General features: G+C 42.2%; 2 protein-coding genes, 1 long non-coding RNA gene and 1 other non-coding gene across 5 annotated transcripts; 3 read left to right on the forward strand and 1 right to left on the reverse strand.

Moving 5' to 3' along the window:
• Positions 1 to 4,764: 4,764 nt before the first annotated feature.
• LOC104094202 (protein LAZ1-like) lies at positions 4,765 to 26,571 on the forward strand. Of its 2 annotated transcripts, XM_009600083.4 has the most exons (8): positions 4,765 to 5,186; positions 5,277 to 5,333; positions 5,650 to 5,758; positions 22,475 to 22,659; positions 22,754 to 22,842; positions 23,464 to 23,725; positions 24,385 to 24,636; positions 25,956 to 26,571. In XM_009600083.4, exons 1-8 carry the CDS (start codon positions 5,010 to 5,012, stop codon positions 26,295 to 26,297), a joined length of 1,473 nt encoding a protein of 490 aa, XP_009598378.1. In that variant the 5' UTR covers positions 4,765 to 5,009; the 3' UTR covers positions 26,298 to 26,571. The 2 variants fall into 2 exon arrangements, with proteins under 2 accessions (XP_009598378.1, XP_033511520.1); XM_033655629.2 differs by lacking the exon at positions 25,956 to 26,571 and having other exon boundaries at positions 4,875 to 5,186; positions 24,380 to 24,564.
• Positions 26,572 to 42,541: 15,970 nt separating this feature from the next.
• Positions 42,542 to 42,630, reverse strand: TRNAY-GUA (transfer RNA tyrosine (anticodon GUA)). Its single transcript is given in 2 exon segments — positions 42,542 to 42,577; positions 42,594 to 42,630. It is a non-coding gene; the product is annotated as a tRNA-Tyr (tRNA).
• A 1,773-nt stretch (positions 42,631 to 44,403) lies between these two features.
• Positions 44,404 to 46,279, forward strand: LOC104094201 (syntaxin-124-like). The gene is made up of 2 exons (XM_009600082.3): positions 44,404 to 45,423; positions 45,739 to 46,279. The coding sequence occupies exons 1-2, from the start codon at positions 44,823 to 44,825 to the stop codon at positions 46,071 to 46,073; spliced, it is 936 nt and encodes a 311-aa protein (XP_009598377.1). The 5' UTR covers positions 44,404 to 44,822; the 3' UTR covers positions 46,074 to 46,279.
• A 3,002-nt stretch (positions 46,280 to 49,281) lies between these two features.
• On the forward strand, positions 49,282 to 53,257 carry LOC117276269 (uncharacterized). Its single transcript, XR_004506507.2, has 3 exons — positions 49,282 to 49,693; positions 51,881 to 52,038; positions 52,151 to 53,257. It is a non-coding gene; the product is annotated as an uncharacterized lncRNA (long non-coding RNA).
• Positions 53,258 to 57,455: the final 4,198 nt, after the last annotated feature.

The raw sequence follows: 57,455 nt of genomic DNA on the forward strand, positions 1-57,455 counted from the left end.
GTTTGAATCGGGTGAGGCTAGGCTATTGGGTACTGACTTAGTTCAGGATGCTTTGGAGAAGGTTAAATTAATTCAGGAGCGGCTTCGCACGGCGTAGTCTAGACAGAAGAGTTATGCTGACAGGAAGGTCCGTGATGTTGCTTACATGGTTGGGGAAAAGGTTCTGTTCAAGATTTCACCCACGGAGGGTGTGTTTCGTAAAGAAGGGCAAGTTGATCCCTCGGTATATTGGGCCTTTTGAGATACTTACGAAAATTGGAGAGATAGCTTATGAACTTGCTTTGCCACCTAGTCTATCATGTGTTCATCCAATATTCCATGTATCCATACTCCGAGAGTATGTCGGGGATCCGTCTCATATTTTGGATTTCAGTACAGTGCAGATGGATAGTAATTTGACTTATGATGTGGAGTCAGTGGCTATTTTAGACTGGCAGGTTCGAAAGTTGAGGTCAAAGAACATAGCATCAGTGAAGGTACAGTGTAGAGGACAGCCAATCAGAGAAGCTACTTGGGATATTGAGCAGGAGATGCAGAGCAAATATCCACACCTATTTGAGACTCCAGGTATGATTCTAAACCCGTTCGAGGACGAACGTTTGTTTAAGAGGGGGAGAATATAACGATCCGGCCGGTCGTTTTGAGTATTATAACCCCGTTCCACCATTTACTGCTCAAGTTATGCTTTACAATTATTTTATAACTTACCGGGTTAGTTGGTTCGGGTCCGGAAGGATTTCAGAGAGAAATGAGACACTTAGTCTCATAATTGAAAACTTAAGTTAGAAAAGTTGATCGGATATTGACTTATATGTAAATGACCTCGGAATTGATTTCTGATGATTCCAATAGGTCCGTATGGTGATTTTTGGACTTAGGAGCGTGTCCGAAAAACTATTTGGAGGTCCGTGGTGGAATTAGGCTTGAAATGGCGAAAGTTGAATTTTTGGAAAGTTTGACCGTGGAGTTGACTTTTTGATATCGGGGACGGAATCCGATTCTGAAAATTAGAATACCTACGTTATGTCATTTATGACTTGTGTGCAAAATTTGAGGTCAATCGGACGTGACTTGATAGGTTCCGGTGTCATTTGTAGAAATTGGAAGTTTCAAAGTTCATTAGGCTTGAATTAGGGTCTGATTCGTGGTTTTAGCGTTTTTGGATGTAATTTGAGGTTTCTACTAAGTTCGTATCATGTTTTAGGACTTGTTGGTATATTTGGTTGAGGTCTCGGGGGCCTCGGGTGAGTTTCGGACGGCTAACAGATCAATTTTGGACTTTGCATTCCAACTGAAGAATGTTGGTTTTATGTCACTGGTTTCCTTCTACGCGATCGCATGAGAATGTCCGCGATCGCGTAGGCTAAGTTGGAGCAGTGAGATTTTGTGTTATGCGATCGTGTGAAGGCATCTGCGATCGCGTAGGTTTGGCCAGGCTGTGCTATGCGAACGCGTGGGAAATTCCGCGTTCGCGAATAGGAATGAGCAGAAGGCTGGGCCACGCGTTTGCTCTATGCGATCGCGTGTAGTTGTTCGCGATCGCGTAGGGCTGAGGATCCTGCACTTCGCGATCACGTAGGGTCTTTTCTGGGCAGTGGAAGTTTGTGCTTCACGATCGCGTGTGGTTGTCCGCGATCGCGTAGAGCAAATGACTAGGCAGAGAGTTTAAGTTCTGAAAATAAGATTTTTTACCGATTTGGAGCTCGGGGAGAGAGAATTTTCGGGAGATTTTCAAGGAAACAATGGGGTAAGTGTTCCTAACTCAATATTGGTTAAATTACCCGAATTCATGGTTGTTTTTAACATTTAATGGGTGAATTAAGTTAGAAAATTTAGAAAAACTCTCTTGGTTTAAATTGAAGATTTGAGGGTCGAGTTGAGGTCGGATTTTGGTAAACTTGGTATGGGTAGACGCGTGGTTGAATGAGCTTTTGGATTTTGTAACTTTTGTCGGGTTCCGAGCCGTGGTCCCCATGGGCGATTTTTGAGCTAAATTTCGAATTTTATTGGAAAATTAGTATTTTCTTATGGAATTAATTCCAATAAATTTTATTGACTCAATCGAATTATTCACGACGAGATTCGAGGCGTTTGGAGGCCAATTCACGAGGCAAAAGTATAGAGGAATAGAGAATTACACGGCTTGAGGTAAGTAACAGTTCTAAATTTGGTCCTGAGGGTATGAAACCCCGAATTTTTGTATTATGTGATCGGTTTTGAGGTGACACACATGCTAGGTGATGGGTGTGTGGGCGTGCACCGTAGGAATTGTGACTTGGTCAAATTTCATGAAACTGTGTAGTTGAATAATCTGTAGTTATCTGTACATTCTCCATGTAGTAGAGAAATTGAACCACAAATCATGTTTAAATCATATGTTTACACTATTGAGACCCACAGAGGTCGTGTACTTATAAAATTATTTGCTAAATTGCTGTTTTGCACTCAGTTACCGTTCCATTTGCACATTTTTACCTCAGTCTCTCTTATTCATTATTGATGCATCAGATCATTATTGTTGGGTTGCTTATCATGATTTCTGAGAGCCCGAGAGACTGGAGAGGTTGATGACTGAGCGAGGCCGAGGGCCTAATTGTGAGAATATTTATGGATGGGGCTGCACGTCGCAGCATGTTTCATTGATTTATGCCATGATTGGCTTGATATAGCGCTTGGGCTGAAGGAGCCCCTCTGGAGTCTGTTTACACCCTTAGTGAGCGCAGGTACCTACTGAGTGCGAGTTCCGAGTGATGAGTGACTGTGAGGAATGAGCGACTGTGAGGAAAGAGTGATTGTGAGGAAAGAGTGACTGTGAGGTTGGATTGAATGGGAGGACTGAGTGACTGTTACTCTAAGATGATGCATTAATTTTATTATTTGCTGCATTTCAGCTGCCATATATCACTATTTTGGAAATTTCGGAAAAAACATTATTTTCTCTTTCAATCAAACTTGATATGAAATTTCTGTGAAATCTTCAATATTGAACTTGAGAGCATGCCTACCCTTTTATGTTGGAAAGTATTTGGACGTAGCCGTGAAGCTCGTCACTACTTTCAGTTCTTATTTATTATTGTTACTTACTGAGTTGGTTGTATTCATACTACACCCTGCACTTCGTGTGCAGATCCAGGTGATCCCGGACATATTGGGTGTTGATTCTATCGCACGGTTGATTTTTCGGAGATTCAAAGGTAGCTGCTATGTTTCGCAGACCTTGTCTCTCCTTCCCTATCCTTTTGTTTATTATATTTGGTCTCAGATTATTATAGACCGGATTTTTTTCAGACTTGTAATGTATAGATGCTCATGTACTTAGTGACATTGAGTTTTGGGAATATGTTTTACCTAGAATTTGTGGGATTTTCTATTAAACTTAATTATAATATTTTTTGTATTTAAAAGATATTGTGAGTTATTGATTATTTCGGATTGAGATAGACGTCATTGCGACGGGTAAGATTTTGGATCATGACAACTTCTTTATTGCACATCAAGGGAAAAGAGAATAAATTTATTAAGTGATTCGAAAATCCCAATTGTATCAATGGACCATAACTTGTTGGAAATTTTGTTTAGCAAAGATGGTGATTTGGTATGCTAAGTTTGAAAAGGTCCAAAGAATGCAAACAATGGATAAAATATGTCCAAGTCAAAACAATTGTAGAGAGAGAAACTTTAACAATATATAGAGTGAGAAATATACCAACAATACCAAACTGAAATAGTTTTTCTTCATAGAGAGAGAGAGGAGGGTGAAATGCACGGAGTGTTGCACTTACCAAGCCCAATTCTTTTCTATTTTTTAAACCATTTTTTATAAATAATTTGGTTCAAGTTTCCAACCAAACCGAGTTGGATATTGAGTTTCACGGTTAAATTTCACAAATGCTTAAATTTCATAAACTTGCATTAACTCACACTGTAATTATAGTGATTGGAAAATACAATTTTCCGGTAATATTTTTTTACTTCAATTTTTTTTTCTTCAAATAATAACCCAATTAAAAGAAGAGTGACTTGATCCGATCCCAAATTCATATACAACAACAACAATCCAGTATAATCTCACTAGTGGGGTCTGAGGAGGGTAGTTTGTACGTAAGCCTTACATCTACCCTGGATAGAGAGACTGTTTCCGATAGATCTTCGCCTCCCTCCCTCCAAGAACTTTTCAAATTCATATACATAAATTAAAATATACTATAAGTGAATCCTTCTCTCGTAATACACACTTCTATCTTTTATTTTGCTTTTCAAGATTTTCATTTAACTTGGTAGCAATTTTTTTTGTTAGAACATCATGCAATATACTCCAAATAAAGAAGAAATATTACTTGGTGTTTTTGGGGGGGGGGGGGGGCAGGATTCACTTTTAGCATTATTTTAATTTATGTATTTAGGTTTTGGATTGGGTCGGTGCGAGCCATTTCTCTTTTAATATGTTACTATTTAGTAGACTAGAAAAAAAAAACGACGTAAGAAAATATTATCGAAAACTTATGTTTTGCTATCACTATAATTTTTATGTGAGTTAGTAAAAGTTCTATAATTTTTATGTGAGAAAATATAATTATATTTTCATTTAACTACGAGTTACACGTTTAGTACTTAAGATATATCCACTAGCAGCTTACAAAATTTTTATACTTGTTATGAAAAGTTAATTAATCTCTACTACGTATAATTTAATTGCAAGATGTGACATTCTCATTGAGTCCTCGGAATATCCGAATAAAGGGCCGGCTTCTTTAATTCTTTCTTAACAGTAAAATTTCAGTAGTACCAATTTTTTTATAACAGTATTACCAATTCAAAATTAGGAAAACTGTTAAAGCAAATGGTACACTAACAAGTTCAATTTGGAAATAATCCATTTTCAAAATTAGCAAAGATTTTCAAGCAAAATCCCTCAAACCGATCGTTCAAAATTCAATTCAAATTTAAAAAATCCGATCATCGGAAAAAATCAAACTTTCCGACGTACCATAAACCCTAAGACGTAGCTGATGCAGAGGATAATATCAATTTCATCGGATTATTTGAATCGAATAATCCAGAATCTTCATAGCAGTTATTCGCCACCAATATGGGCAACTGTAGTTGCTGGATTCTTCGTAATCCTTACTATCACACTTTCTACGTATCTCATCTTTGAACACCTTTCAATTTACAAAAATCCCGAGGTTATTTCTGTCTTTTTCCTGTTTTATTTCAGTTTCTGTTTCTATGTTATTTTTAGTATCTTCTTCTATTTTGGGGTTTGGTAATGGCAGGAACAAAAGTTTTTGATTGGAGTAATATTGATGGTGCCTTGTTATGCTGTTGAATCAGTGAGTTCCCTTTTTATTTTATTTTTGTTTCTTTTGCTTTTTCCAGTTATCCTGGGTTTATATGAGTTGGGATCAGCAGATAGAGAAAATTTTTGAGTTATTGTGCAAAATTATGCATTATTTGTCATGATCACTTGATAAGGTCAATAATTCAATATCATATAATTTTATGACACTAAGTTAAATGCACAGCAAAGGCAGACCATTTTGTTGAAGATCAGCCCCAAGTGTCTGGCTTACCTTAACTTCTAGAGTCATTGTCATAAACCCTAAGGAGTTTACCTGGTTGATTCTCTAATCTGGCTTATTTTTTCAGTTTGTGTCATTGGTAAATCCAGCGATTAGTGTTGACATCGGGATACTACGTGATTGCTATGAATCCTTTGCCATGTACTGCTTTGGGAGGTATCTTGTTGCATGTTTAGGTATGGATACTTTCTATGTTAAATTTGATTACTTGGTGACTTCCATTTAATATTCAGATTCAGGAAAGTAACCCAATTATCGTTCCTGCCTAAAGAAAGAATATATGTCCTTGTTTTGCAACTTGAGGAGATCTATTCATTGTACTTTTCTCATTCATCAGTTGGTTTCTTCTCTTACACGCGCGTACTGTTACGCGGCGCCTTCCTGATGTTCTTTGGAAGGGCGACGTAAGGCTAAGCAACCGATGTCAGTGCGGTTGCTATGCGCCAACTGAGGTCCTCGCCGTACGCTAGACTAGATTGTCAGTGCCGTACGGGAAAACCAATGTCGTGTTCAATTAGGCAGCGGAAAATGAGCAACTGATGATGAAAGCTGATGATTGTATTGATGATGATGATGAAAGCTATTACAAGATGCTATGCGGTGTCGGGGGGAGAGACACCAGTACAGAGAATTGTTTGAATGCTTGAATGTTTGAATGCTTTGGTCCCCCTTAATAATGCTTAAAAAAATAAACCAAAGTTACATGAGTTGACCTAAGAAAGCTGTAGAAGCACACTGAAAATGAATGAAGTAAAACTACTCTATAATTACAATGAAAAGGACTTAGTCTTCTAGGGAAGCAAGTCCGATGGCAGCAACTTTGTCTGGAGCAGCAGGGTCTGCGCGCGCATTGCTGTGGGCGCGCGCGGCACTATTTGGATCTGCCAGCGGCGGGGCGCTGGTGCTTGGCATTGGGTCTGCGCGCAGGGCACAGTCTGGGTGTGCGGTGCTGATGGCAACATGATGATTGGGGCGCGCGGCATTGTCGGTGCGCGCGGCACTGATGGCATTGGCCAGCCGCTGGGCGCTGGCATTGATTATCGGTGGGGCGACAGAGGCGCATGCTCGCTTGTCACTTGGCGCGGCCGAGACCACGGGGCCGACCGTGGCGCTAGGCGTTGGGAGGCTTGCCGGGACGCCACGGGGCGCGTCCAAGGGGTCATGGGTCGATGATGGAAAGCAGCCCATGACATTCTCCCCCACCTGAGTTGGCGACGTCCTCGGAGCCTTACCTGCAGGATGATGATGATTGGTCAGGCTCTTGACGGCTGGGAGGTCTGTTCCCCTCGGTGCTGTGAGATGTCTTTCTGAATGATCTTCCATGCATTTCTGAGCTGGCTCGAGGCGAATGGCATGGAAGACTGGATGGATTTTCCACCAGGCTGGTGTGTTCAGCTGGTATGAGGATTTCCCGATGCGCCTTTCAATGGAGAAAGGTCCAATGAGGTTTGGCAATAGGCGAGGATCTTGGGTCCTCTTTGCAAACAAGTTCCGCCTCGGGGTTCTTACCATCACTTTGTCCCCTGCTTGATGTTGGGCAAAGTGAAGGTTTTGTTCGGCATGCCTCGTTGCCCTGTCTTGGGCCCTGATAAGATAGCTCCGCACTATCTTCAAAGTGTGTTCCCATTCTGTGGAGAAACTGGCAGCTCGATGATGTGATGGTATGGTTGGTGCATTCACATTTTGTGGGAGAAGCGGTTGCTGTCCGGTAACAATTTCAAAAGCGCTTTTGTTTGTATGGGTGCACTTTTGAGAATTGAAACACAGCTGAGCAGCATCCAGAAGCTTCACCCAATGAGTTTGTGACCCGGTAGCAAATTGGCGGAGATATTCCTCCAGCATGTCATTGAACCGGTCTGTTTGATCATGTGTTTGCTGATGATGATGATGATTTGAGTTGTAACTCAATTTGGATCCGAGGCAACTGAAGAGTTGGGTCCAAAACTTGCTAGTGAAGCGTGGGTCGCAGTCACTGATGATGTTGTTGGGCATACCCCAATGTTTGACAACATGGGAGAAGAAGAGTCGAGCTGTTGCTTCTGCCGACATGTTCTGCGGGGCTGCGATGAAGGTGGCATACTTGGAAAACAAGTCTACTACCACCATGATGGTTGCATGATTTCCGACCTTGGGTAATCCCGTGATGAAATTCAGGGAAATGCTTTCCCAAGGTCTCTGTGGGACAGGTAGCGGCTCCAAGAGTCCCGCTTTTGCTGGGTGATCCGACTTGGCCTTTGGGAATGCTTGGCCAGTCTTCACACAATGAGGGGCGCCATGAGCTGTTGGGCCCCGATGATGTGATGCCTGTTTGATGATGTTGAGGGCAGCCGGAACTGTGGGTTCAGGTCTGTTGGTTCCCTCCTTAAACTGCATGGCCGTGATGTTTCCAGCGGCCATCTTCTTGGATATGCATGGTATGGTGTGGGGTTTGGCCCCTTTGTCTCCCATCATTAGGAGCATGTTGGCATATGGTATTGGGATGGTGTTGGTCTGCCTGAGGAATTCCAATCCTACTATCAGTTCGAAGTCATCGATGATAGCTATGCGTAGGTCGAATATTCCCTTGTATGGGCCAAGCTGGATTGGCGCTTCTTTGGCTATTCCACTCACTTGCTGAGATGGAGAGTTGATAGCCTTGACACGACCCTTGCATTTTTGCACTGCAAGACCGAGGCGTTGCACCTGAGTTGAGGCCAGGTAGTTGTGGCTAGCACCCGTGTCTATCAATGCCCGAATAGGTCGGCCGTTAACTTTCATGTCAACGAACATTAAGGTCCTCTTTTGTGATGTGGGAGGCCTCTCGTCCGCCTTTCCTTTCCCTTTCTTGTCGATTGGGAATGCCTTCTTCTTGGGGTTGCCAGTGCTGGTTCCCGCCAAGGTATCATGAATGGAGCCAACAAATGCGTTGAAGGCACCTACTTGATCGGTGCTGTCTGGGTCGTCGGCATCTGTGTCGTCATCGTCAACAGTTTGTTGAGCATTGACTTGTATGTTGGGGCATTGATTGTTCCAATGTTCCCCGCCGCAATGACGGCATTCTGATGGGGGATTTCTCCCCTGAGGGTTGTTGACTGATGCAGTAGTGTTACTGCTTGAGGTAGGAGTCTTGGATCTGGATGCACCTCGATCTCCTCCGTTTCTGTTGGGGCCACCGTTGCTAGGTTGGCTCCCGTTGTATCCCCCTCGGACAGGCGGCTGGGTCCTATCCTTCTGAGTTTCCAACTGATAATCCCCAAGGCACTCAGCAGCTTGAATGGCCTTGGGTAGGGTATCTACCCGTTGTCTTTGCAGTTCCATACGAGCATGAGGTTTCAAACCTTCTATGAATGCGAACAGTTTGTCTTTGTCCCCCATATCCCGTATGTTTAGCATGAGTGCGGAAAATTCACGCACGTAGTCCCGCACCGACCTGGTGTGGCGGAGTTCACGCAACTTTCTCCGTGCATTGTATTCCACATTTTCGGGGAAGAACTGCAGGCGTATGGCGGCCTTCAGTTCTGCCCATGTCTGGAGAGTATCTTCACCGGCCCTGATGGCTTCGTATTTGACTCGCCACCAGAGTTTTGCATCGCCTTGAAGATACATGGCAGCAGTTGCTACCTTTTTGGATTCTTCCAAATGTCCAATGGCATCGAAGTATTGTTCGATGTCGAAGATGAAGTTTTCCACTTCTTTAGCGTCCCGGGCTCCGTTGTACGGCTTGGGCTCCGGAATTTTGAGCTTTTGTGGAATGGGGCCAATGTTCATGGCACCCCTGATGTGATTTTCGCCCCCTTTGAGCAGGCTTTGTAGTGCAGCATTGACAACATTGAGCTGGCCTGTCAAGTTGTCTATGGTTTGCTGCATGACTGTCAGTCTGTCTGCCTCTAGTTCCCGATGGGCTAAATCCTCGGCACGCTCCTGTTGGAGGTCCTCGAATTTGCCATGAATGTTGGTTGCCTCGACGGCAGCCGTTTCCCGGTCTTCCTCAGAGTCTTGACTGATGTTTGCAATGTCATTTTCGGCCTGCCGCATTCTGCGGTCCAGGTCGTCCAACCTTTGCACTAGGCTGGTTTTTAGATCAGGCAACGTATCCACGATGGGCCGTAATGCGTCAACCGTCTCTTCTAGGGTCGTGAGCCGATCCCCATGATTCACCATGGTCAGAAATGGTGATGATGATGCCAATGAGTTCCCTCGTCCGATGTCGAGCCTAGGCTCTGATACCAACTGTTACGCGGCGCCTTCCTGATGTTCTTTGGAAGGGCGACGTAAGGCTAAGCAACCGATGTCAGTGCGGTTGCTATGCGCCAACTGAGGTCCTCGCCGTACGCTAGACTAGATTGTCAGTGCCGTACGGGAAAACCAATGTCGTGTTCAATTAGGCAGCGGAAAATGAGCAACTGATGATGAAAGCTGATGATTGTATTGATGATGATGATGAAAGCTGATGATTGTATTGATGATGATGATGAAAGCTATTACAAGATGCTATGCGGTGTCGGGGGGGAGAGACACCAGTACAGAGAATTGTTTGAATGCTTGATTGTTTGAATGCTTTGGTCCCCCTTAATAATGCTTAAAAAAAATAAACCAAAGTTACATGAGTTGACCTAAGAAAGCTGTAGAAGCACACTGAAAATGAATGAAGTAAAACTACTCTATAATTACAATGAAAAGGACTTAGTCTTCTAGGGAAGCAAGTCCGATGGCAGCAACTTTGTCTGGAGCAGCAGGGTCTGCGCGCGCATTGCTGTGGGCGCGCGCGGCACTATTTGGATCTGCCAGCGGCGGGGCGCTGGTGCTTGGCATTGGGTCTGCGCGCAGGGCACAGTCTGGGTGTGCGGTGCTGATGGCAACATGATGATTGGGGCGCGCGGCATTGTCGGTGCGCGCGGCACTGATGGCATTGGCCAGCCGCTGGGCGCTGGCATTGATTATCGGTGGGGCGACAGAGGCGCATGCTCGCTTGTCACTTGGCGCGGCCGAGACCACGGGGCCGACCGTGGCGCTAGGCGTTGGGAGGCTTGCCGGGACGCCACGGGGCGCGTCCAAGGGGTCATGGGTCGATGATGGAAAGCAGCCCATGACATTCTCCCCCACCTGAGTTGGCGACGTCCTCGGAGCCTTACCTGCAGGATGATGATGATTGGTCAGGCTCTTGACGGCTGGGAGGTCTGTTCCCCTCGGTGCTGTGAGATGTCTTTCTGAATGATCTTCCATGCATTTCTGAGCTGGCTCGAGGCGAATGGCATGGAAGACTGGATGGATTTTCCACCAGGCTGGTGTGTTCAGCTGGTATGAGGATTTCCCGATGCGCCTTTCAATGGAGAAAGGTCCAATGAGGTTTGGCAATAGGCGAGGATCTTGGGTCCTCTTTGCAAACAAGTTCCGCCTCGGGGTTCTTACCATCACTTTGTCCCCTGCTTGATGTTGGGCAAAGTGAAGGTTTTGTTCGGCATGCCTCGTTGCCCTGTCTTGGGCCCTGATAAGATAGCTCCGCACTATCTTCAAAGTGTGTTCCCATTCTGTGGAGAAACTGGCAGCTCGATGATGTGATGGTATGGTTGGTGCATTCACATTTTGTGGGAGAAGCGGTTGCTGTCCGGTAACAATTTCAAAAGCGCTTTTGTTTGTATGGGTGCACTTTTGAGAATTGAAACACAGCTGAGCAGCATCCAGAAGCTTCACCCAATGAGTTTGTGACCCGGTAGCAAATTGGCGGAGATATTCCTCCAGCATGTCATTGAACCGGTCTGTTTGATCATGTGTTTGCTGATGATGATGATGATTTGAGTTGTAACTCAATTTGGATCCGAGGCAACTGAAGAGTTGGGTCCAAAACTTGCTAGTGAAGCGTGGGTCGCAGTCACTGATGATGTTGTTGGGCATACCCCAATGTTTGACAACATGGGAGAAGAAGAGTCGAGCTGTTGCTTCTGCCGACATGTTCTGCGGGGCTGCGATGAAGGTGGCATACTTGGAAAACAAGTCTGCTACCACCATGATGGTTGCATGATTTCCGACCTTGGGTAATCCCGTGATGAAATTCAGGGAAATGCTTTCCCAAGGTCTCTGTGGGACAGGTAGCGGCTCCAAGAGTCCCGCTTTTGCTGGGTGATCCGACTTGGCCTTTGGGAATGCTTGGCCAGTCTTCACACAATGAGGGGCGCCATGAGCTGTTGGGCCCCGATGATGTGATGCCTGTTTGATGATGTTGAGGGCAGCCGGAACTGTGGGTTCAGGTCTGTTGGTTCCCTCCTTAAACTGCATGGCCGTGATGTTTCCAGCGGCCATCTTCTTGGATATGCATGGTATGGTGTGGGGTTTGGCCCCTTTGTCTCCCATCATTAGGAGCATGTTGGCATATGGTACTGGGATGGTGTTGGTCTGCCTGAGGAATTCCAATCCTACTATCAGTTCGAAGTCATCGATGATAGCTATGCGTAGGTCGAATATTCCCTTGTATGGGCCAAGCTGGATTGGCGCTTCTTTGGCTATTCCACTCACTTGCTGAGATGGAGAGTTGATAGCCTTGACACGACCCTTACATTTTTGCACTGCAAGACCGAGGCGTTGCACCTGAGTTGAGGCCAGGTAGTTGTGGCTAGCACCCGTGTCTATCAATGCCCGAATAGGTCGGCCGTTAACTTTCATGTCAACGAACATTAAGGTCCTCTTTTGTGATGTGGGAGGCCTCTCGTCCGCCTTTCCTTTCCCTTTCTTGTCGATTGGGAATGCCTTCTTCTTGGGGTTGCCAGTACTGGTTCCCGCCAAGGTATCATGAATGGAGCCAACAAATGCGTTGAAGGCACCTACTTGATCGGTGCTGTCTGGGTCGTCGGCATCTGTGTCGTCATCGTCAACAGTTTGTTGAGCATTGACTTGTATGTTGGGGCATTGATTGTTCCAATGTTCCCCGCCGCAATGACGGCATTCTGATGGGGGATTTCTCCCCTGAGGGTTGTTGACTGATGCAGTAGTGTTACTGCTTGAGGTAGGAGTCTTGGATCTGGATGCACCTCGATCTCCTCCGTTTCTGTTGGGGCCACCGTTGCTAGGTTGGCTCCCGTTGTATCCCCCTCGGACAGGCGGCTGGGTCCTATCCTTCTGAGTTTCCAACTGATAATCCCCAAGGCACTCAGCAGCTTGAATGACCTTGGGTAGGGTATCTACCCGTTGTCTTTGCAGTTCCATACGAGCATGAGGTTTCAAACCTTCTATGAATGCGAACAGTTTGTCTTTGTCCCCCATATCCCGTATGTTTAGCATGAGTGCGGAAAATTCACGCACGTAGTCCCGCACCGACCTGGTGTGGCGGAGTTCACGCAACTTTCTTCGTGCATTGTATTCCACATTTTCAGGGAAGAACTGCAGGCGTATGGCGGCCTTCAGTTCTGCCCATGTCTGGAGAGTATCCTCACCGGCCCTGATGGCTTCGTATTTGACTCGCCACCAGAGTTTTGCATCGCCTTGAAGATACGTGGCAGCAGTTGCTACCTTTTTGGATTCTTCCAAATGTCCAACGGCATCGAAGTATTGTTCGATGTCGAAGATGAAGTTTTCCACTTCTTTAGCGTCCCGGGCTCCGTTGTACGGCTTGGGCTCCGGAATTTTGAGCTTTTGTGGAATGGGGCCAATGTTCATGGCACCCCTGATGTGATTTTCGCCCCCTTTGAGCAGGCTTTGTAGTGCAGCATTGACAACATTGAGCTGGCCTGTCAAGTTGTCTATGGTTTGCTGCATGACTGTCAGTCTGTCTGCCTCTAGTTCCCGATGGGCTAAATCCTCGGCACGCTCCTGTTGGAGGTCCTCGAATTTGCCATGAATGTTGGTTGCCTCGACGGCAGCCGTTTCCCGGTCTTCCTCAGAGTCTTGACTGATGTTTGCAATGTCATTTTCGGCCTGCCGCATTCTGCGGTCCAGGTCGTCCAACCTTTGCACTAGGCTGGTTTTTAGATCAGGCAACGTATCCACGATGGGCCGTAATGCGTCAACCGTCTCTTCTAGGGTCGTGAGCCGATCCCCATGATTCACCATGGTCAGAAATGGTGATGATGATGCCAATGAGTTCCCTCGTCCGATGTCGAGCCTAGGCTCTGATACCAACTGTTACGCGGCGCCTTCCTGATGTTCTTTGGAAGGGCGACGTAAGGCTAAGCAACCGATGTCAGTGCGGTTGCTATGCGCCAACTGAGGTCCTCGCCGTACGCTAGACTAGATTGTCAGTGCCGTACGGGAAAACCAATGTCGTGTTCAATTAGGCAGCGGAAAATGAGCAACTGATGATGAAAGCTGATGATTGTATTGATGATGATGATGAAAGCTATTACAAGATGCTATGCGGTGTCGGGGGGGAGAGACACCAGTACAGAGAATTGTTTGAATGCTTGAATGTTTGAATGCTTTGGTCCCCCTTAATAATGCTTAAAAAAATAAACCAAAGTTACATGAGTTGACCTAAGAAAGCTGTAGAAGCACACTGAAAATAAATGAAGTAAAACTACTCTATAATTACAATGAAAAGGACTTAGTCTTCTAGGGAAGCAAGTCCGATGGCAGCAACTTTGTCTGGAGCAGCAGGGTCTGCGCGCGCATTGCTGTGGGCGCGCGCGGCACTATTTGGATCTGCCAGCGGCGGGGCGCTGGTGCTTGGCATTGGGTCTGCGCGCAGGGCACAGTCTGGGTGTGCGGTGCTGATGGCAACATGATGATTGGGGCGCGCGGCATTGTCGGTGCGCGCGGCACTGATGGCATTGGCCAGCCGCTGGGCGCTGGCATTGATTATCGGTGGGGCGACAGAGGCGCATGCTCGCTTGTCACTTGGCGCGGCCGAGACCACGGGGCCGACCGTGGCGCTAGGCGTTGGGAGGCTTGCCGGGACGCCACGGGGCGCGTCCAAGGGGTCATGGGTCGATGATGGAAAGCAGCCCATGACATTCTCCCCCACCTGAGTTGGCGACGTCCTCGGAGCCTTACCTGCAGGATGATGATGATTGGTCAGGCTCTTGACGGCTGGGAGGTCTGTTCCCCTCGGTGCTGTGAGATGTCTTTCTGAATGATCTTCCATGCATTTCTGAGCTGGCTCGAGGCGAATGGCATGGAAGACTGGATGGATTTTCCACCAGGCTGGTGTGTTCAGCTGGTATGAGGATTTCCCGATGCGCCTTTCAATGGAGAAAGGTCCAATGAGGTTTGGCAATATGCGAGGATCTTGGGTCCTCTTTGCAAACAAGTTCCGCCTCGGGGTTCTTACCATCACTTTGTCCCCTGCTTGATGTTGGGCAAAGTGAAGGTTTTGTTCGGCATGCCTCGTTGCCCTGTCTTGGGCCCTGATAAGATAGCTCCGCACTATCTTCAAAGTGTGTTCCCATTCTGTGGAGAAACTGGCAGCTCGATGATGTGATGGTATGGTTGGTGCATTCACATTTTGTGGGAGAAGCGGTTGCTGTCCGGTAACAATTTCAAAAGCGCTTTTGTTTGTATGGGTGCACTTTTGAGAATTGAAACACAGCTGAGCAGCATCCAGAAGCTTCACCCAATGAGTTTGTGACCCGGTAGCAAATTGGCGGAGATATTCCTCCAGCATGTCATTGAACCGGTCTGTTTGATCATGTGTTTGCTGATGATGATGATGATTTGAGTTGTAACTCAATTTGGATCCGAGGCAACTGAAGAGTTGGGTCCAAAACTTGCTAGTGAAGCGTGGGTCGCAGTCACTGATGATGTTGTTGGGCATACCCCAATGTTTGACAACATGGGAGAAGAAGAGTCGAGCTGTTGCTTCTGCCGACATGTTCTGCGGGGCTGCGATGAAGGTGGCATACTTGGAAAACAAGTCTACTACCACCATGATGGTTGCATGATTTCCGACCTTGGGTAATCCCGTGATGAAATTCAGGGAAATGCTTTCCCAAGGTCTCTGTGGGACAGGTAGCGGCTCCAAGAGTCCCGCTTTTGCTGGGTGATCCGACTTGGCCTTTGGGAATGCTTGGCCAGTCTTCACACAATGAGGGGCGCCATGAGCTGTTGGGCCCCGATGATGTGATGCCTGTTTGATGATGTTGAGGGCAGCCGGAACTGTGGGTTCAGGTCTGTTGGTTCCCTCCTTAAACTGCATGGCCGTGATGTTTCCAGCGGCCATCTTCTTGGATATGCATGGTATGGTGTGGGGTTTGGCCCCTTTGTCTCCCATCATTAGGAGCATGTTGGCATATGGTATTGGGATGGTGTTGGTCTGCCTGAGGAATTCCAATCCTACTATCAGTTCGAAGTCATCGATGATAGCTATGCGTAGGTCGAATATTCCCTTGTATGGGCCAAGCTGGATTGGCGCTTCTTTGGCTATTCCACTCACTTGCTGAGATGGAGAGTTGATAGCCTTGACACGACCCTTACATTTTTGCACTGCAAGACCGAGGCGTTGCACCTGAGTTGAGGCCAGGTAGTTGTGGCTAGCACCCGTGTCTATCAATGCCCGAATAGGTCGGCCGTTAACTTTCATGTCAACGAACATTAAGGTCCTCTTTTGTGATGTGGGAGGCCTCTCGTCCGCCTTTCCTTTCCCTTTCTTGTCGATTGGGAATGCCTTCTTCTTGGGGTTGCCAGTGCTGGTTCCCGCCAAGGTATCATGAATGGAGCCAACAAATGCGTTGAAGGCACCTACTTGATCGGTGCTGTCTGGGTCGTCGGCATCTGTGTCGTCATCGTCAACAGTTTGTTGAGCATTGACTTGTATGTTGGGGCATTGATTGTTCCAATGTTCCCCGCCGCAATGACGGCATTCTGATGGGGGATTTCTCCCCTGAGGGTTGTTGACTGATGCAGTAGTGTTACTGCTTGAGGTAGGAGTCTTGGATCTGGATGCACCTCGATCTCCTCCGTTTCTGTTGGGGCCACCATTGCTAGGTTGGCTCCCGTTGTATCCCCCTCGGACAGGCGGCTGGGTCCTATCCTTCTGAGTTTCCAACTGATAATCCCCAAGGCACTCAGCAGCTTGAATGGCCTTGGGTAGGGTATCTACCCGTTGTCTTTGCAGTTCCATACGAGCATGAGGTTTCAAACCTTCTATGAATGCGAACAGTTTGTCTTTGTCCCCCATATCCCGTATGTTTAGCATGAGTGCGGAAAATTCACGCACGTAGTCCCGCACCGACCTGGTGTGGCGGAGTTCACGCAACTTTCTCCGTGCATTGTATTCCACATTTTCGGGGAAGAACTGCAGGCGTATGGCGGCCTTCAGTTCTGCCCATGTCTGGAGAGTATCTTCACCGGCCCTGATGGCTTCGTATTTGACTCGCCACCAGAGTTTTGCATCGCCTTGAAGATACATGGCAGCAGTTGCTACCTTTTTGGATTCTTCCAAATGTCCAATGGCATCGAAGTATTGTTCGATGTCGAAGATGAAGTTTTCCACTTCTTTAGCGTCCCGGGCTCCGTTGTACGGCTTGGGCTCCGGAATTTTGAGCTTTTGTGGAATGGGGCCAATGTTCATGGCACCCCTGATGTGATTTTCGCCCCCTTTGAGCAGGCTTTGTAGTGCAGCGTTGACAACATTGAGCTGGCCTGTCAAGTTGTCTATGGTTTGCTGCATGACTGTCAGTCTGTCTGCCTCTAGTTCCCGATGGGCTAAATCCTCGGCACGCTCCTGTTGGAGGTCCTCGAATTTGCCATGAATGTTGGTTGCCTCGACGGCAGCCGTTTCCCGGTCTTCCTCAGAGTCTTGACTGATGTTTGCAATGTCATTTTCGGCCTGCCGCATTCTGCGGTCCAGGTCGTCCAACCTTTGCACTAGGCTGGTTTTTAGATCAGGCAACGTATCCACGATGGGCCGTAATGCGTCAACCGTCTCTTCTAGGGTCGTGAGCCGATCCCCATGATTCACCATGGTCAGAAATGGTGATGATGATGCCAATGAGTTCCCTCGTCCGATGTCGAGCCTAGGCTCTGATACCAACTGTTACGCGGCGCCTTCCTGATGTTCTTTGGAAGGGCGACGTAAGGCTAAGCAACCGATGTCAGTGCGGTTGCTATGCGCCAACTGAGGTCCTCGCCGTACGCTAGACTAGATTGTCAGTGCCGTACGGGAAAACCAATGTCGTGTTCAATTAGGCAGCGGAAAATGAGCAACTGATGATGAAAGCTGATGATTGTATTGATGATGATGATGAAAGCTATTACAAGATGCTATGCGGTGTCGGGGGGAGAGACACCAGTACAGAGAATTGTTTGAATGCTTGAATGTTTGAATGCTTTGGTCCCCCTTAATAATGCTTAAAAAAATAAACCAAAGTTACATGAGTTGACCTAAGAAAGCTGTAGAAGCACACTGAAAATGAATGAAGTAAAACTACTCTATAATTACAATGAAAAGGACTTAGTCTTCTAGGGAAGCAAGTCCGATGGCAGCAACTTTGTCTGGAGCAGCAGGGTCTGCGCGCGCATTGCTGTGGGCGCGCGCGGCACTATTTGGATCTGCCAGCGGCGGGGCGCTGGTGCTTGGCATTGGGTCTGCGCGCAGGGCACAGTCTGGGTGTGCGGTGCTGATGGCAACATGATGATTGGGGCGCGCGGCATTGTCGGTGCGCGCGGCACTGATGGCATTGGCCAGCCGCTGGGCGCTGGCATTGATTATCGGTGGGGCGACAGAGGCGCATGCTCGCTTGTCACTTGGCGCGGCCGAGACCACGGGGCCGACCGTGGCGCTAGGCGTTGGGAGGCTTGCCGGGACGCCACGGGGCGCGTCCAAGGGGTCATGGGTCGATGATGGAAAGCAGCCCATGACATTCTCCCCCACCTGAGTTGGCGACGTCCTCGGAGCCTTACCTGCAGGATGATGATGATTGGTCAGGCTCTTGACGGCTGGGAGGTCTGTTCCCCTCGGTGCTGTGAGATGTCTTTCTGAATGATCTTCCATGCATTTCTGAGCTGGCTCGAGGCGAATGGCATGGAAGACTGGATGGATTTTCCACCAGGCTGGTGTGTTCAGCTGGTATGAGGATTTCCCGATGCGCCTTTCAATGGAGAAAGGTCCAATGAGGTTTGGCAATAGGCGAGGATCTTGGGTCCTCTTTGCAAACAAGTTCCGCCTCGGGGTTCTTACCATCACTTTGTCCCCTGCTTGATGTTGGGCAAAGTGAAGGTTTTGTTCGGCATGCCTCGTTGCCCTGTCTTGGGCCCTGATAAGATAGCTCCGCACTATCTTCAAAGTGTGTTCCCATTCTGTGGAGAAACTGGCAGCTCGATGATGTGATGGTATGGTTGGTGCATTCACATTTTGTGGGAGAAGCGGTTGCTGTCCGGTAACAATTTCAAAAGCGCTTTTGTTTGTATGGGTGCACTTTTGAGAATTGAAACACAGCTGAGCAGCATCCAGAAGCTTCACCCAATGAGTTTGTGACCCGGTAGCAAATTGGCGGAGATATTCCTCCAGCATGTCATTGAACCGGTCTGTTTGATCATGTGTTTGCTGATGATGATGATGATTTGAGTTGTAACTCAATTTGGATCCGAGGCAACTGAAGAGTTGGGTCCAAAACTTGCTAGTGAAGCGTGGGTCGCAGTCACTGATGATGTTGTTGGGCATACCCCAATGTTTGACAACATGGGAGAAGAAGAGTCGAGCTGTTGCTTCTGCCGACATGTTCTGCGGGGCTGCGATGAAGGTGGCATACTTGGAAAACAAGTCTGCTACCACCATGATGGTTGCATGATTTCCGACCTTGGGTAATCCCGTGATGAAATTCAGGGAAATGCTTTCCCAAGGTCTCTGTGGGACAGGTAGCGGCTCCAAGAGTCCCGCTTTTGCTGGGTGATCCGACTTGGCCTTTGGGAATGCTTGGCCAGTCTTCACACAATGAGGGGCGCCATGAGCTGTTGGGCCCCGATGATGTGATGCCTGTTTGATGATGTTGAGGGCAGCCGGAACTGTGGGTTCAGGTCTGTTGGTTCCCTCCTTAAACTGCATGGCCGTGATGTTTCCAGCGGCCATCTTCTTGGATATGCATGGTATGGTGTGGGGTTTGGCCCCGTTGTCTCCCATCATTAGGAGCATGTTGGCATATGGTACTGGGATGGTGTTGGTCTGCCTGAGGAATTCCAATCCTACTATCAGTTCGAAGTCATCGATGATAGCTATGCGTAGGTCGAATATTCCCTTGTATGGGCCAAGCTGGATTGGCGCTTCTTTGGCTATTCCACTCACTTGCTGAGATGGAGAGTTGATAGCCTTGACACGACCCTTACATTTTTGCACTGCAAGACCGAGGCGTTGCACCTGAGTTGAGGCCAGGTAGTTGTGGCTAGCACCCGTGTCTATCAATGCCCGAATAGGTCGGCCGTTAACTTTCATGTCAACGAACATTAAGGTCCTCTTTTGTGATGTGGGAGGCCTCTCGTCCGCCTTTCCTTTCCCTTTCTTGTCGATTGGGAATGCCTTCTTCTTGGGGTTGCCAGTGCTGGTTCCCGCCAAGGTATCATGAATGGAGCCAACAAATGCGTTGAAGGCACCTACTTGATCGGTGCTGTCTGGGTCGTCGGCATCTGTGTCGTCATCGTCAACAGTTTGTTGAGCATTGACTTGTATGTTGGGGCATTGATTGTTCCAATGTTCCCCGCCGCAATGACGGCATTCTGATGGGGGATTTCTCCCCTGAGGGTTGTTGACTGATGCAGTAGTGTTACTGCTTGAGGTAGGAGTCTTGGATCTGGATGCACCTCGATCTCCTCCGTTTCTGTTGGGGCCACCATTGCTAGGTTGGCCGTTGTATCCCCCTCGGACAGGCGGCTGGGTCCTATCCTTCTGAGTTTCCAACTGATAATCCCCAAGGCACTCAGCAGCTTGAATGGCCTTGGGTAGGGTATCTACCCGTTGTCTTTGCAGTTCCATACGAGCATGAGGTTTCAAACCTTCTATGAATGCGAACAGTTTGTCTTTGTCCCCCATATCCCGTATGTTTAGCATGAGTGCGGAAAATTCACGCACGTAGTCCCGCACCGACCTGGTGTGGCGGAGTTCACGCAACTTTCTCCGTGCATTGTATTCCACATTTTCGGGGAAGAACTGCAGGCGTATGGCGGCCTTCAGTTCTGCCCATGTCTGGAGAGTATCTTCACCGGCCCTGATGGCTTCGTATTTGACTCGCCACCAGAGTTTTGCATCGCCTTGAAGATACATGGCAGCAGTTGCTACCTTTTTGGATTCTTCCAAATGTCCAATGGCATCGAAGTATTGTTCGATGTCGAAGATGAAGTTTTCCACTTCTTTAGCGTCCCGGGCTCCGTTGTACGGCTTGGGCTCCGGAATTTTGAGCTTTTGTGGAATGGGGCCAATGTTCATGGCACCCCTGATGTGATTTTCGCCCCCTTTGAGCAGGCTTTGTAGTGCAGCATTGACAACATTGAGCTGGCCTGTCAAGTTGTCTATGGTTTGCTGCATGACTGTCAGTCTGTCTGCCTCTAGTTCCCGATGGGCTAAATCCTCGGCACGCTCCTGTTGGAGGTCCTCGAATTTGCCATGAATGTTGGTTGCCTCGACGGCAGCCGTTTCCCGGTCTTCCTCAGAGTCTTGACTGATGTTTGCAATGTCATTTTCGGCCTGCCGCATTCTGCGGTCCAGGTCGTCCAACCTTTGCACTAGGCTGGTTTTTAGATCAGGCAACGTATCCACGATGGGCCGTAATGCGTCAACCGTCTCTTCTAGGGTCGTGAGCCGATCCCCATGATTCACCATGGTCAGAAATGGTGATGATGATGCCAATGAGTTCCCTCGTCCGATGTCGAGCCTAGGCTCTGATACCAACTGTTACGCGGCGCCTTCCTGATGTTCTTTGGAAGGGCGACGTAAGGCTAAGCAACCGATGTCAGTGCGGTTGCTATGCGCCAACTGAGGTCCTCGCCGTACGCTAGACTAGATTGTCAGTGCCGTACGGGAAAACCAATGTCGTGTTCAATTAGGCAGCGGAAAATGAGCAACTGATGATGAAAGCTGATGATTGTATTGATGATGATGATGAAAGCTATTACAAGATGCTATGCGGTGTCGGGGGAGAGAGACACCAGTACAGAGAATTGTTTGAATGCTTGAATGTTTGAATGCTTTGGTCCCCCTTAATAATGCTTAAAAAAATAAACCAAAGTTACATGAGTTGACCTAAGAAAGCTGTAGAAGCACACTGAAAATGAATGAAGTAAAACTACTCTATAATTACAATGAAAAGGACTTAGTCTTCTAGGGAAGCAAGTCCGATGGCAGCAACTTTGTCTGGAGCAGCAGGGTCTGCGCGCGCATTGCTGTGGGCGCGCGCGGCACTATTTGGATCTGCCAGCGGCGGGGCGCTGGTGCTTGGCATTGGGTCTGCGCGCAGGGCACAGTCTGGGTGTGCGGTGCTGATGGCAACATGATGATTGGGGCGCGCGGCATTGTCGGTGCGCGCGGCACTGATGGCATTGGCCAGCCGCTGGGCGCTGGCATTGATTATCGGTGGGGCGACAGAGGCGCATGCTCGCTTGTCACTTGGCGCGGCCGAGACCACGGGGCCGACCGTGGCGCTAGGCGTTGGGAGGCTTGCCGGGACGCCACGGGGCGCGTCCAAGGGGTCATGGGTCGATGATGGAAAGCAGCCCATGACAGTACTCACGTGTTTCTTGTTGCTATGGCAACTGAATTTGACTGCTTGATATAAAGGGCTGGTGTGCTTTATTTGCTAAGTGGTATTCTTAGATGCCATGTATCGTGAAAATTCTAATTGAAGTTTGCAAAGCTTAAATTTATCTCTGTTTCATCTTACTAGTCATTTATGCCATCTGTCACCTGCAAAATGTCTCTCAAAGCTCTTTTATGAACTCGTTCAGTCATTTGTGTCTTTCTTCCTTTCTTTTCATCTTCATTTTTCCCCTTCCTTTTTTGGAATTAGGTGGGGAAAAGAGAACCATAGAATTTATGAAGAGGGAAGGACGCGCAGGTTCAAAGATGCCACTACTAGAGCATGGTTCTGAAAAGGGGATTGTTAAGCATCATTTTCCCATGAATTATATTTTCAAGCCATGGAAACTTGGTCAGTGGGTATACCAAGTTATCAAGTTTGGAATTTTCCAATATGTAAGTATGCTACCTGACTTAGATCCTTTATCCCTTTGGACCAACAAGCTGTACTCATCTCGACTTAAATATATATAAAACTCAAATTTTGCAGGTGATAATCAAAGCATTTACTGCTACTTTGGCAGTGATTCTTGAAACTTTTGATGTATATTGTGAAGGAGACTTCAAATGGAATTGTGGGTAAGTGTTGTCATTTGATTAGCTCTCTCGCTTTGATCTCTTCTTTTTGTTTTTAGCCAGATTTGGCCTTTTAGCCATCCCTTCGATCAAATAGAGCTTCCTAACCTACATTTTCTCTTTGTTTCCCCTAGCAATATTCTTTTGCTACTTCTTTACTCAGTTAATGGAAAAACATCCTTCTTTTTACCCTCTGTCGTGCCATCAGCATCAGACTGCTTGAATGTGCCTTATACTGAATCTCAAGCAGTCTTGTCTTTATGTGAATTTTTTATTTAAGACAGCCTGCCAGCCAGGGGAAGGATCACAAGTCCAGTTGGAAGTCTATCCCATAATCCTTCATGGGTACTAGGGTAGTGACTGCATAGGCATCAAAATTTGCAAATCTGGTCAGAGTTCTGTTTCTTAGCATCTAATTATCATCTTCCTGTAGTTGCAGAATTGGTTCCTCTGTCAATATTCAATTTGTTGGTATAGAGCTGCATCTATTTGGTAGATACTCCTATAAAGAGATTTGTCTGGAAATATTGTAACATTTAAAATCATGTGATATTGCTGATTTACCATGTAACTAATGTAAAATGGTCCAAGATATGTCTTACATTGTATGCCTTGTCTTTGTAGGTATCCGTATATGGCTGTGGTTTTAAATTTCAGTCAGTCATGGGCGTTGTATTGCTTAGTTCAATTTTATACTATTACAAAGGATGAATTATCTCACATCAAGCCGCTGTACAAGTTTCTAACGTTCAAGTCAATTGTTTTCTTAACTTGGTGGCAAGGCGTGGTGATAGCCCTGTTTTCTACACTTGGTTTCTTTAGAAGTCCAATAGCTCAAGCTTTGCAGTTTAAATCCAGCGTTCAAGATTTCATCATATGCATTGAGGTAATTTTTTTGGGGTTGGGTATGTTTCTATTACTTCTAATACTATACATTTTGGTTGGCTATCGGGATTTTTGCCTTTGTTTATTGCTTCTAGTGAATTGCACACAAATCTCCTAGTTATGCTATTAAGGTGTGGGTAAGAAGCTTGAAAGATAGCTTTAAGCATACATGATGGTTCTTGCATTTGCTCAACCTGTTTTGTTACAACTGATGCATGCTTATGTGCCAACTGATCCGCACGTATGATGCATACTTATGTGGTATTGGAACTGATGCATATTAATGTTGAAAGCTGCTCTTATATTAAATCTTCTTGAGACGTTTTATTACTTGTATAGCGCTCTTGAATTTGTTTACCTCAAGGTGTGAGGTTTCATATGGTTGAGTCTGGATTACTGCAGAACTGCTTTTGTTCTTTATTTGGGGTCCCATGCACGTTTCTTCCCCCACCCTCCCTCCAAAAAAAGAAAAAGAAAAAAAAAGCACAAACCCTGCCAATGATTTTTATGTATCTGAAGGTTTATTCGGGTTATGAGGGTCGAGGGATGGGGGAATGTACTGATGAATATAGGCACTAAGCTTTTACTTGTGATATATTGATGCTTGATATTCCTACAAAATTTTGAAGGTTAACAGCTCTTGTCATTCATCCAGTACAGATGGGCATTGCTTCTGTGGTTCACCTCTATGTCTTCCCTGCCAAGCCATACGAGCTGATGGGAGAGCGTTTTACTGGGGATGTTGCAGTTCTTGGAGATTACGTATCTGCTGACTTGCCGGTAGATCCTGACGAGGTTAGAGATAGTGAACGTCCCACCAAATTACGTCTTCCTCAACCCGACGCTGATGATAGGGGCGGAACAACCATCAGAGAAAGTGTTAAAGATATCTTTATTGGTGGTGGTGAATATGTAAGCATCTTTTCCTCTTTGCTATTTATGCTTTGAGCCCAAATTGTTTTTGAAGCTAGGTATTTAGTGTGCCTAGACCTAATAACTTCCTATGCAAATCCTGAAATTTCAAGTATGCTTTTTAGCGGATTCAAGTGTCATCCAATTCCTGATAGTATTGATTTTCATGAGGGTGAGTTCAAGGAGAGATGAAATGATCATCCCAAGGAATCAGAGTGTATTCTCCTCCCACTCAGAGTTACTACTCTCTGTGTCCCAATTTATGTGTCATACTTTCCTTTTTAGTTTGTCCCAAGAAGACTGTCATACTTCTTTATTTAACAAAAAGCATCAAGAAGATGCAAGGTTACAAAGAAATTGAAAGGCATAAACAATATTAATCATTAGCTATGTTGCGCGGACTCCCCAAAATGTTGCCGCACTCTTGTCGGATCCTCCAAAAATGCACTTCTTTTGGAGGATCCGGCATGCACTGAGAGACATTTTTGAGAGTCTGGACAACATAGATCATTAATCCCTTTACATTGTGTCATTCTCCTCACTCACACATTCCTACTTTTCTATTTCTCTAGTACTAGGAGTTCATATATCATGTATGAAATCACATGTTTTGTTTATATTTATTTGTTGTTGTTGAAAGTAAAAATTCTTGGGATTTGAAGATTGCTCCTTCACTTTCCAATATGTCCTCACAATCCCAATAAAGTCGGCCTACTTTAGTTACTAATAAGTGCAGAAGTTCTGTGATCTTACCTGTGATTGAATACAGTCCGTGTTAATTTCTGGTATCACTCAACTCTTCCCCTTACCAAAGTCATGAAAGAAATACAAGATTCATAAAACAAAGAACAAAAGGAGTTGGAAGAAAGCAAAAATTTTAGCTACTTTAAAAGTAATGCAGTTTCAAGCATTCTGACAAACTGGAAAGTTTTGCACTGCTAAAACTTCAGTGATCATGGTTTAATAAGAATTCTAAAGTAATAGTTGTAAAATTAGTTTGATAGAAATATAATCACATCAAAGTTTAAATTCTGAATAGCTAAATAATTCGTGAAAGTTGTGAAAATTTGATACGTTTTATTATTAGCGGAATGGTGCAAACATGTTGACGTTCCTAAAAACAAAATCTGTCATGTAAATTGGTCTGAGTAGGGAATATATAGTATAAGTTTATCTAAGACTTGCAGCTCAAATTTGACCTTGCTCCAGTTTACCCTATATAGCCAAGCTTGAATTTTTTTAAATTTATTATGTCGAGCCTACTGTTTCCTTATTTCACTGTCTCCCTTGTTAACAATGCTTTCTGGTCCTGCAAGCAGATAGTGAATGACTTGAAATTCACAGTAACCCATGCAGTGGAACCTGTAGAGAAAGGAATTCAAAAATTACATAAAATCTCTCAGAACATAAAGAAACACGACAAAGGGAGAAAAACTAAGGACGACACTGGCGTTGCCACATCATCTCCAACACGAAGAGTCATACGTGGGATAGATGATCCCCTTTTGAATGGAAGCATTAGTGATAGTGGCATTTCTAGGAAGAAGAAGCACCGTAAAAAATCTGGAAATACCAGTGCAGAAAGTGGTGGAGAGAGTAGCACTGATCAGAACTTTGGTGGTATTCAAGTTCGTGGTCGAAGATGGGTTACTAAGGATTAGCAGAAAGAAGGGCTGAGAAGAAAATTTCCAAATATTTGTATGTATGCATCTGTTGCGTTGGAAGCCTGCGGTGTTTAATTCTCCACAACATTATTCTTTTGCTCTTGAATGGGCTTCGTTTTCTTGCCCTCTTTAGAAATGAAAGTGCTATATTTTGTGAAAAGCACTTGTTGATTGATTTTCCTTTGTCATTGTTGTTTGCACATAATGGGTCTTGGAATCTTATATAGAGTTATGTATCCTTCTGAATATATGATCCCTCACTATAGCTGAATCAGTTAGCCGCTTATGGTTCTTCATTAGAAACGTGGTTGGTATATATTATTGCGCGCCACGGGCTTTTTTCAAGGATAAAAGATATTCGGATTGAAACAGTGATCACTGAGACTTCTATGCATGATAATTGTGTCTGGATTTGCTTTTGAGAATTATCATATTCTCTGTGGAACTTATGAGAGAGCTTCTCCAATCTCCTTGGGAGTTATTCTTCAGAGCAGATAGAACTTTTTTGAGAGGATATTTGAATTTCTTCTTTGAACAAATCTGATTATAAGTTTAGTTTTTGTGTTGAATTTGAAAACTGACTACGAAGATGACTGAACAAAGAAAAAAGATTCATCAACCAAGTAATTTCACATTTCCATTTCCACTTCCACAAAGCAATTTTGGATCAGCCAGTCCTAATCATTTGCTTCCACTAATTGTTACAAATTCATAGACGTAGATGGTCTCCAAAAGTTCTAAATAGATGAATCGTTTTTTTATTTTGATTAATAATCTGGCAAGGTGTGTAATGGAAAAGAGAAATGAAATTGTAGAACAATTAAAAAATCAAAAAGGAAGGAAGAGATCAGTGGTAGAAGGTGGACTCAAAGTCTCTAGCTAACAAAAGTAAATGTATCACGTAAATAATTAGTAATTAGTTTGTCTCAGTTTTTTTTTCCTGGATAAAGACAACACATTGAACTTAGCATAATGATGCAAAAGCCTGCTCCTTTTCTTTTTTATTGTTTTTCAGTGGAAAAAGCAAAAAGAGAAAAAGAAAGGTCAAAATCTCATTTCTATTATTTATAGTTTGAGCATAAAGTTGGACTCACATTCCTTTGTATTACGCTTTCCATATTGATAAAAATGAGCAATTAAAACGGTATTGTTGTTGTAAATTCCTCCTTTTGTCACTAACAAATGTTTACTGATATGTAATTAAAAGCATTTACGATCATAGAATATGTTTTATACGCCTATTTAAATATTAGCTTAACATCACTTTATTCTAAACTCTAAAGTATGTTTTAGTAATAGTTGGGTATGGTGCCACCGCTTGATGATCTGAAGGTGCATGACATCGATTAAATGTCTGTTTAAATAGTGGATATATTTCTTGCTTTTTCTCAAGAAACAAATATTAATCTGAAGATGAATGTGTCTTTTTTGTATGACCGGCAAAATGTGAATCTTTGTATATTACTTTCACTGATAGCTTCTTATATTTGCTTCTTTAATAGTTGGACAGTAGAAAAAAAAGTATGATGCTTTAGACCAGAAAGTGGTTGCTGATTTAGTAATACACAGATTCAAGAAATAATTGATTAAGAGAATGTGCTTGAACTCAACAAATACTACTGCCCATTAACTTTGTCTATCTTTAGGTGCTTGATAGTTCATGGATCTGTGTTATATTTCTTGCTTATTACACTTACTAATATAAGTGAATATTTTTTTCATACTTTGTTGAATTTAGATGTTTTAATGGATGCAAGCTCTATTGGAAATTAAAGTTTCCATTGAATTGCTAATTATTTTTTAATTTGTGTGCAAATGCTAAGAAATAGTGTATTAAGCCTATTTTCACGGGCTCACTTTCTTACGCTCGTCACCGGCACTGAATTGCCCATGCGGCGCCTGCAGTTCTCCTCGCAGCAGGCCAGCATTTCCTTTCTCAGGTTTTCCAAGCACGATCTTGTGCCTGTTGATGGAGCTCGCCCATGAGTCTCGCCTCAACTGTACCGCCCATAGGATGTCTAGGTACTTGGCCTCGACATGTTGTGGCGCTCCTCGTCTTAGGATCATTATCCATGCGCGCCCTGGGGTTGGCTTAGGACATCTCTTGTCCCTTGCTTAGAACTGAGCATCGCTTTCGCGTGTATAGTCCAATCCTCAAGCTTGACACTCGCCTAGTGCATCCGCAACCGGCTTGTGCTTCGCCGGAGTAAGGCAACCTTTAGTCCTTGGCCATTGTCATGCGCGTCTTTCATGCCATTCCCACACATAGCCCTCGCGACACACTTCCATCCCGTATAATGCAGTGTCGCCCCACAACTACACGTTTAGGCCAACAGACCCTTGCTCGCATAGCTGAACCCAAGCTAAGCTCACAAGTCGACACATGAGGCCTCTAAGATAGGTGCTTCAAGTATCCAGTCGGCACAAAGGTCTTTGTCCAATATTTCGGCATCCCGCGGGGCAGACCGTCACACACGTCGAGCCTCCAGCGCCCATTGGGTGCCCAATGCTAGCCCGAAGGCGTTGTGCCGTCCATAGAGTTACCTAACTCGTATGGATACCTAAGACACTCCTTTGAGTCGTCCAGGCAGGCGCTTGAGGTTTCCTCTCAAGGTCGCTCATTTGATATGGCTTGGTGGCAGCACGTATGAGGGAGGCAGGTTGAGCTTCAACACCTATACCTCCTTATATATGCTTAAAATTAAAAAGCCCAAGTTCCCTGAGTAGACATGTCTACGTCAGACAATCAGAAGAACCTTTTCTCACCGGATCTGCACAAAGTCACTAACCCAAAGTGCGGGTTGTGACATCCTCCCATACTCATTCTTTCATCGTCCCCGATGACACATCATGGCCTACGACATCCTGGACTCTGCCCCCTCACGTATGTACTACGCGGCTCCCTTGATCCTGTGGGTCGGACTTCCTCGAAGTCCTGCTCAAGATGGAGTCGTGCCCCTTGTACTTCTCCCCCAAGTATCTTCCAAGCGTGCCTTCTACACTTAACATCCTTTCAATGTTCACTTGGAAAGTGCCTCCGCACTTGCACCCTTTGGTGTCTAACTTTGTGGTTGACCCACACTAGTCAACCACACCATGACCCTCACGACCTTCATGTCCGTCTGAAGCTTTTCCCTCAATGGTAAGCACATCGACGAGCTCTTTTGGCGCTGCTCCCTTAGCCGTTTCACGTCTTCTGGCATAGCTGTCGTAGCCCAATCGCTCCCGTAGCTTTTCCTTGACCTTAGTACCTTTGAAGATGTGTTTGCTTCCGGACTCATACTTTGCCCTTATGCCTCTTGTATAGGCGGATCCTCTCACACTGAATGTGGAGGATACTTCTGTGCGCACTCGTCCCACTTGGCATTCGGTCAGCTCTTGGGACGACTCTTGGTGAGTACTACATTCTCAAAGTCATAGCATCGCTACATTTCCGAACAAAGCTCTTTGTTTTCCAACTATCACTTCCTCGGAAAGTACCCAATGTTCTCGGTAGTACGTCTGTACTCGCCCTATAGACAAGTACTCTCTTGGTCCTACTAGCACATCTTCCCGGTCCGATTGTGCCTCACACTTGGACTCTCAACTGTCCCCGATCATTTGGCGTACCTCTTCCAGAATAACACCTTCTATCTTGGAAATCTGCCCAATTCTAAAGCTTCACTATTTCCTTCTAGTCTGTCTCCTCACCTTGACAATTCCCTTAGGCAGTCCACAAGTCTATCCCGCAGGAAAGACACTCAAGTGATGCGCCGCGCGCATCTTTGGCAAGATCTCCACTGCGATCATGCCCAATATTTATAGTCTACGGCTCCCACTCTTTGCAATATGGTTGCTCGACCTGACAATCATGGCCTTTTCTTGACCATCTGACTCATCGGCATATCACCACATTCAATAGAAACCCAGACTTTCGAAAGAAAATAGAATCACCCATTTCTTTCTTCGACCAGCAGTATCGGGTTCTCAATCTCTGGTGGCATATGAACATCAATCTCTACTTTGACATGATCTCCGCACTAACATCCAAAATGCACTCGCCATCTCAACTCTTGCCTTGACATTGTGTCATGGCATAGTATGGCCTTAAAAGGCTCTGATACCACGTGTCACGGGCTGACTTTCTTACGCTCGCCAGTGGCACCGAATAGCTCGTGTGGCGCCTGCAGTTTCCCTCGCTGCAGGCCAACCTTTCCTTTTCACAGGTTTTCCGAGCACGATCTTGTGCATGTGCTGAAGCTTTCCTGGAAGGCATGCTCCAATTGAGCCGCCCGTATGATGTCTAGGCTCTTGGCCTCGACTAGCTGTGGTGCTTCTCACCTTAGGATCATAATCCATGCGCGCCCTGAGAGTTGGCTAAGGACATGTTTTGTCCCTTGCCTAGAATTGAGCATCGCTCTCGCGTGCACAGTCCAATCCTCAAGCTTGACACTCGCCTAGTGCATCCGCAACCGGCTTGTGACCGAGTAAGGCAACCTTTAGTCATTGGCCGTTGTCATGTGCGTCTTTCGTTCCATGCCCATACATAGCCCTCGCGACACACGTCCATCCCATATAGTGCAGTGTCGCCCCACAACTGCACGTTTAGGCCAACGGACTCTTGCTCGTATAGCTGAACCCAAGCTAAGCTCACAAGTCGACACATGAGGCCCCTAAGATAGGTTCTTCAAGTATCCAATCAGCACAGAGGTCTTTGTCCAACATTTTGACAGACCGTCCCACACGTCGAGCCTCCAACGCCCGTTTGGTGCCCAACGCTAGCCCGAAGACGTTGCGCCTTCCATAGAGTTCCCTAACTCGTATGGATACCTAAGACACTCCTTTGAGTCGTCCAGGCAGGCCCTTGAAGTTCCCCCTCAAGGTCGCTCATTTGATACGGCTTGGTGGCAACACGTATGGGGGAGGCAGATTGAGCTTCAACACCTATACCCCCTTATATATGTTTAAAGTTAAAAAGCTCAAGTTCTCTGAGTAGACAGGTCTACGTCAGACAATCAGAAGGGCCTTTTCTCACTGGATCTGCACGAAGTCACAACCCCAAAGTGCGGGTTGTGACACTATGATTCCACTACATCATGGTCTGTAAGTTATCTAAGGAAGTTTGAAAGGAGGTGGTAATGTAAAAGGGCATAAAGGGGGCTAAGCTGATATGATGAGAAAATATGGCTAAACGTGCTTACGAAAAATTTCCATCAGAAAGCACAATCCACGTTCGGCATACACCAAAAAATTATTGAATCTAAATTACCTTTCGGCTTGGGAAGATATAGTTTAAATTTCAAAAAGAACTCCCAAAAACCACATAATCAATCAGTCATTACAAAAATATCAGTATGCAATCTCATGCTTAACTATTATAATTTGGAAAACTCTACTTGTATATAAGCTGAATAGAAACAAACCCAAAAATTGGTGCCCGAACCCCTCCCCCTCCCAACCCCAACCCCACTTCTCAAAGCTCGCCACAAAGGGAAAAACAATTTCTTTTATGGCGTATAAGCAGTGGTTGATTTGTCTACGAGAAGAATGTTGCTTCATGCAACAAATAGTAACAGAGAAATGCAAAAGCATCACATCCTTTACTCGATAGGATTTTGCATTTTAGAAATGTGCACACATAAGGTGAATTCTTGATCAGGAAAATGTGTATATTGGGTTTTGCATATGTGTTATTTCTTAGCTCTTGAATTGGGCATTTGCGGTTAAAAGAAGGTATTTTTCAAGAGTCCTAAGTCAAATTATCTTATGTATGAAATTAATCAATTAGCTAAAGGATACATAAGCGATCCCTAATAAGCAAGTGTATAAAATGTCAGCAATTATCTAAGACATGTCACTTTATGTGATAGGCGTTGTCCTAGATGTATTAATACCTACAACAAGTGTGCTGTAATTTTTAAATAATGGTATACTGTCAATTGTTTTTGTAATAATTGGATTAAGTTCATTGTGTCTATATTTTTAAGAAAAAGTAAAACCATTTGATTGATTCCCCTGGTTTTTACTAAATCATAGCCCATTTCAACATCAATAACTATTTAATTTGGTCAAAAAGTAATTTATGTACCGTTCTTCTAAAATAGAAGTATGTTAATTATGTAAGTATTGATGAATAAGCTTTCAGGGTTGTTCATATTTCGTAAACGCATAATTGAATACTAATTGTTTTAGAAATTAGTACTGTATACGGTCAAAACTGGTTTCGACCTTCGAATGGTTAGTCAAGATTGGAACATAATGGACCGAAGATTGTCTTCATAATATCGAAATGAGATCTGAAGTCAGGTTATCGAGCTCAAGTTTTGGGGACCGATTAAGTACCGAGGTCGAAATTAATACCGAGCTCGATTCCAAATCGAACTATGATGTGAGGCGGTGTTATCGAGCTTAAGAGCCAGAGATCGGCCAATACCGAGCCAAAGTCAATACCGGGCCCCGAGTCAATATCGAGCTCTAAACCTGGAAATCGACCAATACCAAGTCCGATCAAGATCGAGACAAGAGCCGTTACAGTCGCACTAAGGGAGAGAATCTCAGCGAGAATTAGGGAAAAACTAATCTATCATAGGATCCTCACTATGTATTTTTAATTATATCTAAAGTTAGATCCCTCCACTATAAGAGAGATAGCAATTATTTCTATAAAGGAGCGAACATCAAGACATTGATACACTCTCATATTCAGATATTATTACTCACAGAGAAATACACAGTAGAGATTATCCTTTTGTGAGCTTTATACATTGATTCATCTTGCTTGTTCATAAGACCGCTTTCTCTTCAATTTAGTTCGTACTTTCGTTATATTCGACATATTTCTACTTACTTTCCAATTCGTGCCAAGTTATACCATGTACCCTTAGAACTACGTATTAATTTAACTCTATCTGTTTTTCGGGTAAACAGTTTGGCGCCTATCGTGGGGCTAAGGATAACAATGGTTATTTGGTACGAATCTCTACAAAACACACCATTTTACGCTTGCTCTCGGAAGTATCTTTTATTTCAGATTGAAAACGACGAATTCTCAATTAATGGCCCTGCCTATCGACAATGAAGCTGGCCTTCAAGATGAGAATAACAACTTAACCCTCGGGGGTGGAAGGCCACTCGTCGATCCCGTTGGAGCTCGGGTCGAAGAGCCAATAGACGTTAATTCGCATGCGGTCATCGACGCGAACCAACGTTCCGACCCTGAAAATAGCATTCATAGTGGAACTCCGTCTGCAGCTGGAAATACCCAAAATATTGAGGAAAACGGAATCAACTTGCGTATGATTTTCGAAATGTTGCAAGCTCAACAAGTAGCAATAGTCCAATTACAGAGCCAAACCCAGGCATCGACCAGACTCGAGCCCAGTCCACCCCAAGAAGTCACCCACATAACAGGGACAACCATAGTAAGGTCAAATGAGCAAGAATCGGGGGTCTAATCCTGAAATTGTTAAGATGTTCGAAGAACTGACAAAACGAATAGAGTCAAGAGAAAGGAGGATCGAAGAAAACGACAAAAATGTGGAAACATATAACTCCAGGATTGATCAGATCCCGGGGGAACCTCTGATATTGAAGGGCTTAGATTCCAAAAATATTATACAAAAGCCTTTCCCCCCAAGCGCAGCTCGTAAACCAATCCCAAAGGAGTTTCGCATGCCCAAAATTCCTAAGTATAATGGAACGACCGACCCTAATGAACATGTCACATCTTACACATGTGCCATTAAAGGGAACGATCTAGAGGACGATGAGATCGAATCTGTATTATTGAAAAAATTCGGTAAAACCCTGTCAAAAGGAGCAATGATATGGTATCATAATTTACCATCTAACTTTATCGATTCTTTTGCTATGCTTGCAGATTATTTCGTAAAAGCACACGTCGGGGCCATAAAAGTCGAGACAAAGAAGTCGGACCTAATCAAGGTAAGAAAAAAGGACAACGAGATGCTGAGAGAGTTTGTATCTCGTTTCCAAATGGAACGAATGGATCTACCACTGGTCATTGACGATTGGGTTGTACAAGCTTTTATCAAGGACTGAACGAGCGGAGCTCGATGGCTTCACGACAGTTGAAATAGAATTTGATCGAGTACCCGGCTATTACTTGGGCCGATGTACACAATCGATATCAATCGAAGATCAGAGTCGAAGGTGACCAGTTGGGGTCTAGGTCCGTTATTAGGGACATCGACCGAGAACCAAGGTCAAAAAAGGATTGATATCGGCCGTACAACGGAGATCGTAGGGGTAGCAAACCTTCAGGAAACCTCGTACGAGGCGAAAGGAGAAGTGATCAAGGCCAAGAGTCTCGGGGGCTGATGAACAGGAATGGGTTTGATAGGCATACCAGACCTAAGGTAGTACCGCGGTTATCAGAGTATAACTTCATCATCGCTGCATCCGCCATCGTGTCAAAACCATTTCAAAAACAGGAATTTCAATAGACAAAACAAACAAGAAGAGCCACAACACATCATCCACATGATCATTGATGGGATTGATACCCCCTAGTGGCCAGTGCTTAAACGCACTAAAATGTCGATTGTAAGAGAAAAGCGACCCCGAACTCAGGATTACACCCTTGAAGGAACCTTGTCCTTTAATAATGAAGACGCGGAAGGAATCATGCAACCACATACCGATACACTGGTAATATCTGTACTTATGAATAAAACTCAAGTTAACCGTGTGTTAATTGATCCAGGTAGTTCGGCCAACATCATTCGGTCGAGGGTCGTAGAGCACTCGGTCTACAGGACCAGGTCATGCCTGCAACCTTGGTACTAAACAGATTTAATATGGCATGTGAAACTACTAAGGGAGAAATAATCCTACCAGTTAACGTGGCCAGTACCATCCAAGAAACTAAGTTTCACGTGATCGAAGGCGATATAAGATACAACGCCTTGTTCGGAAGACCATGGATCCACAATATGAGGTTTGTACCCTCGACCCTCCACCAGGTTTTAAAGTTACCAACATTGGAGGGAATCAAAACGGTCTACGGAGAGCAACCGGCTGCAAAAGAAATGTTTGTCGTCAATGAAGTGATTCCGATATCATCATTATTATTAGCAAAGGATCGGATTCGAAGGAGGAACGAAGTACCAAATAGCAATAACAAGCATCAGCTTCGACCCAATTAGAAAATCAGAAGACTGACGAAGATGATGAACATAGGGTCCCTCGATCCTTCGTGGTCCCCAATGATTCTGACGCTACCCAGTCAACGGTCGAAGAACTGGAGAAAATCATACTAATTGAATATCTGCCCGAACAAAAGGTATACCTGGGCACGGGGTTAGATCACGAGCTCAGGAGAAAGCTTATTCAATTTCTTATAGCTAACATAGACTGTTTCGCTTGGTCTCATCTTGACATGACAGAGATCCCACCGGGAATCACCACTCATAAGCTAAGTTTGGACCCAAAGTTCCACCCGGTAAAACAAAAAAAAGGCCCCAGTCTAAGGTCAAACATGCCTTCATCAAAGACGAGGTAACCAAACTTCTTAAAATAGGGTCCATTCAGGAAGTAAAGTACCCCGAATGGCTAGCAAATGTGGTGGTAGTCCCTAAATAGTTGAACAAGCTTAGAATGTGTATAGATTATAAAGACCTGAATAAATCATGACCTAAGGATTCTTTTCCTTTGCCTAATATCGATCGTATGATCGATGCCACGGCCGACCACTAGATTCTCAGCTTTCTCGATGCATATTCCGGGTACAACCAAATACAGATGAACCCGAAAGACCAGGAAAAGACCTCATTTGTCACTAAGTACGGGACTTACTATTATAATGTAATGCCATTCAGCCTAAAAATTGCTAGTGCAACTTATCAACGCCTAGTAAATAGAATGTTCGAAAAACTAATAGGAAAAACAATTGAGGTTTATATTGATGTCATATTAGTTAAATCCCTATGAGCAGAGGACCATTTAAAGCATTTTCAGAAAACTTTCGACATACGCTAAAGGAAAATGGAGAGAAATACTACCCGAAGTCCTATGTGCATACCGCACAACATCGAAATCGAGTACCGGAGCGTCACCATTCTCATTGGTTTATGGCGTTGAAGCTCTTATCCAGGTTAAGGTCGGAGAACCTAGCATCAGGTTTTGATATGCAACAAATGAGTCGAATAACGAGACGATGAACACGAGCCTATAATTATTGGACAAAAAACTAGAAGCAACTCTCGTCCGATTAGCCGCCCAAAAATAGCGTATCGAAAGGTATTATAATCGAAGAACCAATCTTCGATATTTTAAAATCGGGGACTTAGTGCTAAGGAAAGTACCCTCAACCCCCGAAATTCAAATGAAGGAAATCTGGTTCCAAAGTGGGAAGGGTCGTATCAGGTTCTCGAAATCTTCGGAAAAGGATCCTCCAAGCTCGGTGTAATAAACAACAAACAACTACCAAGCAATTGGAACGTGTCGCACCTAAAATGATACTATTGTTAAGGTACGACCCTCATATGTTCATTTATATTTCGAAATTAACCCTTGTAGGTGTTCGATCAGAAACATGGATGGATTATTCAACTCGAAGCCTTTAGGCCTGAAAGCACGCGTTGCACTCTTTTTCCCTTAGACTGGTTTTGTCCCAAATGGGTTTTTCGGCAAGGTTTTTAATGAGGCAAGGTTTTTAATGAGGCAATCATTGATCATGCTAACTTAGAACAATTCAACAGTATACGAGGCCTATTTAAAATCAACCTCGAATACTGAGCATTACCCACAAATATATCAAGTTCAATTATCAAATTCGATGCAAGGAAGTTACTTCATAACAACATGGTTTCGATAGGAAAAATTGTAAGAGCCAAATGGTCGAAACGAACCATGCTCGTGTAGTTTGCTCGATCCCTGGTACAGAACATGAATACATGTATAATTATTTAAAGAGAAATTTATTCTTTGTCGATATCTCATATCTCAAGATCCATCCTCTATTTCATGATCTATTATGAAAACAGGCTTAAGGGCCGACCATTACCCCATAAATCGGGGATTGCCAACCGAAAAATCAACGAGATCAAGCCCCACATAAGCCTAAGGGCTACTCTTACTTTGAGTTCGAGCAAACACTCACTCGACCATATAAGCCTACGGGCTACATTACTTCGAGTTCGAGAAATCACTCACTCGACTATTAAGCCTAAGGGCTACTCTTACTTCGAGCTCGGGCAATCACTCACTTGACCATAAAAGCCTACGGGCTATATTAATTCAAGTTCGAGCAATCACTCACTCGACTATTAATCCTAAGGGCTACTCTACTTTGAGTTCGAGCAAATACTCACTCGACATATAAGCCTACGGGCTACATTACTTTGAGTTCGAGCAATCACTCACTCGACTATTAAGCCTAAGGACTACTCTTACCTCGATTCGAGCAATCACTCACTCGCCTATTAAGCCTAAGGGCTACTCTTACCTCGAGTTCGAGCAAACACTTACTCGACCATCAAAGCCTACGTGCTACATTACTTCAAGTGCGAGAAATCACTCACTCGATTATTAAGCCTAAGGGCTACTCTCACTTCGAGTTCGAGTAAACACTCACTCGGTTATAGAGACCACAAGGTCCGACTTCGATCAATTTGCCTAAAGCCTCGAACTTATGAAAACTTTCATAGAGCATGAATGAAACAAAATCTTCACAAGGTAGAGAATAAAATAGAGACAAGTCGGGAATGGAAAGATCTTTATATATATATAAGAGTATTTGCAACGTCCGATCAGGACCCTACATAAAAAATCAAAATGGAAAAAACCCTAAGTTTCCTGGTTATCCCCGGGGGCAGTCTCTTAACCATCGGGCTCCTCCCCACTCTCAGACCCGCTCTTGCTCCCATCATCATTGTCATCATCATCATCGTAAGCCAAGGCTCCAGCATCGGCTTCAAGCTCTTTAGCCTTTTTTACCTTTTCTGTAATATCAAATCCTCAAGCATGGATCTCCTCGAGGGTTTCCCTCCGAGATTGGCATTTGGCGAGTTCAACAACCCAATGTGCTCGAGTTTGAGCGGTCTCGACTGCCTCTTTCTCTTCTACTTGAGCATCTTCAGCATCGGCCCGATAGACGGCCACGAATGCATCCGCCTCGACCTTTGCTTTTTCGGCTTCAGATTTGGCCTTGGTATGTTCCGAAGCCAACCGAGCCTCGAGCTCCTCTATATTTCTTGCTTGAATAGAGCACATCTCCTTCATGCCTTGAAGTTGACTTTCGGACGATGATAATTGGGCTCGAGCAGTCTCTTTTTCTGCAGTGAGGCGGTCCATGCCTTCTTTCCACCCTAAGGTCTCCGCCCTTATCGTATCAACCTCCTCACGAAGCAGCCCGATCACCTCAAGTTTCTACTGCAGCTGTGAGATCGAAATATTAGCCACCGTTCCCGAATCGAGCCCATTGGTTTTTAAGATTATCATTACCTGCTCGGTCAGGTCGGTTTGATCTTGATGATATTTGGCCAACTCGGCTCGAAGATCTTTGATCTCTTCCTCTTTTTGCCCATTAAGAAGTTTAAGGACATTTCTCTCCTTCGAAAGCCCTCGGAAGTCGGCCTTACGTCATCTCAGCTCTGTTCGAGACTTGGAAAACTCCTCTTAATGAAGAGCTAAAGCTTATACGAAAAAGAGAAAGAGTTAGGAAGAAAATGGGAAAATATGACATCAACAAAGGGAATCGAGACTTACCCAATTCAGGGTTCGTTAAACCTCGAAGAAAAGACCCGACACGTCACTCGGGCCGGCAGCATCCTCGATACCGGTAAACAAATCAATAAAGGGGTCCTCTCCCTCATGGCCCACGTCTACCTCGAGGGTCCCCAAAGCTCGGGACTCCCGAATCGCCCCTTCGGAAAAAATAAGGAGAGTGGGCGAGTCTCTGATTACTATTTCCCAAGCGAGTCTCTTGGGGGCGTTCTCCTTAGTTCGAAGAGCTTCAAGTCTGGCCCTTCAGATATGCCCACTGTTTGTTGACTTTGGTGGGAGGCTTCCTCTATCTCCAATGACTCGGGTACTTTGACTGAGTGCTTCTCCGATATCCCTTCAGATTGATATGGAGCCTCATCAACCGCCATCGACCCAGCTGCCTTTGGGGCATCGATGGTTTTCTTCACTCGGGCCACCAGTATGGACTCGTCGTTTTATTCTTCTTCTTCTTCTTCTTCTTCTTCTTCTTCTTCTTCTTCTTCATCCCTTAGACGTCGAACTGATTATTCGGTCAAAAGGATGGTATTCTTCCTCGGCTTACGAGTCGTCTTTGTCTTAGGTTTTGGATCCTTGGAAGTAGAGGCCCTTTTTCTCTTATTATCCTTCACCGGTTTCAGAACCGGGGCCAAAGTTTCTTCCTTGCTAGACGGGGGCCTCATGACCGCATCTTTGCCCAGTCCTACACACAAGAAAATTGCTTAAGTATAAAAAGGATATTTTGATCGAATCATCGAAGACATAGGAAAGAGGCTTACCATGAGTTTTAGCCTCCCATCGGCCCTTGGATAAGTCGCACCATGAGCGCTCGGCATATGTGGAGGTCCAAGCCAGGTCATGTACCCATCTCTTAAGGTTAGGAATAACACCGGGCATCCAAGAAACTGATACATCATGGAAAAGGATATCAGTAAGAAAGAAACGAAGGAGCAAAATAATAGGAGCTAACAATAGCAATATACTTACGCCTCATGTTCCATTCCTCTCGGAAATGGAATCTTCTCGGTCGGGATTAGGTCGGAAGTCTTCACTCAAATGAACCTGCCCATCCAGACTCGGTCCTCGTCCTCGTCTATACTCGAGAACAATACTTTGTTAGCCCGGCGCTGGAGTTTTATTAACCCACCTCGATAGAGGCGGGGGTTGTACAATCTGATGAGGTGGTCGAGGGTGAAAGGCATCCCCTCGATTTTGTTCACGAAGAAGCGGATCAAAATAACGATACTCCAAAAAGAAGGATGGATTTGGCCTAGGGTTATTCGGTATTAGCGGCAAAAATCAATGACAACAGGGTCGAGGGGGCCCAACGTGAAAGGGTAAGTATACACGCTTAAAAACCCTTCCACGTGGGTAGTAATATCTTCTTCAGGAGCCGGGATAATCACTTCTTTGTTCTCCCAGTTGCAGTTTTTCTTTAACTAATCAAGATGTCCCTCGGTTATCGATCACATATACCTCAAAACTGGCTCGCATCGACCGAGAACCGGCGAGGCTTTAGCGATCTTACAATTAGAGGTAAAGACGCACCCCCGAGAACACACTCCTCAGGTCATGGTTCCACCGGTGTTTTGTCGCCGGCGGGGCGCAATGAAGAAGCTTTTTCTTTTTTTAGGAATGTTTTTTGACACTTTTCGCCATTTAGATGTGAAGATTGAAAACAGAAAGAGATGACAAAGATTTGGTGTTTTGAAGAGAGATTTTGTAAGTGAGAATCACAGATTCGCAGATAAGAATCTCAGAAGATACATTAAGAACTTAATAGATGTGGTGATTGGAGATCTGAAAGTAAAAAACGGTGAAGATATGAGCTATATATAGAATTAGTAATGACGGTTCAATTTTAGCAGCGGTCGACCATCTTCTGACACACATTTAATGCCTTGGTAACTGAACCGACGTGACAGCTATCATATACGTCATGGTCGGGTTCGATGCAAATGTCACTGTATATCTAGTCATGCCGTTATAAAATAGTATCATTTTTTGTCATATTCTTCCCGAGAAACGAGGGGACTATCTGTATACGATCAAAATCGGTTTCTACCTTCGAATGGTTAGTCAAGATTGGAATATAATGGACTGAATGTCGTCTTCATAATATCGAAATGAGATTTGAAGCTAGGTTACCGAGCTCAAGTTTCGGGGATCGATTAAGTACCAAGGTCGAAGTCAATACCGAGCTCGATTCCAAATCGAACTATGATATGAGGCGGTGTTATCGAGCTTAAGAGCCAGAGACCGACCAATACCGAGCCAAAGTCAATACCGGGCCCCGAGTCAATATCGAGCTCGAGCCAATATCGAGCTCTAAACCTGAAAATCGACCAATACCAAGTCTGATTAAGATCGAGCCAAGAGCCATTACATCCGAACTAAGGGGGAGAATCTCAGCGTGAATTAGGGAAAATCTAATCTATCATGGGATCCCCACTATGTATTTTTATTATATCTAAAGTTCGATCCCTCCACTATAAGAGAGATAACTATTATTTCTGTAGAGGAGTGAACATCAAGGCATTGATACACTCTCATATTCAGATATTATTACTCACGGAGAAATACACAGTAGAGATTATCCTTTTGTGAGCATTATACATTGATTCATCTTGCTTGTTCATAAGACCGCTTTCTATTCAATTTGGTTCGGACTTTCGTTATATTCGACATATTTCTACTTACTTTCCAATTCGTGTCAAGTTATACCTCGTACCCTTAGAACTACGTATAAATTCAACTCTATCCGTTTTTCGGGTAAACAAGTATGTAAGAAAGTAGGTCTCATATGCACAGTTCTTCGAGGATGAATATTTATAAGTGAGGAAGAATATAAAATCAGAATATTTTAAATTTCAATTACAATTAATTACGAGCTTAATTGTGTGCTTGAATGTAGAAAATATCATGTGAGGTTTGCGATATGCTTGGAATATGGCATTAGGGCTATAGGACTAGTTAGAAGAGAATAGGATTGGTGAAATGGCGTAAGGATAGCAAAAACAATTGAAGTTGGGACTCAACTGGACCTTCAGGGGTCCATGCTAATGATTTTTGAGGAGATGAAAACGATGTATATGGTAGAATTTTAATCATAGAATATGATCCTAATCATTTTGTATTTCAAACTACACTTATTTATTGGTTCGATGATCCCATAGGAGTGGAATTAATTATGTATGATATTTTCCTATGATATTAAAGATCTTTTTATATGTAGCTTAAACATATGCATTTCATTTTTATAAATCTGCAAGTTTTTGGCTTTCAGTAAAATGTTGAAGCTAACGCGAGAAGTTACCAACTTTCAATGAATGTGGAGCCAACTTGTTACATTTTGAGGGATACAGTAATTTCAGCAAAGCAATGCTCAAAAATTTCAATTTGAAACCCATTTTAGTTTCCTCTTCAGTGAGGCAAAAGGGGTGGAGGGTTTGATTTTTAACCTGTATACAGTATTATTTGCAGAATTTGTTCTATGGCTATAGTAAAGTAAACATCAAGATTTAACAAGGAAAAATAAATCCGACCTACCGGATTCGAACCAGTGACCTAAGGATTAGCTGTTTATGCAAACTACAGTCCTCCGCTCTACCAACTGAGCTAAGGTCGGAGACGTTTGCTTTCATCCAAATAATATATATATAATTAAACTGCCATTGTATTTATTCGCCATTTTACTCTTTTCATTCGATTTATTTCATTATAATGCTTCAAAAAATGGCATGGTTTAATTTCCAAGAACCCACTTACTTTTATATAGTGTAAAATACCGTGCTCTATAGATAATGGTTTAAAAATACTCCATCTGTTTCGCTTTATGTGACACAATTAGTCAACTATTATTTGGTGAGTCAAATAAGGTTTTCTTGATTATCTTCTTGCAAATAATTTTTAAATTATTACTAATTGTGATTTATAGTACTTTTTACGTAATTTTTAAATATATAAATTTTATAATTCACATTGAAAATTAATCAAGTTAACCCTCGTACCCCCAACTACTTAACATAAAATAGAACCGGCGGAGTATAGCATTGTGGTACTTTCTCACGTCAACAAAAGTAAGTCAAATTTTTGCTCTCATATTCTTGTCTACTTTATTTTGTTGGATCATTGAGAACTTTTTTTTACGTTATGTCGCCTCAATTTTTATTGCATGGGCTCAGACAGTACAATTTAAAAGGCGACATTTGTTTCCAACATAGGTATAAAAAAATTAAGAAAAAAGTTTCAACTTTTACAAGCGTTGAAAAAGAATTTAGGAAATCATTTTCAATCAAATGCCGTTAGAAAGTTTTTTAGTTTTAAAAAGAAAAGCAGAAAACTACTCCCTAAATACTTTTTCAATTTTTGCAAAAATTTAAATACTTTTTCCTGTTGATGTTTGGTTAAAAAAAAAATTAAATAGAAAATTCAAAATTTTCGCAACACATGAAAACAAACTCCAAGAAACTAGCTCTAAAGACAAGGATGAGATAAGAAGAGTAGTGGTGGAAATGTCCATGCTTCACTTGATTCAAAGAACACAGGGAGCTGGTTATTAGGTACTTAAGTCCATATTTATCAAAGAAAGAAGCTTTTTCTAAAAACAAATCATTGTGTATCAACCACTTTACAAGTTTAGACTATTTTCTAAGTTTAAATATATGATATTCAGAAATTATACTGGGTTGTTGTTATTGTTGTTGTATATTCAGAAATTGACTGATTCGATTAATTGGAATTCACATCGAGCAAAGTTGCACCACCGACAATGCTTGTTTCATCGACAAGACACCTCTAACATTACCTAGTTGTGACCGAGATGTAAAATGTCTTAAGATATAATTAGGACCGAAGGAAAAAAAATAATAAAATATGATTATTTTCTTCTATTCAAATCGTAAGTAGCCATAAGAGACTATTTTCTATGTGTGTGTGGAAGTTATTTCTTTGTCTACGTTCTCACTCCTCGCATTATTTATTTTTTAAGAACATATTGAGTCTTTAATTTCACCACTATGTATTTGTGGCTTACAAAGGATACATAACCAATTGTTACGGAGTGGCACTGAAATAAACCTGTAGTACGCAGTAATAATTGCATTACACCCAAAAAAAATAAGAAAAAGTACACAAAAAAATGCAAGTGCGTAACGTCGAAAATTGTCTTAAGCTTTTATCAAATTATTTGATAGTGAAGCGAATAAATTGACTAGACAAGGTCAAGACAAAATCTTCGGTATGTTAATGTTATGAAGGAGAAATCACACTCCAAGTGGCAGAGAAACTGCTCCTTTTTTAACGAACTTCCTCACAGATTGGTTTGGTGGAACTTTAATTTAATTGTACTTACTGCATAGCCTCTAATTATTATGTCTTCCAAATCTTTTAACAAATAATGATTTTGGTTAGTTTTGATCTCTTAATGAAGGCTTTGCTCTTGTCGCCTTCTCTTCTTCTTCCTCCAATCCACCATTCCATTTATGAACATGGCCATTGCCCTGTTATTCTAACTTGTAATATTCCTGCAGGGGGAGAAGAGAGAAGGTTTAGACAAGGGCACAACGTTTTTTCCTTCAACAACAACAACAATAATCACGCCTTAATCCCAAATAAATTGGGAGTCGTCATAAACTGATTAGTTTTGCGTTGGCTGTTAACCTGTCGCGTGCGTACATTCCTCCTTTACCCAGGCTTGGGAGCGGCAACAATTAATGTTGAGTAGCAACCAAAGAAAATATTGTGTCACCATTTGGAAAGACTCAGGCCAAGGCTAATTTTATCCAATTTGGGAACAAAGGAAATTGAAATCAGCCAAAAATGAATGACTTGTTTTCTAATTCGTTTAAAAAGTACCAGGACCTAAAAAAACAGGTCCAAGTGGATGATCTAGAGGGTGGTCAAGTTAGCCAATCAGGAAATGAAAGCATTGATCTTGCTAAATTCTTTGAAGATGTAGAGAATGTGAAAGAGGATATGAAGGATGTCGAAAAGCTCTACAAAAAACTACAAGAATCAAATGAAGAGAGCAAACTTGTACATAATGCTAAGACTGTCAAAGAAATAAGGTCTAGGATGGACTCAGATGTGTCACAGGTCTTGAAACGCGTCAAGATGATCAAAGGAAAATTGGAAGCCCTCGAACGATCCAATGCAGCTCACAGGAAAATCCCGGGTTGTGGTCCTGGTTCTTCTGCAGATCGAACAAGAACTTCAGTAGTTAGCGGGTTAGGGAAGAAATTAAAAGTCCTCATGGATGATTTCCAGGCATTAAGGGCAAGAATGAATGATGAATATAAGGAGACTGTTGCAAGAAGATACTATACTGTGACAGGAGAGAAGGCTAATGATGATTTGATTGAGAATTTGATATCGAGTGGGGAGAGTGAGTCATTCCTCCAAAAGGCAATCCAAGAACAAGGTACAATGTTAGCAAATTGCCCTGATTTTCTTAACATGTTTGGTTTTTTCTTTTTCTATTGTAAGAAATGCCAAGGAGAGAATTCGTGAGACATAAGTTTTAGTTGTCACTTGTGTGAACCTTTTTAGAGTGAATTGGTAAGGTTATATTTTTTACACTTCTTTTATATTTTCTTTGGAATAGTCGATTGTTCATCTTCGTCTACGTAGGTAAATTGACTGAACTATGTTAAATTTTGTGTTTCATCTAATTTATATCATTTAGGATATATTTTATTAGTTTTCGCATGACAACTGATTATTTTGATCCTAACAGGTAGGGGCCAGATTATGGACACCATCTCAGAAATACAAGAAAGACATGATGCTGTGAAGGAGATTGAGAAGAATTTGATTGAGTTGCACCAAATATTTCTAGACATGGCTGCATTGGTGGAAGCACAAGGGCAACAATTGAATGATATTGAAAGTCATGTGGCACATGCAAGTTCCTTTGTTAGGCGAGGCACAGAGCAACTAACAGAAGCTAGGGAGTTACAGAAAAGCTCAAGAAAGTGTACTTGCATTGCCATTTTCCTTATCATTTTGCTTGTCATTGTCCTTACTTTTCCTCTCTGGTGGCCATTAATCGTTAGCAAAATTGCAAATTAACATAAGAAAAAAAAAAGGAAAAAGAAAGCAACCCACCTGAATTTTGGAAGTGTACTAAGAATTAGACTTGTTTGGTTGTTTGAAGAAGAAACCAATAAAAGTTTGATCAGGTTATTGTGAATTTTAGGAAATTTTTGGCAATGTGACTATGATTTGTAAGCATTTCCTTCATTAATTAATCATTATCAGCACCTTCTTTTCTTTGATACTGTACTTATTGAAGCAAATTTTGTCACATTAATGGGACATATTTGTGCACAATCTTCCTAGATTTGTGAAATTAATATGTATTTGGAGAGGAAGCAGGGAAAACAAGATGAATGAAATTCTCGAGATTAGACTAAAAGGATGTTTGCACTACTTGAATGTAGTGACTAATATCTCTTTGGGCCGATCTTGTTCTTGAAAGTAAGTTCCAAATTTAACTCGATTTTTTTTAATATACTGTTTCTATCTGATTCATTAGAAGAAATATTTGAAGGTATTAAAAAAACAATTGACTAAAGTGAAACAAAAAGCAAGAAAGAGTAACAATTAGCAACTTGCAGTATTCCTTGCACTGATCAAAGCTGTAAGTATAGGAGCGGATCGATCCGGAGCATAAATTTATGAGAAAATATTCCTTTAAATTGCAACAAATAGTAGATACGAATCTATAATTTTATAAAAATATAATCAACATTAAATTTTTTTAAAATTGAACGCATAGAATTTAAATCTCGAATCCGCCTCTGTATAAATATATAAAGGAAAAAGAGAAAAGCGACCAGCGCATTGAGTTCCTTCAACATAGTTCGCAGCCAACAATGAAACCAGTCATACATGTAGAGGTCGTTTGGTTTAAATTATTCCAGGATTATAATCTCACCTTCTATATGAAATATATAATATCAAAATTTTGGTATACCAATATTTGCAAATACTAATAACCAAATGGCCGATAAATGCAATTCTAAATTTAATTCCTGAATTAACATCCTAATCCTAATAATCTAATGACCCCTAGTAATTAAAAGATGGCATCAAGAAATAATGGGTCAATGGAATTGCTGATTCAAAAGTAAGTTAGGTTATTATTCATTTTAAATCCATAGGAAAAAGTTGTTGATCCATTTTATTTGTTTTTCCCTATGTTGACTTCATATTCCTGTTTCATTTTAAATTTTGAGTCCATATTATTTCGGGTGAATTGGTTAATTTGCTACTGCACAAAGTACAAAAATAAGATTGTTTCCCTACTGCATTTCTTTCAATGTCTTTCGCTCTTCAAGAAACTGCTGGTCCCATACCTTGTGCTTGTCGCGTATGTGTGAAACCTAGTCTTTTTCGGTTATAATATTAAGAAATTTTCAGAAATTATTATGTTTTAGTGATTATTAGCTTGTTATAGCTCATTTACTAAATTACTTCATATAGCTATGTTTTCAGTTGTTATATTTCGATGTATTAAAACAGGGGAGTCCAGCTAAGCAGAGAATGTATTCGACTGTATTCGCGAGCTGTATTCGTGAATATAGTAACGGAATTTGATTTTAAAAAAATGGTCTTCAGCTGTTTAAAAACGGTAAGTGAATCAATTAACGCGATAGACTCCTAATATAACTCAACAAACTCAATTATAACACACAAAATTTGTATTTCTAGTTATAGAAAAGATTCTCATCAACCGAAAAACACCTCAAAAACAGAGCAATCTTCAGAGATTCAATCCATCCTTTCTTTTTTTAGTGGTATCTTTCCTAAAATATTTTTTAGTGGTATCTTTACAAATAGATTTATATATTGAAATTATATAATTATATTGAATACAATTAAATACATAAAAATACATTGAATACATGAAGTATAGCAGGTCATCTATAGTGCAAAAATATATAAATACATAATGCAGATACATTTGAATCCATATATACCTATGAATACATAAATTATATTAATTAAAAAAACATATAAATACATTCATGGAATATAGCGAAACAGTGAATACAATGAAATACATGGAATACAGCGAGATACATTGAAACATAATGAAAAAAAGACAGTGAATACAATGAAATACATGGAATACAGCGAGATACATTGAAATACAATGAAAAAAAGGTAACAGACTCTTCAAGTTCCTCAGCCCCAAACTCCGTCCCCAATCCACTGATATCTAGGCCGCCGCCATGTGGGGCGTCGCCGCCGGTTAAATGAAGACAGTTGTTGAAGAAGCACCAATTTAAAGGATCAAACAGAAACTAGAGACAGAACTTCTTCAGATCTCACAAGGCAAACATGAACAATTAATGCAAAATCTAAGAAAAATTTAGAATGTGTAACACAACTGTATGAAAGAAATCGATGGCCGGAGGAGGGGTTTAGGGGTGACACAACAAGGAAGGGGGGAAGTAGTCGCTAGCCGGATCTGTCTTTGGCGGAACACAGCCCCTATTAGGGTTTCTAAAAGCAGGGGAGGAAAAAATCGGGGAAAAAAGAGAAGAAGAAAGAGGAAAGAGAAAGGAGGAGAGAGGGAGAGAGAAAAATAACACACAACGTATTTAATGGCTTAAAGGTATGAAGTGGCCATAAATAGATATTTTGATATAAAAATTAAAAGGTAGCTATAGGAGATAATTTTTTAAAAGGGTATTTATTTATAATAAATAAGGTATCAACCTTTGCTATATGAGGTAAAATTTTATATAATATTTCCCTAGAATACATAGGATAGGTAGGGCCGGGTAAAAAATGGTTCCCTCTTGCCAATAAAGAAAACCTTCGTAAACTCATCATTTCTATCGTAGTGGAGGTTGTTGTGAGGAGATCCTTGTGCCAGTGAAGATTGCTTCCAACGATCGGAAAATCAAAAATACAAAAATACAAAAACTATTGCTATATTTCCTAATATTTCACAATGTTATACAATGTATTAGTTTATATAAATTTCACAAGTTTCTATAAATTAAATTTATTTAACTAATTAAATATAAGTTTTATTATTAGCCTTTTTAAAAATACTAATATAGTTAAGTTAACCATAGCAGATAAATTAAAGTCTATTTAAAGTTTTATTTTTAAAAATAAAAAATTAAAAGAGGGAGTAAAATCATACATTTTAACCAAGTTATAAAGTGCTAGGGTTGCCGTCAATTCGTCCTTTTATTTTTAGCAGTTCTTCTTCTAACATTTTGTTTTCATCGGTGATCTCACATGAAAGAGAGTTTAATTTAGTGAACAACTTATAAAGACAAAAATCTTGTTTTACTTTGTAATTTTCTCTTATTCAATTCTCAAAAGAATGACACATTTTTTTTAAATTTAATGTAGAGTCAAACTACCACAAACAAATTTAAAAAGAGAGGAGTAATAATTAAGGTCTAATATTTGAAACTCGAATACCATGACTAGCTAATGGAACGACAAAATTCAGCAGCAAATTGGGGAGTGAAATTCTAATTGTGGGGCAGGAAAATGACAGATGAAGCTTCTCAGTTATATATGAAGATGACTTAAGCGTCAACGCGTAGCTGGCCTTGACTTTAATTGCCTCAATGAATTACAAGGCAATTATCTTCATTGTATATTCACTTTCAATAATCTCACTCTGAATCAAAACCTTCCAAGAATTGCCACTTCAGGTTAGTATTGTTTGACAAAAAATATGGATCTTGGTTCAATCAGTTATATTTAAATGAAGGAGAGTTAATCTTAATTAAAAATAATATCCTAAAGATATAGTTGTCGGGATCGTGTCAAATAACTAGTATATATATCTGGATGGCAGTGAGTATAAGCAATGATAACAATATTTAATGATCCAAAAAGATGAAGTGTGCCATTCAATAGTAATAAATAGCAATAAATTGCATTTAAGTAAATAAAACGTGTGAGTCACCCGAAAAGAGATGAGATCAATGAATATTCTTTCTCACAATGATGAATGATTGATAATCCTTTGAGCATTTGGGTTGTTCTTGGATCCGGTGGAAATGCTAGCCAAGAATCTTGGTAAAAAGGTTGTTTTTGTGTATATGCGATAAGACCAGATCCTTTCTTACAAAGTCAATGTACTGTTTACAAATAAATATCTCTTGTCCCCTATCATTATGTGTCTTTCTATTTATAGGGAACATCTTCCTACAAAACTCTAATAGTACATATGTAGAGAATATTCACTAGAATAACCCTAAGATGCTCGACCTCGACCTTGGTCCATGATGATTTCACGACACCGCATCCTTCATTGCTTTGAGGCTACTTCGCCCCAAGGTCGGTCTTTGTGGGGTCATCACTGATAGCACGTGCCAGTCGATGAGAGCTATAATAGTGCTGACGTGGCTTGCCCATATCAAAGACATATTTTAGCCTATACAGTTAGTCCCTCCGCTCATTGAGGTCGCCCTCGCGGGCGAGGTCGATGAGTGGGAAGTGTCGTTTGTAATCTAGCTTTACCGAGCTAGCTATACAGGTCGCGGCGAGAGGACAACGTGGCTTTTTGAGGGTCGCACATTTTGAATTCTTTGAATTTCTCGGGAAGTTCGTTGGAGCCATCTGGTCCAAGAGAAAAGGTGACGTCATGACGTCATGTGCCATAATGACCCCGTTTTCCGACGTGTCGCATTGATTCAAGTGTGACCCTTGATTGGTTCTTTCGTTTCAATCTTCGTGCTAATCATGGCATGTTGTTTCGATTCTGGTGCCCCCAAGTCTTATAAATAAGGGATGGTTTGTTGATCTTGAAATCTTTCCAAACTCCTTGTACTTCATAAGCAGAGTTTCTTCTCCATCTCCTTTGCAGAATCCTTGTAACTTTCTGCTGTTTTCTTTGCTTTACCATTTTTTTATACCACAATGTTTGTCCTACCATCAGATATCCATATGGAAGACCACTCCATTCCTCTAGATGTTGTTTTTCCCGACAAGGGGGAGATGGCGGAACTGTCGCTGAGGAGGAAAACCTCCCTACTGTAGAGAAAATTGTACCTCGATGTCCTGATGCTAAACCCGACTTCCAAAAGGCACCGGAAGTGGTGACAAAGAGGTTTAAATCTGCGATGACAGCTGAGCGATTGACCGAACTCAAGGTTAGACTCGGCCTACCTGGTCACGTGGACTTGATCCCTGCAGGCGACGACAAGGTTAGGGTTTACCGTCCTGGCTTCTGCGCCCTTTACGCATACTCGTTCTTAATTGGGTATTCGTTCCCTTTGCCACCGTTGATAGAAAACTTATGCCGATACTACAACGTATGCCCGGCGCAGCTTGCCCCTTATATCTTTAAGGTGGCCATGAAGTTGATTTGAAATTTTTGGGAAAGCGTACATCATATTGAACTGCACTTTCTTATTTAACATTTTGGGATTAAGACGTAGTAGTGCTTATTTTTGTCCTGTAGTCGCTGTCTTTTTTAAAAGCTTGAGCTATGCATTCTCACACTGGAGCCAACTACTTTTTTCGGTTTCTTTGTGGGGCGGGGCTCTCTGGGAGCCAGCTATAGTAGGCTGTGAGTCCTATCGTGATGAGCTGAAGGACAATCAAGTTATCTATGCTGAGTTCTGGCTGCTTTGCGGATAAGAACGTGAACTACTAACAAAGTTCTAGCTTTGGGTGTTAAAAAATTATCAAGTATGTGAAAGTATCAGCAAAGAATCTTGCTGGTAAATGCTTGTCATTTATGTGAAACTATTGTAAAAAAATCAGAAATATGCATTTCTTTCCTCTATTTTTTAGTTATAGACTAGTTCTGTTGCATATACTGTACTTTAGTGTCTCGTTTTAGCAGTTTGGGATTGAGATGTAGTAATTTTTTTTCCCGGTCATTGTAGTCGTGTTTAACAGGTTTCACTGGATTGTGCTCGAGTTGAGCCCATCCTGCCTACTGGATGCCCCTGAAGTTGGGGCGGGGATAGCCCATCCCACGCCTGATGGTGTCTAGAGCTTTCCCTATTGAATGAGCAGGAGCCAGGAGCATATATGTAAACAGGTACTGTTTTCATTTGCACTGTTAATGCAATTAGTGCTGATCATTTGTTAAAGTAAAGGCCATTTCAAGTAGCAAAATCTGTACTGACCTTGAAACTGGTTTCAATATCTAGCTTCAACTTTTTTTAGCTAGCCAGCAGCTTCATCAAGTGAAGGACTTTCCGGTGGATGAATGACAATGTCATCCACAACACTAAGGCGAGGGTGAGCACCCAAGAGCTGCTCAAGGTTTATGCGTTCATAGGCAGCAGCAGCGATGTCTACCACAGTTTGATGCAAACGGCTGTAAGTAGGGCAGCATGTGCTATATATCATGAGCAACAGATATGATATATGAGTGTAGTTTACACTATCTTGATCATGATCTTGAAATATGTTCATGATGTTACAGTTTTTTCTGCATTGATTTTACCAGCACGTTAAATGGATCCAAGAACTTGTTTGTCGCGTGATTCACATATGTAGACCTAGCAACACTGATCGTATTACAGTTTTCTTCTTGTCCTTGCACATTCTCAAGACAAAGATACTAACATCAATTCAAGGTGATGTTGAGCTTTAAGCATCTTTGAGATATAGCCTTTTCCTATGCCATACCATTTTGTAAAATAACATGCAAAATGGTAGGCCTGTTTATAGTTTTAGTACTTCTAAACTTTCTTCAATTTGCTATAATCAGAGTTGCTGCCTCGTGGACACTCTGATCCGGCAGACTTCTCGCGTGAAATTAATACAATCGCGCATTAATAGGAGTTGCTGCTAATCAGAGTGCTAATTAAGTATAGTCAGTAAGACTTATAGTACAGTTAAGTAAGCATTCTGATAGAGCTAGCTAGCCCTGTTCCTATATATCCTCTTCTCCTGCTTCTTCATTGAAGCAAAAAGTACATTCATATATAGCCAAGGCCCAAGTGTTTAGTTTGATCATTTACTTTCTCAGCCCACCAAAATGGCACAGAAGAGTTCTTCCTCTGCTCATACTTTGCATTGGAGTTATGTTTTCTTAAGTTTTAGAGGTGAAGATGTACGCAAAACATTTGTCGACCATCTCTACGTTGCTCTGCAGCAAAAGGGTATTCATACTTTCAAACAGTGGCGGACGCACATGGTGGTAAGCGGGTTCAATTGAACCCGCGTCAAAAAATAATATTGTGTAGTTGTATAAATTATGATTAAAGCTGCGTAAATTTTGTATAAATATTTTATTTTAACTCACTTGACAACTACTATATATTTTACGATTAAAGTTATGTACTTCTACGATTGAACCCGCTTGCACAAAATCCTAGGTCCGCCACTACTTTCAAAGATGATGAGAATCTAGAGAGAGGCAAGTCCATTTCACCCGATCCTATTGACGCAATTACATCATTCATTTTAATATATTTAATATATAAGATGTCTAATATTATTACTTACCTATATTAATATTGATTAACTATATTAATAAAATGTTTTTTGTGAATCTTTATATTTTAATTAATTAAATTGAAAAGCTTAATATTAGTCTTTAGTGGTAAAATTTGAATCATTTTACTTATTTCGTTTAACTAAATCCTACTACTAGCATGTTAGGGAAAGGAAACGTGGGGGGAAAGCTAGAAAGGAAACAAAATATTTAGGAAACAAAAGTTCCCAAATCCTATTCCCTATCAAATTCGGTAATACTTCCTTTGTCCTATAAATACGCTATATAGTATCATTACACTCCCAACTTTCTGAAATTTCCTTTGTATTCTTTTTCTCAAAACCTAACAAAACTTTTGAGAATTTTTTGTTCCAAGAAATATGTCTCAAGATCACCAACGTCCCTACTACGCTACTCTTACATTACCAAATGATGTTATTCACTTGCAAAGAATGAACCAACAACAGCCTGATATTCCACATGATCAAACAAGTGGAATATCTAATGATACCAACATGTTTGAATATTGGGAAATAATGACTTACTGTGATCTTGATATGGATATAGATGATGGCGAGGAACGAGCTGCTTGTTTCATCTGCTGCTTTGAATTTCAGAATGGAGATGCATTAGTTACACTTCCATGTAGCGATGTGTTTCATTTAGATTGCTTCTATGAGCGGCTGTGGAGAAGGAGGAATGATTGTCCGTTTTGTAGTGCTGAAGTTTTACCTGCACACGAAGTAATAGTAGAAGAAGAAGAAGAAGATGATGATGATGATGATGAGTTCGAGGATGAAGAAATAGTAGTAGAAGAAAAAGAAGAAGAGAAGTTCGAGGTTGAAACAAGAACTTATGATGCTTCTGTAATGGATATAAATGATGAGGAGGAACAAGAAACATGTGCCATATGTTTATCTGAATATCAAGACGAAGATACCATTGGCAAACTTCAATGTGGCCATGAGTTTCATGTTGGCTGCGTCAACAAGTGGCTGCAACAAAAGAATGCATGTCCATTTTGTAGAGCTTCAGTTTTGCCCGCACATGACTGGTTACATTCTTAATTGTGTGAATTCAATAACAGTAGTCATCAATATTGTTGTTACTATTTTTATTTTGTAATAGTTATCGTAATGACCTATTAACTTTTTAGTCTTTCCCCTGTTCTTTTTGGCCATGTAATCTGTTTATACATATCTACTTATACGACAAATGGAGTGGATACTGACACCATATAACTTGTTTATGTCATCTATAACACATGAGAAATTGAAAATATTCCTCAGTACACAATAAAACAATAAACTAAGCATTGCTATATATCCACTATAAAACAGTGAAATAAGCATGGCTTACAGACAACTATACAGTCACAAGAATTACTCCTTTAGCATTCCATATCAGTTTCCTCCCCCACATGTCTTTTGCTCCTATTCAATTATCGATGTTTTTTGCTTCAACAGCAGATAAAGTAGAGTAGACACTGTCCGTTTCATTTACCCCAAAGACAGAGGGATGAAGAAGTTCAAAAACTGCTTGCCCTCTTTTATGGAACATCCCAAGGGCATTGTAAACTTGCTCAAGGTCCTGATTATCTCCATCCCACTTTCCTACTGCCTAAAGTCGGTGGCAGTGCCAGAATTTTCACTACGGAGACTGAAAATATTAAGTAAAATACTCGAAAAAGCTAAGGAGATACAACATTTACTATATATATACATAGAAATATAATTTTGACCTTGTATATACAGTATATTAATTTTCTGGCGAAGGGTTGCACCCCTAGTTCTGTCCCTGCCTGAAGCAGATGCTCGGTAGCAGCATGGTAGAAATTTTGTCTCAATATCACAGGTCCAAGTTCGAAAAGCTTTGTCGGACTAGCTAGAACCACCACTTCTAACTTGCTCTTGCATTTCTTTGGCAGAAGATCAAACTCTGCGCGGACAAAGACTTGCCTAATCACAAAGAGGCTTCCAACCACAAGCAATGCTAGTAGTAAAAGCAGGTAGTTACATACGCTGGATTCCCAATTCAAACAAATCGCCGACCTCATAAACCATGTTTACTCTGACACCTTCAATTGCTGATGCCACTTTCCCAGATGTCAACCAGAAAAAAGACCAAAATGACAAAGCAGATGGAGAAATAACCTGTCTACTACTTGTAATATCTTCACATTCAGCAACTTCTCTGGAACCAAAAGTGAGAATGGTTCTATCTGCTATAAGGGTCTTTTGTTAGTCTACTTTTCTGATTTTTTGACTGATACTTGGTAATAGGGAGTGAACTTGGAAGCATCAAGATTGAATTTTGTTGGGGCATTTGAAATTTTGCTAAAGGTGTTCAATGTTTAATATATATATGTACAAGAAAAGTAACTTTTGACCGATATACAGAATACAATTTTCTATTTACGCAATATAATTTTCGAACGAAGGGTGTTCAACTGACCATCCTTCCCTTTATGTGGCTACGCCACTGGTGACAGATAATAATACTTCAAGCATAACTCTTCGGAAGAAGTGTTCTCTTGGAAAAAAAACCAAAGAGACGGATATAGGATTTAAACTTTAAAGTAAGCACGGAAGTTTATCTCACGCACAACAATAACAGCAACAACAACATACCCAGTATTATCTCACACTATGGGGTTATCTCACGCACACATATGATAAAATATATTTATATATATGCCCACAGTAGGTCAACAATAACTGTTCCAAAGAGCATATTTTGCACCATATTTCAAATTTATAGCAAAAGAAATCTACAAATCAGAAATCCTGAGGCGAACCGAGATTTCAAGATTATGAGTTCGGAATTCTAAGCGTTTTAAGCTACTGGGTTCTAAATTAATAATTTACATATATTCAATTAATTTTTTAAGACAAATACAAAGTTCGAACCAAAGTTACCGCGTTCTGCCGAACCCGGTCGGATTATTCTAGCTCCGCCCTTGCATCCAAGGTAAAAAAAAAGGAGTGAATGAAGAGCGAATAATGCTGACCAAACCCATAGATAACGTAATAAAATCAGAATAAAATGTGTGCAGAAACTCCAAACTAGAAATACGAACATACTGTTATTCCCCGCCAATATTGCTGTATTTGTAAATATTAATTCTGCAAAATATAAGTTAACGTAATGAAACAATAATAAATTCGAGCCCACTGAATTCACAGTGTTTCCTTAAGGAATTTAATCCCCTCCTAGTACCCAAGGTAATGGATTATTTCCTCCCAGGATAGAACGAATAACACACTGGTGTAGCGGTACTTCAAACCCCAGTGTTTCAGCGAACACAAAGTTCGGTAGCAAATCACACTTACAGTTGCTTTGTTTGAAGTTAAAAACAATGCAGAACGAAGGAGTATATACTCAGAAAATCGTATGGAAATGCTGAGAGGAAGGAGTGCAATGTATAGCCAATTTGTTGAGCGAATTGTATGTTGTGTGTTGAGTGTCTTTCTTCAACATCTGCTGCACATATATATAGTAGCAAAATGTTGAAGAATACCAAACGTCCACCCTCCATGGTGGAGCAAGCATTACATGTTTGTGGAGCAAGTACTTCATGTTTGTGGAGCAAGCACATTCATGGTGGGAAGACCATTATCCGGCTGCCAAATGATCAATACACGGATTGGAAAATATCCGTTATAGATACGGATAATCTTACGTTAATATTTACTATTAACAAATAAATTTGGTCCAAAAAATTAATCAATCAATCGATCATTTGACCAAATCTGGATCCGACACATTATCACTTGACTTTACATAGTCAATCGTGATAATTCCTCTAGAGAGTAATTGCCTAACGGTTTTATGTCTTCGTCGTATATGACGAGATTTACCGTTATACATAACGCTCCCAGCCCTTCCAATTGCCGCTTGACTATCACAATGTATGCATATTGGTGCCAACGGTTTGGGCCAAAATGGAATGTCTTCCAAGAAATTCCGGAGCCATTCAGCTTCTTCACCGGCTTTATCTAAGGCTATGA

The sequence above is a fragment of the Nicotiana tomentosiformis genome, chromosome 6, assembly GCF_000390325.3.
Source record: "Nicotiana tomentosiformis chromosome 6, ASM39032v3, whole genome shotgun sequence".
Lineage (NCBI taxonomy): Eukaryota > Viridiplantae > Streptophyta > Magnoliopsida > Solanales > Solanaceae > Nicotiana > Nicotiana tomentosiformis.

Bases quoted from the DNA above. Each gene is read 5' to 3' on its own strand.
- LOC104094202 (XM_009600083.4), top strand. From the start codon at position 5,010: ATGCAGAGGATAATATCAATTTCATCGGATTATTTGAATCGAATAATC. The intron at 5,334-5,649 runs GTGAGTTCCCTT...TTATTTTTTCAG, and splicing joins CTTGTTATGCTGTTGAATCA to TTTGTGTCATTGGTAAATCC. The intron at 22,660-22,753 runs GTAAGTATGCTA...CAAATTTTGCAG, and splicing joins AGTTTGGAATTTTCCAATAT to GTGATAATCAAAGCATTTAC.
- LOC104094201 (XM_009600082.3), top strand. From the start codon at position 44,823: ATGAATGACTTGTTTTCTAATTCGTTTAAAAAGTACCAGGACCTAAAA. The intron at 45,424-45,738 runs GTACAATGTTAG...TGATCCTAACAG, and splicing joins AAAGGCAATCCAAGAACAAG to GTAGGGGCCAGATTATGGAC.